General features: G+C 32.8%; 1 protein-coding gene, 1 long non-coding RNA gene and 1 pseudogene across 2 annotated transcripts; 1 reads left to right on the forward strand and 2 right to left on the reverse strand.

Moving 5' to 3' along the window:
* The first annotated feature begins 27,590 nt into the window (after positions 1 to 27,590).
* On the forward strand, positions 27,591 to 27,980 carry LOC120139769. Its single transcript, XM_039154905.1, has one exon. The coding sequence runs from the start codon at positions 27,591 to 27,593 to the stop codon at positions 27,978 to 27,980; it is 390 nt and encodes a 129-aa protein (XP_039010836.1).
* Positions 27,981 to 31,712: 3,732 nt separating this feature from the next.
* Positions 31,713 to 32,517, reverse strand: LOC120139756. Its single transcript, XR_005517665.1, has 4 exons — positions 32,506 to 32,517; positions 32,308 to 32,400; positions 32,077 to 32,188; positions 31,713 to 31,949 (listed from the first exon to the last, which is right to left on the reverse strand). It is a non-coding gene; the product is annotated as an uncharacterized LOC120139756 (long non-coding RNA).
* Positions 32,518 to 43,756: 11,239 nt separating this feature from the next.
* On the reverse strand, positions 43,757 to 50,982 carry LOC120139790 (annotated as a pseudogene).
* Between the last annotated feature and the right edge of the window lie 21,107 nt (positions 50,983 to 72,089).

The raw sequence follows: 72,089 nt of genomic DNA on the forward strand, positions 1-72,089 counted from the left end.
ATTTGATCCCACTACATTTTGATTTCGAAAAAGATTGATGGAGTGATTATTCATGTGTGTTGTTTTATGAGAATCTCTTCTATGAATTGCTCGTTCCTTACTTGTGTCTAGATTTGAGTCTTTAAGGCATGAAAATTTTGATTATGGAAGGATAAGTAAAGGAAGAAGAAGGATTGATGTTGAGAAGAGTTATGAATTTGAACTATTGTATGCTTGAGGGCAAACATTGTTTTAAGTGTGGGGGAATTTGATAAGATGCATATTAGTCATATATTCTATGATATTTTCCTCATACTTAAATAACTAAAATTGCTTAAATAATGGATTTTGATTATATTTTGTATTTTGTGGATTAGGTTGAAGATTAGGATTAAACAAGTTCAAAATCCAATGAATAGCATAATATTCACGAAATCTTCAAATTAAGGAGGAAAAATCGAAATTCAAGAAGTTGGCAAGACCAGAAGAGGTTTTCGCATAAGGCGTGGGCACTGCTTATTCATCTTGAGCTATCGTAGAAGAAGTCTGCAGTTAAGGCGTGGGCATGCCTTAACAGTCTGTATAACCCTAAATTAGGGTTACAAATTTACAAGGGAAAATGAGTTTAATGACGGTTAAAAGACTCTATTGAATCATTCTTATCTTTAGAAAATGATGAGGGTATTTAAAACCCCTATTTTGGTGGGATTTACTTTGGGGAAACTTCCTTATCTAGAATAGGGTAATCCTTGTAAAAAGGGGAATTAGGGTTTTCATAGTTTAACAAGCTTTTCTTTAGGATTATTTATAGACTTCATCTTTATTTTCTTTTGGTGTTCTTTCAATTATGAGTAGCTAAATACTTTTGTTCCAACTGAAGGATAATTGAAGTTTTGGTTCTTCAAGGATTATGAGATCTAAATAATTTTCATTGTTATTTATATATCTTCTGTTTTTATTAAGAATTATTGTCTTGATTGATTGTGCAAAGGGCTCGTTGTTCAATTATCAGGTTGATAAATTGCCATTTAGAACTTTAAATCTGTAATTGTTTAAACATTCTAATATTAGAGGTAAATTAACATAGTTGATTTTTGATTATGTTATGAAAGTATATAATCTAGTCTAAATAAATCGAGCTTGTGTATTTGTTGGTTAGAATTGGTAGTCTCTCTAGTGGTTAATATTATTGGTGGATTAAATCTTAAGCGTTTGTCTATGGTTGTTCATTAACAAGGGAAATAATCAAAGAGGTTATCTTGATTATCAAGAAACTAAGGAGAGACATGTTGTTAGAGCTTGTCAATAACCATAACCAATTTAGTGAAAAGTAGAAGATTTTATCATTGCATCTATGATCAATTCTCTGAACCAATTCTGAAATTATACCTTAAGTTGGATATTTACTTGATATTAATTTCTCTAAATTCTTAGTTGATTATAATTTCTTTTTCTTTTTCTTTTTCTCAATTTCAAACCCCTTTTCTTTGCTTTAATTTTCATTAAAATATGTCTACCCAATCCCTGTGGATTCGACCTTGCTTAACGCTACTACAATTTATATTTCTAAAAGCAAGTATTATTATTTGTTGTATTAGACACCCACCAGTATTTATCAAAATTATAAAGCTTTTAAAACGACAATGCCACACGAAAGGGTAAATATTTTTATCTGCTTTTACATGTTGGAACGTTGTGAGTTCTTTGAAAGTTGTTCTAGGATAATTACCTTGAAATTAACACATATTTCATACATAGAATGTCATAGAATGTATTGATTCCTGAGTTAATAGTCATATTAGAAGGCTTTCAATATGGCAATGCCACTCGAAGAGGTAGAATAGAAATGCAAAAACACATCAATGATCCAAAAAGGTGTTCCAGAAAACAGCTGAAGAGGTACATCAAGCTGGAATACATAAAGGTCAAATGATGTAGTAAAACAAGCTTTTCAAGGGTGCTACGATGATGTTGATACAACTACCGGAAATGAAATAATATGTTTGAAGTCATCAAGCAACAATGATAGCCAACAAGAGACAGTGGATGATGTCAGTCGCATATGGTCGCTCAACAAATACATTTCTGGAAAAGAAGTCGAAGCGTTGGAATTGTCCATCAAGCTAGGAAATAGGAGAATGATGTTTCCTTGCACATTCGATGAAGATATATGAAATCGAGCAATATGACATGATTTGTAGTTTCCATCTACCTCAGTGTATTGAGACATTGTGTGTTTTTTGGAAGTTATTTTATGAAAATTAATTTGGGATCAATTCCTTTTTTTGCATTTACATTTTACATTTTGCATTCCCATTTTTGTATCTTTGAATTTGCATGTGCATCTTCGAATCTTTACATTAGCATCTATACATCGTACATTGCATGATATACATTGTATCTCAATCTGCATTAATCATGGATCCTCGGAGTAACCCGTGAAATATTTTAAGGTAAATTAAAGTCATCTCTTCATACTTAGAAAAGAATTGAGAACTAAAAACGTGATGTTAGCGTCGTCTAAAGTTCAAGGCACATCATTGAGATTTGTGGGGGACCGGAGAAGCGTGGCACAAATTTTGTTTGACCCATGGCATTGACCTTTAACTCATAATGAGACATTCTGGGGCCAATTAAAAAGAAATTCTTCCACCCACCGTGAAACCTTGTTGCACTGGCCTTGTCCTATTTGAACGTGCTTTTTTTCTTTCCTCAATAGATATTTTGTTAATTGAACTTATGTTGTTTTTTAGGCTATGAGCAATAAATCAATTTTTAATCTTGTAATTCTTTGAATATCAAATGAATTAAAGGTTCTTTACTACTTCATTAATTATAGACCCTTGACAAGGGGCAAGATTAAACCTTTCGTGTTCCCTCCAAAGCTGAACACCCTTACTCATTTCCTTACACTGTGTGTGCTCATTATGAAAAGACCAAATTTTGACATCACCTCCCTTCGAAACAATAAATTCATGTCCTTATCCCCTGAGGCACCAAAACCTTTATTTTTACCTTCCTAGACAAAGATAACCTTTCCATAACATTACTTTTTTTCTTCTGAATTATGACTTTAAAGTCACACATTTCCCTTCATAGACACAAAACTAGCATTATTTTCCCAACCACAATAAAACCTGGAGGCATAAAGTACAAGATGGTCGTCTGTATGAGAACCATTACTGCAAGAAAAACAAGATGGAATGTTACAAATTAAGTTTTTGCAAGAGAAATCAAATAATTGGGGCATACCAGGTGCAAATGGAAGAAGAAAAAAAATAAAGGGAATAATTGAAATAATTTTATCATGCATTAATTACATTGTTTTCATTATAAATAAGGTTAATCATGAATACTCATTCCCCTAGGGATACCTCTTTTATAAAGACTTCCGTGTATGAGATGATGAATGTCTTTGTTTCATTTATCCTTTCCAATAAATAAATATATATATATATATATATATATATATCCCTTGTTGTTCCATTTTAAGCATATAGTATTTCTTCTTCTGGTTTAACCCTAACCAAGGATCACCCTCCACACAGGGGGGAAAAGGTGAATGACATATGCTCGCATGAGTGAAGATCATCAATCTAGATTTCGTTACAGAAGCAAGTCATGATGAAATAAAGTGAGAAATAACAAGATATCGTGAGGTAGACCAAATACGAAGTGCTCGAAGATCAAATCAAGTTGATAATACAGAGAGAAAGAAGAAAATATATAGCAAAAAAAAGAGAAAGAAAAAGGAAAAGAAAAAGAAAAAAAAGAAAGAGAAAGAGAAAGAGAAAAAGAAAAAAAAGAAGAAAAAAAAAAAAAGAGAAAAAAAAGAAAAATAAGGGAAAGAACGAAAGAAAAAAAATTGATCAAATACTTCAAAGATCTCAAATCAATTCACCTGAAGATCATGAAACACCAAAGGAAAATAAAAAGAGAATAAAAGGCACACGAGCATATTCAAGTCGACCAAGACAAGATTGAAGATGGCAAAACAAATTGATCTTTGGTTCAATAACCCTTAAACAATTGTTTGGGTCTATTTATCCTTTTCTTTCATAACCGTAAGCCCTGGCCATCATTACGTGCCTGAAAAGTTGTTGAAAATATTTTGATGTTTTGATATAACAAATTAAATGTTATTGAATTTTAAGATTTTATAATCATTTTTAAAGTATATTCGATTAAATTATTCGAATATCAAAATATTACTCCAAGTTTTTCAAATGTCAAATTCAATCCTTACTTAAAGTGTAAAATTATGTTTTAATCTCAAAATATTTGTTAAATATTACAAAGTATTTCGAGCCTTAATCGAGCCAACAATTATTTTTAATAGAAGGCCTTCAAGAAAAACCAGATTGCCCATATGGTACAGGTACCCCCCAGATGGTACCGATAACCCTAGTCTCTTAACGGTCAAAATATTTGAATTTTACACTACATGTACAAATACCCTATGGAGGGGTATCGATACCTTCCACACTCCTCAACTGTTTTATTAATTGTTTTCACACAATAATGACTCTATTAACTTCACCAATAATCCCCAACGTTTAGAAGTGATCCAAGGATTATTTAAACAAGCTTAGGAGTCATTGATCAACAACAATTAAGAAGAGAAAAGAGAGAATCAAAGAGAGCCTTAAACTTATTGTTTGAGCACTTCAAGCCTATTTTTCATTCAATATTCATTTTGCTTTCAAGAATACTACTTGTACTCAATTGTATTCATTCTTGAGTGTTCTTTATTTGTTCTAGAATTGTACAAACATCTTACCTTGTGAGGTTTTCTTGTAAGTTTGCGAAATTTGTGTATTTCTCTTTGGGAGAGAGTATGCTCAAGAATTTGGGGTATAATTCTTGAGGGAGTTGTAAGCTTACTCTTTGTCCTCAAAAGAAAGAACAAATTAGTGAATTTGTTGGAAAATCCTTAGTGTGGATAGCTAAGGTAGTGGACATAGACTTTGGTTGAGAAAGTTGAACCACTCTAAATTGATGTGCAAATATTTTCAATTTTCTACAAAAGCTTCCACCAAATTTTTAATTGCCAATTCACCCCCTCTTGGCTATTTCATTGATTGATTAACTCAATAATTGGTATCAGAGCCTCACTCATTTGAAGGTTTAATCGCCTCTTGAGTCGATTCGGGATAAGTTATATCGATAATCAAGTCATCAATGGTTTATGCTTCAAACTTCGATTTCGGTCTTGATTCATTACCCATCAACAAGCCTCTTTTTCTTCAATGGAGCTAATTATGCTTATTGGAAGAATATGATGATGTACTTCATTCAAGAAAGTGACATGGGAGCATGGAATATTATAGAAGATAGATACATCAAACCTTCTACTAATCCAAGATTGTGGAGTGAATGAGAGACAAGAATGTTCCAGCTCAACTCAAATGTTATCCATATTATTTTTTGTGCTCTTGGACCAGATGAATACGGGAGAGTTTCATCTTGTACAACTGCCAAGGAGATATGGGACAAACTACAAGTCACTCATGAAAGCACAAACGAGGTAAACAAATCTAAAATTAGTCTTCTAACTCATAGGTATGAAATTTCAGGATAAAACCAGATGAAGATATTAAAGCTATGATGGATAGATTATCCACGATTGCCAATGGTCTCAAATCATATGGAGAAATTATTCCAAATGACAAGCTTGTGAGGAAGTTAGTTTACTCTCTTCCAAAAGCTTAGCAATCAAAGAAGACGACGATCGTCGAGGCTAAAAATTTAAAATCTTTAACCCTCAATGAGCTTATTGGTTCTCTCCTCACGTATGAAATAATGCTTAAAGAAGAGGAAGACCTCGAGAAAAGAGACGAGCCAAAGAAGGAGACTGAAAAGAAGAACGTTGGAGTTACTATCAAATCTATAAAGGATGAGAGTGATTCGGATGAAGATGACGAGGAAATGGCATTGTTTGCAACGGTTCAGAAAATTGATGACGCCAAATCGAGGAAGAAAATTCAAACGAAATGAAGGCTTCAAGAATGAACCAAAAGAGAAGGACTCGATCATTTGTTACGAATGCAAAAAGTCAGGGCATGTCAAATATGATTGCCTACAATTGAAGAAAAATGGTCAATCAAAGAATAAGCACAAGGCTCACGTGGCTACATGGAGCGATGAAGAAGGTTCGATGAAGTGGAACAAGAAGTAGCAAACTTGTGCTTGATGGCATTTGGGGAGGATTCTCATGTAACCTATAGCTCATTTAATTTTGAAGATTATTCATTTGATGAGCTATTAGAGGAATATATTGGGTTGGCTTCAGATTATGAGAAATTATTTTTAAAATATAAAAATGATATTTCAAAATTAAAAAATGAAAATAATCTCATATCCAAGACCAATAATGATCTTGAAAGTAAAATTAAAGATTTACAAATCAAACTAGAAGAGTTTGAAAAGAAATTTCTGATTTGCATAATTTACTTTCAAAGGTCAATGATGATCATCAAAAGAAAATTGATGTTCTTAAAGCTTCTTTTGATAAAGTTGGAATAAAACGTTTTGAAAATGGAGAAAGTTCAAAATCCAACTTTATTAGAAAAAGTTTTAAAAACTACAATCATAGAGGTCCCCGAAGAACCTCTAATGAAAAAATCATTAGAAATATATGGGTTCCTAAAGAACTCATTACTACTAAATATAAGGATATCCTACATAAATGGATACCTAAGGGGACTAGAATTTTGGAGACTAACGAATATGGACCCAAAAAGAAATTGGGTACCAAAAATAAAAAATTAATCTATGGTTGTAGGGAATGGAGCATTGCTTCAAGGCACGAGAAACAATTTCAAACTCATGGTACCTTGATAGTGGATGCTCAAGACACATGACCGGAGACAAAAGCCGGTTCATCAAGTTTAAAGACAAAAATGGAGGAGAGGTGACTTTTGGTGATAATTCAAAAGGTCACATTGAAGGTATAGGTACAATAGGTAATACCTCTTCCATACAAATTAAAGATGTTTTATGTGTGAATTGATTAAAGCATAATCTATTGAGTATTAGTCAATTTTGTGATAAAGGATACAATGTCTTGTTTGAAACTAATGGTTGTAAAGTCATTGACATTGCATCTAATCAGATTATTCTTGTTGGTCATAGAATAGGAAATATATACATGGTGCATTTAGATTCATTAAATATGACTAATTTATGCCTAGTTGCTAAGGATGAACATGATAGTTGGTTATGGCATAGGAGACTAGGACATACTAGCATGAGTGTTTTACAACGACTAATTCAAGGAAATTTAGTAAGAGGGTTGCCTAAGCTGAAATTTGATAATGATAAAATCTATGATGCTTGTGCTAAAGGAAAACATAGAAGAGCTTCCTATAAGTCCATTAATGATGTATCAACTAGTAGAGTATTACAATTGATTCATATAGATCTTTTTGGGCCAATTAGGATTAGCTTGGGTGGAAGACAATATTGCTTTTTATAGATGACTATTCTAGATATATTTGGGTTCTATTCTTAAGTACTAAAGATGAAACATTAGAAAAATTCATCACATTTTCAAAAATAATCCAAAACGAAAAAGGTTACTCCATAACTAGTGTTAGGTGTGATCATGGTACTGGATTTGAAAATCTTGGATTTATTGAGTTTTTTAATTCTAATGGTATTAACCATAATTTTTCAGCACCTAGAACCCCTCAACAAAATGGAGTTGTTGAGAGGAAAAATCAAACTTTAGAAGAAATGGTTAAAACCATGTTTTGCGAAAATAATTTGCCAAAATATTTTTGGGCGAAAGCCAAAAATACCGCTTATTATGTTATTAATCGAGTAATGATTAGGCCTATTTTAAAGAAGACTCCATATGAAGTTTTCAAAAATAAAAAATCCTAACATTAGCTATTTTCATCCTTTTGGATGTAAATGTTTTGTTTTAAATAACGGTAAAGAAAATCTTGGCAAATTTGATGATAAAAGTGATGAAAGAATTTTTCTGGGTTATTCCTAAAGCTTATCAGGTATTTAATAAAAGAAATTTAATTGTAGAAGAGTCTATACATGTTGTTTTCGATGATAATCCCCTTCTAAGGAAGGATTCTTGTGTGAATGATGATGTAGGTATTATAAAAGCAAATGACGTTAGACACGACGTTGGAAAATTATCATCAAAGGAAGAAACAAAAGATGAGGAAACTCATGATGTTCTCAAGAATCCAATCATTGAAGAAAGGGAAGTCTCTTACCTAAGAGAATACAACTATGTCAAGGATGGTGAGATTATAGGTGATACATCTAAAGGGATAACAACTCGATCTTCTATTAGAAATATATGTAATTATGTTGCATTTATCTCGTGCATAGAGCCTAGAAATATTAAATAAGCTTTAAATGATGAATATTGGATTATGGCTATGCAAGAAGAGTTAAATCAATTTAAGAGAAGTAGAGTATGGACATTAGTTGAAAGGCCTATTAATAAATCTACTGTAGGTACTAGATGAGTAATTAAGAATAAGCTTGATGAAAGCGGTAATATAGTGAGAAACAATGCTGGACTTGTTGATCAAGGCTATACTCAAGAAGAGGGCATATATTATGATGAAACATACGCTCCCGTAGCTAGGATGAAAGCAATTAGAATGTTATTAGCATTTGCATGTTTCAATGAATTTAAATTATATCAAATGGATGTTAAAAATGCATTTTAAATGTTTTATAAAAGAAGAATTGTATGTGGAACAACCTCCTGGTTTTGAAGATTCAAAATTTCCAGATCATGTTTTTAAATTAACAAAAGCTCTTTATGGTTTAAAACAAGCTCCTAGAGCTTGGTATGAAAGATTGTCAAACTTTTTAATTGAAAAAGGTTTTTCAAAAGGGAAGGTTGACACTACATTGTTTTTAAAGCATAAAGGTAAAGATTTATTAGTAGTTCAAATTTATGTTGATGATATAATATTTAGTTCTACTAATGATGTTCTTTGCCAAGAATTTTCTAAGCTAATGCAGAGTGAATTCGAGATGAGCATGATGGGGGTGCTATCATTTTTTTTGGGACTCAAAATCAAGCAAATAAAATATGGCATCTTCATCAATCAAGTAAAATACGTCAAGGATATGCTCAAGAAGTTTGGATTGGAAAATAGGAAACCACGTGCCACTCTAATAAGCTCATCAACAAAGCTTGATAAAGATGAAGGAGGTAAATGTGTGGATGTTAAAATATATAGGTCAAAGATTGGCTCTTTGCTTTATTTAACCGCAAGTAGACCGGACATTATGTTTAATGATAGGTTCCAATCATGCCCTAAGGAATCACATTTACTAGCTGTTAAGAGAATCTTTAGATACCTTAAGGACTCTCCTAGTTTAGGACTTCGGTATCCTAGAGACTCTAGCTTTAGCTTGCATGCCTTCTCTGATGCGGATTATGGAGGATGCAAAATAGATAGGAAAAGCACCTCCGGTACTTGCCAATTCCTAGGAAATATGCTAATTTCATGGTTTTCAAAGAAACAAAATTGTGTTGCATTATCTACCACTGAAGTGGAATACATTTCAGCCGGTAATTGTTGTGCACAAGTTTTATGGATGAAACAACAACTTTTAGATTATGAAATTAAAGTAGGTACCATACCTATCAAGTGTGACAATAATAGTGCTATTTGTCTCACTAAAAATCTCATCCAACACTCTAGAACTAAGCATATTGAAATTAGACATCATTTCATTAGAGATCATGTCGCTAAAGAAGATATAGTTGTAGAATATATTAACACTTTACATCAGTTAGCGGATATTTTTACAAAACCTTTAGATAAAGAAAGATTTTGGACACTTAAGAGAGAATTAGGTTTAACTAACCTATCTTCACTTAGTGTTTAAAATAAGTTTAGCACTTTTAATTAGAAATGAAAAAATGCTTATAAAAATAATATTTTTATTGCATTCTTTGCTATTATTTAGGGGGAGTTTATGATTCTTAGTGAAAATTAATTATATGTTTATTAAGGATAGATTTTATTGATTGAACATAGTTAAATTTCATAATATGAGTTTCCAATACCACTAGAGCAAATCATTTTAGCATTTTAAATGTTTAAATACAGATTTTTTAATTTTTGCATGCTAGGTATCGATACCATCCTTGAATGGGTACCGATACCATCCTTGAATGGGTACCACTACCCCCAATGAGGGTACTGATACCCTCCAAGGGTTCTGGTTATTAACACCGAAAAGACCATTTTTTTTAAACCCTCTCCTTATCTCTCTCTCACACCGTGCACCCCTTCTCTCACCTTTAATCTCTACATTGTCTAAAAACAACGATTTCAATTCGAATTTCACTCAGTTTTCAACTCCTAAACCTGCTAGAATCATTAATTTCGTGCAAACAACATCAAAATCCACTCAATCTTCAAATTTCAAGGTAACTTTTCTAAAAACTCTATTTTATTGATTTTTGAACTTAGACTAGTTTTGGTTAGTTCTAGATTGAACTATATATTAGGCTTTGATTATATAATGTTTCTAAACTAGATTTTACAACTAATTTCATCAAAAACACAAGATTTGATCAAATTTTGTTAATTAAAAAACTGATTTTCAAATTGTTGTGTTTTGATTTAATTATGTTATCTTTGAAAACTATATATTGATTTTCAAACATTATTTTCAAACATAGTTTTTCAAAATTTGCCCATTATAATTATTAGAGAGCCTTGAAATATTAAGGATTCATTTGAGTTTTGGGAATTGATTGTATTGCATACATATGTTTTAAAATTGTAGGTATCTATCCTATTTCGATTTCTTGAACCATGTCCCATAAACGTCATAGGTCATCATCTAGTCGATCAAACCAACCACCAAACCCACCTCTAAATCCACCTCCTATTCAACAAATTCCTAATCCTGATGATCCCGAAATGACTATTCAAAATTCGTGCTTTAACGAACCTGGTCGTAGACAAAATCTCTTCTTTAGGTATTCTCAGTATTTTGAGTCATACAAAATTCAAGTCGAACATATTCCTTCTCACGAGCTATGGAAGCAATAAACTTTAAATATCTTCCTACTCTTCAAGATTGGAAATTTGATAAACTCTTTCATCTCGAACCAGTAGCTTACCAACAACTCATTCGAATTTTCTATTCAAATGCCATTTGTATTCAAAACTGAGCTAGAACTGAGACAATAGGAATTCGATCCTATCTTCTAGGTAGATTCATCCATATTGACTCGGCCTACATTGCTAACATGTTTGGATTAGATAATGACGGCTTATATAATGAAAAGGAAACGGTAGGTTCTCCTTACAAGGTTAGGTCTAGTGCGAGTGTGTTAGATCACCAATATCATTTTCTTCATCTGATGATCTCTTGGTGGTTTAGATCATTCGGAGGCAAATACTCCACTTTTCGAGCCTTAGACCTTTTGTGGATACATTGTATCCAAAATAATAAGAAAATTAACCTACCTCAGATTATATTTTCCGAACTCGTTGAAACCATAAACCTTGTCCCTAATAAAAAGCTTTGTGAAACTCTAGTTTATGGTTGTCTTCTGAGTAATCTGTTTATCAAAGTCGAGCTTAGAGTACAGCTTGATGTAACCATCCCTCTCAAAAACCAAATAAACTTGACATCTTTAAAGAAATGGGATGGAAAAAGAATACGGAAACAACCCAATGGGTTCGATCCTCTAAGCAAACACCGGGAGCTAGCTCTTCACGAGCTCCACCGGCACCGGTGGCAAACGACGATCCATAACTTTAACAACTTATGCTAGATATTTGTAACCCCCTAGACCCGACCTATGCATTTCGATTAAGTCTAGTGGATCACAAAGACATTTTCCAAAACCGTTATCCAATCAATGTAAAACCACATTATTTATGACATAAAATTATAATAAATTATACTATTTAAAACTCAACTCTTAAATATAAAACCAATCAGTAATAAATTAATTTAAAACATATCTTAAAAATCAAAACCACGATAAACTGAATAGTAATAGCAAAAGTATCATCATTATAAAATCCAATACTTTAAAATAGGTCCATGTCACCAGAATAAAGTCAACTTGCAAGTTTAAAATATTACAATCAGATATACTTCAAGAGATATGTTGATCCTCCAAGTGCTCGAACCGAGGTATCTAACCAACAGTATCTGAAAGGGGGAAAACATTTTCGAAAGGTGAGCTAGGCTCAGTGTGTCCCAACATTACCATAAAATCACAATAGGTACATTAAACAAATCATAGTCCAATAAATCTCACAAATTCGTAAAAGATTTTAACTTTTGAAAATCATAGTTTAAACCCTTTTCTGGTACACCATCAGTAGTTCCCAAAATTATTTTCCATATAGCTTATTTATGCACATAGCAAAAAGAAAGCCGACTTAAGGATAGGCTATGAAGCTTGTATCCTTAAGCCCAAGTCAATAAGTCCATATAGTTTACCCTAAGCACACAGCAAAGGAAAGCTGACCTAATGAAACATCTTGGGGCCCTCAAGAGTCACATTAGGCCCGTTTATTAGCTTCATTAGATCTATACAATTGTAGTTCAATCCATCCCAAAATCAATATCCATATACCAGTCATTAAAGTCCATAAATCATCAACAATAAATCGGTGTACCAAAAATAATAAACCATAGATTTCAATGTACCATAATTCAAAACATATAAAACCATTATGTAGTAAACAGGAACACACCTCGATAATGGGTTCAGATAGTAGATCTATTGATTGCTGGTTTCACTACGCTCTGTTACAGTTTTCAAATGGGTGAATACTGGTATACGTGGTTTAACTGATCTAGAAGAGCTGGGTCGAGCTGTCGAACGATCCGGAGAGTCTCTTGTACCTTCAAACAAAAATAATTAATCAACCCCAAATCTTACTTAATTGTTCAAAGCTAAAATTCTTAAGTATATAAGCATTTTTCGGGTTTGACTATCATTTTGGGGCATTTCGAGTCTGAATTTGGCCAAACGGATTGCGGAATCGGAATCAGGACGTCGAAAAACATAAAGTATGAATTTTCGAAAATTCAGATTCTTGGTCAAAGTCAACCACTTTGATCGTCAATTTGGAGGCCTTCGGGTTTGTATTTGACGAAACGAACTTCGGAAACGGATTCGGGATGTCGAAAACTATCAGAATAGGTATACTCAGAAAAGATTTACGGTCGTTTAAGGGTCGGTCAAAGCCATTTTAAGTTTTGGTCAAAGGAAGTCAACGGTCAACGGTCACGGTCAACGGTCGGGTCTGGTCAGTCGGGTCAGGTCAGAACGGTCAAACCGGTTCATACCGGTCAAACCGGTTCGAACCGGTCGAAACCGATCAGAACCGATTGAAAACCGGTCAAACCGGTTTCCAGCCCTCCACTCTCCCTACGGCAGCGCGTGAGGCCTCCTCCGGGGGTCTAAAAATTTCAAAAAATTTTCTAAAAATTATTTTAAGCGATTTCGAGATACTTACAAAGATTGGTTCAAATTTTTGAACGGCGGAGAGCTCAATTTCAACTCGGCCGAATCTTTGACTGCTCCACCTCCTCATGCGCCGCCGTCGACGGCGAACAAGGTTGACACCGGAGGACTCAAAATGAAACAAGGAACACGAAGGTGCAGGAGGTGTCGTAAATGGAGCAACGATCGGCGGTGAATTTAAGATTTTTCTGGCGATAGAGCTAACAAACACGTCGAGACTTTGACTGTAAATTCCGACGTTTGGCAGCGTTTCGCTTCAATTAAATTGAAGGATTTGTTCCACGCTCGATGATGAACACAACGGTGGTTTTAAAACGACGATCGAAATTTGGACGGCGTCGAAATCGGAGTTGGAAACGGCGTATGGGAAAGGAAAATTGGGAGCATTTTGGTTATGAAAATCAGAACCAAATGCACGCATATAATCACCCAAAGCTGCCGACAGTTTTAGGGTAAATTCAAGGCTTGGTCCCTGGATTTCCTTTACTTCTAAAATGGCCTATAAACTCTCATAAATTTTGATTTAGTCACCAACAATTTACCAATTTTCACAATTAACCTCCAATTTCAATTAAATATTATTTTATAAATATTCGGGTTGTTACAATATTGATGATGAAGGTCCTGTCGATGAGTCGGCACAGCAAGAGGATCAAGTGCCTCCATACTTTAGATCATTTATGGAGACATTTGATCTAAGGTTTGCATCTATATACTCCCAACTCACTGCTTTGGGAGCTCAACAACGGGAGATGAACGATCATTTAGATGCTCTCACACTCGAGATGCGAGCATGTTATCCTCCTCCCGATCCTCCTATGGATTAGACCTTGCCTTGGTCTACTATGTTTTTACTTGGATTGAACTTAGGATTTATGTTTTGGATTGTTAAAATACTTTGATGTTGTTAAATTGTAATTTTTGAATTTGATGATATGTATGTTTGAATTGGATGTTTACTCTTACATGCTTATATATATTTGGTTTAGTTTGAAATTTCAATTTGAGCTTATTGTTCATTAGTTTTGTATCATTCACATCATTTAGAATATGACCAATTTACCATTGCACATTATTTATGAATATTAATTTATGAAACTAATGGCTAATCTTTCTCTTGATTATGCTCTTAGCATCTTAAGCTTTAAATTTTTAAATATCAATTGGCTAATTGTTTTTTCCTAAAAACAAACATTGTTTAAAAACGTTTATAGAGACTTTTTGATTTAACAAAAAGGGAGAGAAATGTTATAGTAAGGGGGAGTAATTTAAAAAAATTAATTTCAAAAATGTTTTGTCAAAGAAAATCTTAAAATTACTCAAATGTTTTGTTTTATCAAAAAGGGGGAGATTGTTGAAAACATTTTGATGTTTCGATATAAAAAAATTAAGTTTTATTGAATTTTAAGATTTTATAATCATTTTTAAAGTATATTCGATTAAATTATTCGAATATCAAAATATTACTCCAAGTTTTTCAAATGTCAAATTCAATCCTTACTTAAAGTGTAAAATTATGTTTTAATCTCAAAATATTTTTTAACTATTACAAAGTATTTCAAGCCTTAATCGAGCCAACAATTATTTTTAATAGAAGGGCTTCAAGAAAAACAAGATTGCCCAGATGGTACAGGTACCCCTCAAATGGTACCGATACCCCCATGCCAATTTTGGTTCCGAGAAAAACAGAATGCTCGGATGGTACCGGTACCCCCAGTTGGTACTGATACCCCTAGTCTCTTAACGATCTAAATATTTGAATTTTACACTATAGGTACAGATACCCTATGGAGGGGTATCGATACCCCCCACGCTCCTCAACTGTTTTAATAATTGTTTTCACACAATAAAGGCTCTATTGACTTCACCAATGATCCCCAACGTTCAAAAGTGATCCAAGGAGTATTTAAACAAGCTTAGGAGCCATTGATCAACAACAATTAAGAAGAGAAAAGAGAGAATCAAAAAGAAAGCCTTAAACTTATTGTTTGAGCACTTCAAGCCTATTTTTCATTCAATATTCATTTTGCTTTCAAGAACACTACTTATACTCAATTGTATTCTTTCTTGAGTGTTATTTCTTTGTTCTAGAATTGTGCAAACATCTTACCTTGTGAGGTTTTCTTGTAAGTTTGTGAAATTTGTGTATTTCTCTTTGGGAGAGAGTGTGCTCAAGAATTTGAGGTATAATTCTTGAGGGAATTGTAAGGTTACTCTTTGTCCTCAAAAGAAAGAACAAATTAGTGAATTTGTTGGAAAATCCTTAGTGTGGATAGCTAAGGTAGTGGACGTAGACTTTGGTTGATAAAGTCGAACCACTCTAAATTCATGTGCAAATATTTTTAATTTTCTACAAAAGCTTCCACCAAATTTTTAATTGCTAATTCACCCCCTCTTGCCTATTTCATCGATCAATTATCTCAACAAAAGTCTCTTCTAATCATATATGGATTTCTAAGTGGAGAGATTATCTTTAGATTTTATTCCGCCCCTCAGGGTTAATTTTATTTGCAAAAAAATAGTTTTCTAAAATCTTTAATGCATGATAGGGAAAAATAATAAAAGGAGGGTTCAAGACGTAAAATATTACATTACGTCTTGAAACCAAAGGAGAATTCGAGTTGAAAACCTGAAAAGGAGGCTCGAATACGAAGATTGTCAACCACTGCACAGAATACGATATTATACATCTTGATAAAGCACTACACAACCCAAAGGTGCTCATGAGGGTTGAGAACTGGTGAACATTTCCAGAAGATAAGAATAACGACTACTGCATCAAATCAACGAACACCGGAATCAAGGATGCAAGATTTCAACCAAAGAAGCCAACTTGAAACACATTACCTCCCTAAATTAACCTGAAACATGTTACTTCCCCAAATTAACCTGAAACGCATTACCTTCCCAAGTCAGCCTAAGCCTATATCATCATTAATCTTTACACTAGTCAAATGTTTATGATTTTTAAAGGATTAAAAGAGTATTTGATTTGTTTGATATTCAATGAACTCTTGTATTACAATATATTTTGATTATGAGCCTGAAGCAAATGACATCATTTTTTAAATTTATTCATCAATTTATTTTCACAATTCTAAAATTGAAAGAAGAAGAGAAATATTTTCAAACAGGGCAATCTCAAGTGAAAAAGGTCCTTGAATCTGGTGAGGCTCATTCTTCTTCAATCAGAGAAAAAGAACAAACAATGTCATAATAATAAAGCATTTCACAATCTTGAAAGCAATTAGTCTGGGAGATTAGAAGGATTAGAGGATAGAACTTCTAACACTTCTTAGTGACATCATCACTAATTCATCAAGAAGTAGATGATAGCCTTAGTCAAAAGGGGCACATATCTCAGCTAATGGAAAAGACTCAAGACATTTCTATTAGAAGAATTGATCACTTCTTAAGTGTCCATATCTGATTGTAGCATCATGAAGAGAAGCCTTTAAATTATTCGATAACATTTCTGTTGATGGCATATGATTGTTGATTAGCGACACAAGAGTGAGACCATTCGAGATTAAGATTTTGGCACGAAAAGAGCTATGAGTACCCACATTGAGGCATTACCAAAACCATATCGCTGAGATAACAAGATTCAAATCAAACAGACATGGTGAATGAGCTTTCTCGTTTGGGAGTGCCAAGGGCAGAATGAGGACAAGAAGAGTTTACCTCATTGTTTCTGATAGAACCATTGAATTAGAGCCAGAAAAAGGCATAAAGACCATATGCTTGACCGCATGAGATCACTTCTTCTAAGACTATAATGAAGAACCAAAGATAGAAGACAGATAACACACGATTGCACAAGATAATCAAATTACTCTTAGGAAGATGCAAGCTTAAGCTGACAAGTTTCCATTGAGGCAGAATTCACTCAAATTTGATCAAGTGAAGGAAGATTGAGTTCTCCACTTTGATCAGAATAAGAATTGATGATCAACATTTTTGTATTTAACAACCTCATACAGTACATATAGATACATATTTATTGCATTTACATTTCATGCATTAAGGCATATTTTACATATTTTCCAAGAAAAGAAGAGAAAGAAAAGTCAGAATTCAAGCCTCGAATGAAGGGAATTATATTAAGAGTTGCAGAACCTCAAGAATTGAGGAACCCAATACACATAACAATCATCATTTTTGAAGTGGGCATGTTACCCATCTAATGTGTTTTTTTAGGAACTAAGTCTGATTTTCAGAGGTTTCTTGACATGGTATTTTTTAAAATGAGTTTCAAAGAAACTAAGTCTAATTTTCAGAGGTTTCTTGACATGGTATTTTTAAAATGAGTTTTCAAAGAAACTAAGTCTTATTTTCAAAAGTTTCTTGCTTATTTTAAATGAGTTTTCAAAGAAACTAAGTTTGATTTTCAGAGGTTTTTGACATGAAATTTTTCAAAATGAGTTTCAAAGAAACAAATTCTGATTTTCATAAGTTTCTTGATGATTTTAAATGAGTTTTCAAAGAAACTAAGTCTGATTTTTAGGAGTTTGTTGATTATTTCTAAATGAGATTTTAAAGAAACTAAGTATGATTTTCAGAAGTTTTTTGACAATTTTTAAATGAGCTTTCAAAGAAACTAAGTCTGATTTTTAGAAGTTTCTTGACGATTTTCAAGTGAGTTTTTAAAGAAATTAAGTCTGATTTTCAAAAGTTTCTTAATTATTTTTAAATGAGCTTTCAAAGAAACTAAGTTTGATTTTTAGATGTTTCTTGACGATTTTCAAATGAGTTTTAAAGAAACTAAGCCTGGTCTTCAGAAGTTTCTTGATGATTTTAAATGAACTTTCAAAGAAATTAAGCCTAATTTGTAGGGGTTTCTTAATGTTTTCAAATGAATTTCAAAGAAACTAAGTCATATTTTCATAAGTTTCTTGACGATTTTCAAATGAGCTTTTAAAGAAACTAAGTCCGATTTTCGTAAGTTTCTTGATTATTTAAATGAGCTTTCAAAGAAATTAAGTCTGATTTTCAGTGGTTTCTTAATTTTTCCATATGAATTAAAAAAACTAAGTCTAATTTTTAGGGGTTTCTTGATGTTTTCAAATGAATTTGAAAGAAGATAAGCCTAATTTTTAGGGGTTTCTTGATATTTTCAAATGAATTAAAAAAAGCTAAGCATAATTTTAAGGGTTTCTTGATGTTTTCAAATGAATTTGAAAGAAGCTAAGCCTAATTTTTAGGGGTTTCTTAATGTTTTCAAATGAATTTGAAAGAAGCTAAGCCTATTTTAGGGGTTTCTTGACGTTTTCAAATGAATTTGAAAAAAACTAAGTCTGATTTTCAGGGGTTTCTTGATGATAATTTTCAATGAGTTTTAAAAGAAAGCTAAGCCTAATTTTTAGGGGTTCCTTGACAATTAAGAAACTAAGCATGATTTTCAAGGGTTTTTTGATGATTAAGTCCTTTGGGACATCTTTAAGACCTTCGGATAGATGTTTTCAACATTTTCTTTGCTCGGTTCACAACACTTCGAATCAGCAACGTCCCACCAGAGGGGTTAATATTTCCTATTTCTTGATTCACAACACTTCGAATCAGCTTAACTTCGGACCATCCATAAGACCTTCGGACAGGATGTTTTTAACATTTCCTTTGCTCGATTCACAACACTTTGAATCAGTAATGCCCCAACAGAGGGGTTGACATTTCATATTGCTCAAATCAGCTTAAGTCTTTCAGGCTCTCCATAAGACCTTCGGGCAGGATGTTGTCAACATTTCCTTTACTTGATTCTCGATATTTCGAATCAGCGACGCCTCACTTGAGGGATCAACATATCGCTTGAGACAGTTTCACTCGAAACAAAATTTTATCTCACTTAAGATTGTTTTTCTTAAAACAAACTTCATCTCTCTAGAGACAGTTTCACTTGAAACAAAATTTTATCTCACTTGAGATCGTTTTTCTAAAAACAAACTTCGTCTTGCTAGAGACAGTTTCATTCGAAACAAAATTTTATCTCACTTGAGATCGTTTTCCTTAAAACAAACTTCGTCTCGCTTGAGACAGTTTTCACTCAAAACAAAATTTTATCTCACTTGAGATCGTTTTCTTAAAACAAACTTCGTCTTGCTTGAGAAATTTTTACTCGAAATAATAAATTTATCTCACTCGAGATTGTTTTTCTTAAAACAAACTTATCTCGTTTGAGAAAGTTTCCCTTGAAATATAAAATTTGAAATTGTTTCACTTGAAACAAGAAATTTATCTCACTTGATATTGTTTTTCTTAAATCAAACTTCGTCTCACTTGAGACATTTCTCTCGAAACAAATTTTATCTCACCTGAGATAGTTTATCTTCAAACAAATTTCTTTTGGTTCATTTATTTCCCTCACAAATGTTGAATATTTGACAAAAAAAGATAGCAATGATTTCGTTTCACAATTCCATGTTGAAGAAAAAGATTTCAGCAAAGAATTAGTCCACTTTTCACCATTAAAAGAAATGGATCTCAGCAAAATTAAGGATCATCGGGTCATTACGTTCGAGTACTTTAAATACAAATCACTGACACATGATAATCTTTTACATATTTAAAACTCTTCAAAGAGAGGGTAAACCAATCAACATCAAATGGAGAGTTCATAATGAGAAGAACTCATCCAACAGAGGGAGAAGAAGTTCATAATGAGATGAACTTGTTTGACCTATCACTCTATTCACGGTATTTCGAATCAGTGACGCCTCGCTTGAGGGATCAATATTTCAAATGGAGAGTTCATAATGAGAAGAACTCATCCGAAAGAGTGAGAAGAAGATCATAATGAGAAGAACTTGTTCAACTTTCAACTTTAGCTTGATTTATCGCATATGGAGTTGAATCAGCAACACCTCACTCGAGGGATCAACATTTCCAATGGAGGGTTCATAATGAGAAGAACTCATCTGATGAGGGAGAAGAACTCATCTGATGAGGGAGAAGAAGTTCATAATGAGAAGAACTTGTTTAACCTTAGCTTGATTCATCACATGGAGTTGAATCAGCAACACCTCACTCGAGGGATCAACATTTCCAGTGGAGAGTTCATAATGAGAAGAACTCATCCAACAGAGGGAGAAAAAGTTCATAATGAGAATAACTTGTTCAACCTTAACTCGATTCATCGCATATGGATTTTAATCAATAACACATCACTTGAGGGATCAACATTTCTAATGGAGAGTTCATAATGAGAAGAACTAATATAATGAGGGAGAAAAAGTTCATAATGAAAAGAACTTGTTCAACCTTAACTCGATTCATCGCATGTGGAGTTGAATCAGCAATACCTCACTTGAGGGATCAACATTTCCAGTAGAGAGTTCATAATGAAAAGAACTCATCCGATGAGGGGGGAAAAGTTCAAAATGAGAAGAACTTGTTCAACATTAGCTCGATTCATTGCATATGGAGTTGAATCAGCAACACATCACTCGAGGGATCAACATTTCCAGTAGAGAGTTCATAATGAGAATAACTCATCTGATGAGGGAAAAGAAGTTCATAATGAGAATAACTTGTTCAACCTCAGCAGTTTCTTTGTAGAAGAGTGAAAAGTTCATAATGAGAAGAACCTGGAACTCAAAATTTCACGATAGACCAAACAGATGAAAATTGGTGCCTTACGTCTTTGCTCTATTCTTGTTTCACAGGAACAAGCAAAGACAGGAAGATGTAATCACCAATTTTCATCTAAAAAAGGTCAAACCAACAGCTCCCACCATGCCCTGCTGCCTGCAACAGCCATACCATCTACCATGCCACACCACTCCCTGCAACAGCCATTATTAGGCACAACCAAACTAAGAAGAAATCAACAAGTTATTTTATATATTTTGTAATGGGTATATAACCCGAAAACAATCAATGTAAAAGGGAACGATTATCAGCAATAAAAAATATTTTAACAAAATCTTTTTCCTTTTTCTTTCTTACTAAACAAAGCCTAACAAAATCGGGGGGGAAAACCAACGAGAAAGGATAGAGTGGTTCCATACCAATCGACCGAGCCCATCGTTGGCGTTAGGAAGATCATCTCGTAAATCTGAACAGTGAAGATGTTGAGGAGATGATGAAGAAGGACATATCTGAAAATCAGCCCAATCCAATGGTGAATGACGGTGAATTGGGGTTAGGAAGGTCGAATGGTTTTACTAAATTCGTAGAGTTTAGGGTCGATTCTCACGAAACCAACCCCAGATCAGAGATGGGGAGATCGATATGGACCAATTGGTGAAATTTGGTGGCCATCTGCCATCAATGGCGATCGGCATGGCGGCCGGCGAAGGTAACCCACCGGCCACCGGTCTGTTTTCCCCTATCTCTCTAAAATCTAATTAAAATGAAAAAAAAGAAAAAAAAGGAAAAAGGTTGATATTTATAAGAAATAAAAGGGGAAATTGCACATTAAGTTCCCCCAACGTTTAGCGCCTTTTTACAAAATAGTCACATGTAGGGATTATTTTTGTGATTTATCCACTTTTATGCATGTTATGTATTTTTAGGGTTATTTTCCGAATGATCCTTGCATGTTTAGCTTGTATTTACAGTTTGGTTATGTGTAGTGGATGTTTGATTTTTTTAAAATGCTTTGGGATTAATTTTGTAATTTTCCTTTTTTATTTTGAATGTATTATTTTAGGTTAGAAAAATTGGAATGTTTATGAAATAGCCCATGTATTTTTGCATGTTTGTATTTCGAACCCGAATGTGTTTTTGATTTATTTTAATTCGGCTATTTAGTTTTAATTTATTTTAATTTAGCCCCACGTTTTATTTATTTTTCATTTCTTGTAATTTTATCATAGTATATTGAAAATGTTTATTTTAGTCACTTGTATATTTTATTTTTGTTTCAATTTTCGCATGATGGTTTGATTGTTTGTGCTTTAGTCCTATTTTTATTTTATTTTTATTTTTGAATGTTATTTGCATATTGGTTCATTTTAGTCCTAATTAATTTCGCCTGAAAGCCTCATAAGCATAACTCAATCGATTACATAATTGGATTAAGGGTAGTATTTATTTATTTTAAAAATATTAAGAAGGGATTATCTTAAAGTAACTAGATGTCCTATTCCGATGTTTTAAAATAAATAAATACCCTACTAGAAAGAACCTAAAATCGAGTATGCTAAAATTAATCAAGATTGAAGGGAGAAGGAAATATTCTCTTATTTAAACTTATTGAGACAATTCGCCTAATTTTATTAGGGATTAGGTATCGATATTTTTAAATAATTGAATGTCCCTTAACTTTTCTAATCATATATAATTTGGATTAATTGGCTTAAGTTTATTTGGTCGAATCAAATTATTTTAATCTTGAATTCTTGGGAGAAATTATTATATTCTTTTTATTTCAATTGGAAAGATAAATATTCGTCCTAAAGTATTTTAGGGATTATTTTCTCTTCGATTGTAAATATTAGAATATTTTCTATTTCTCTTTAGAATTTTCCGTTAAATAAAAATTGCATGGTTGAATATGGAATAATAGGATCGTAACTTAAATTTATATTTGAATTCTTAGATTTCCACTATTAGAGACAATTTATAATCGATGGGGTATCAATTTTGGGCATTGTGGGGGTGCTCATCCTTCCCCATATATAATCGATCCCTGAACCCCTTTTATTAAAAAAATGAATCTCTGGTTACAAGTAGATTGGTGCATCTTTTAAAATGATGTTTTCTTAAAAATTCTTTTAAAAGAAAATTTTTAGGTATTCTACTTACCTAACCCAAAAGGTCGATGGTGACTCCTCACATTTCAAAACTTTAAAGAAAAACCCAATGGTGAAAAACGGTGTCGACCACAGTGCTACTTATGACACTATTCATGTTATTGTTCATAATGTTAAAAAATAGTAAGCATATCAATTATTATTTTGACAATAACAATAATAATTCAATACAATATTATTAACAATAATAAAAGACAATGCAATGTAGCAGTAAGTTAGTAATATTATGAGACAACACAATGTTGTAATAATAATAGGAGTAATATGATGATAAAACTCAGAATGAAAATTAAAAAAAAAATTATAACAGAACATGTGTTCATATATAGTTCAAAAATAGAAGAAGAATTCTGTTGAGACATGTATAAATAATTTTCTTAATACATATTCGACATTTTCTTGGTGCTTGAGTAACGTTAGACGTCTGTCTCTTAAGATATAACAACAAATGATTACATTAATAGCGCAACAACAATGATCAATCCAACATAATCTTATCTTTCTCTATCACCAGAAAGAATTTTTTATATTGGTTTTTTTGTATGATTGTGTTTTTGGAAGTCTCTCAACTTGCCTTTATACAATAGGGAGGAAATGAATGAAGAAATTAAATCTATTCACGAAAGGTTCGGTCAAAAGTTTAATAAATATAAATAAACAAACTTAAAAACTTATGAGTGAATTTGTAGATGCAAAAGTCCAGTGTGTGATGAAAACTTAAAACCTTATATATTTTGAATTTTTGTGTAGATATGAATAATAATATTTCAAGGGTTATAATTAATTTTTTAAATGATTCGATAAAATAAAATAAAAAAATTGAAAATAAAAAACAAAGAAAGAAAGATATAAGCGTAGTGTAAGTCGACTAGAGTTTGAAAGTCAAAGTTGTTTAGTTTTGCTATTCTCTCTTTCACTCAATCCGAAAATAAATAAATAAATAATTGAAAGAAGAAAAAATATAAACGAATTGGATATGACAATATTGTCTTAAGAATGTGTGATGAAACCGTAACCCTATAGAGATATTTCAATTTAGCAATCTCATTAAGATGGAAGGATGAATGAATAGGTTGATAGAGGAGAGTCCCTACTTAATCAAAGATGGAGTGGGAAATTGATTAAAATGGATTAGCAGAGCCCCTTGCATTGGGCCTGTGTTCCATTGAGCCTCGGGATTATTTTAACGTTAATTTGTTTATCTATTGTTTTCCTACACATATGTCCTTTACACTTAGTTTGACATTTCAATTCTATTGTTTATAATTCATTTGCCACAACTTTATTTGAGAATTAACTCCGATAATCTGACCGTATTACATTCATCTAATTCTTGTGGAGACGATTTTATTTCACTTTATTAATTGTTCGCCGTGTATACTTGCATGAATTGCATATCAATTGTATACCCAACAACCACCTAATCATGTTTAATAGGCAGAGAGCGTAGCATAAATTTTTGTGAACTAATTGTGCTTAAGAACCAAGAAGCATCAAGAATATGAAGCTTTCATTAGATAAATGTATGTTATCTAGCTTAATTGAACATAATAACTTGACAAGTTTCATGTTTTAATCCTAGAGGTTAGAATAAAACTTTGCATAAAGAAAGGAATAAAGAGAAGTAAAAGATATTGCCATGATATTCCGGGCCCATCATCATTGGGTAATAATGCAGGAAAAACTAATCTAAAGTTAATTCAATTCATTTGAATTTTAAATTTTTGTAACACAAACCCGTCATTTGAAATGAAAATTGACGATTGTTAACAGAAATTCATGGCACTAGTGGAAGTGTTAGTGCCAGACGAAGACAAATAAAGTAACAGTTGAGAATCACTGCAGATTTTAGAAGCTGAAAGTTGAGTGCAGGAATGGATTGAAGAGAGACGGGTGAGGCTTCAAAAAATTTTAAATTTTTATATTTTCTATTAATAATATATTTTCGTCCTCTCAAATTTTATAGGTTTGCGTTCCCTAACATAAAATTTTACGTCCGTCCTTAACTGATGAATGTTTGGGAATGACAAAACTTGCTTGTTCACTGATTTCAAAATGTAGCAACCAAAGTGAACACAGAGGATGGATGGTTATAAAATCTGCCAAAGCTGGAGATTTCGTGTGGGTAACTTTGAGAAAACATTAGTTATACTGTATTCTTTCACTGGTTTTTATTCGAAACCAATTTTCTCTTCTTTGCTTTGATGTTCTGTTGCTTCTGCCTACATTTTGGCAGGCTGCCACTTGATACTATTTGGCAGCAACATTTGTGTTGGTAAGAGCATTGTACATGTTTTTATAGTATAGCTTCAAGTATGCTTTGGTTCTTGTATTAAAGTGCGTGCTATAGTACATTTATCCAAAGAAGAAAAGAAAATAAACAGAAAACAGAAGAGGAGAAGGGAAAGTTGAAGTGTTGAATTACAAAGACTTGGTATGATTGTGACAAGTTATTCCTAGGGAATATATAATAAAGAAAAGATGATGTATTCCAATTTTATCAAACAGATTAAAGTTGGCTTCTGTTTTTTAGCTTTATTTCGCTGTGTTCCATAGACTCTCTTGGAAACCTGCTGCTTATGCCAAATACAAACTTATCGGCTTTCAAAAATGACAAATCTCTTGGTTTAACAAACATGTCACCACATGCATCTAGTTTTCTGTTTTGTTCACAAGCATGTTTGGGTTTTGTGTCGAAAATCTTAGTTGTTTCTGAGATGCCTGAAATTATGTTCAATGTGGCAGCTTAGTTGGAAGGTTCCAACTTCCAAGGGCATCTGTGTTAGTTATTTATGGATAAGATTCCCCAAAACAAATAATTGCCCAAACATTGGATACTTGCATTACAGCTGACGGTATGGAGACTTATTTCAATTAAATTTTTGGAAATAGAAATAAAAAATACAAGAAAAAATACAAGAAAAAATTCTAAAATATATGAATATTTAAAATTTTATTCTACTTGCTACCTCTCGATCCAACTCTTCACACAATAGTGGTTTCCCCCCTCCCAAACTTGAGATATTAAATTTCTCTAAAATTTGAAATATTATTATTTATACCCTTGAATTATTTTAAAATTTAATCTGACTCTCAAATTTAAAAAAAAATTATATTAAATTTCAAAAATAAATTTAATTAAGTCCCCTAAAAAATTAAAAGTCCTCTTTAAATATTATTTTTATAAAATTAGATATACCCCATTTTTTCTAAAAAAACAAATCCTTTAAAAAAATTTAAAAAGAGCTAATTTAGAAATCTAAATTTATTTAACATTTAAAGTAAGTCCCCAAAATTTTTCCTTATATCCTCCCCTGATCAAAAAACTTTTTCATCAAGAATTTAACACAAGTACATTCTCAAGATTTTAGGTTCAAAACTTGAATTAAACACAATCAATCCATGTCAATTGATCCAACCGCTTGATAGTAAATAAATAATTTATTCATTCATATAATCCAATAATAACTTTAAAATAATATGTTTCTTATACTTAATACTTTACACTATAAAGATTTTATTTTAGGCTTAAATCAATGTTTTCCCACTATAAAGACTAATTATTTATTCTCAATACTTAGTTTGGAATTTTATTGCCATTATTTTTTTCTCTTTTTGTGCAATATAGCCAAATAAGTACTTTCAAGTAAGTGAACACAGAAAGATATATATATATATATATATATATTTGGTTTAATATAAAAATGCCTATTTAGGTGTCTAAAATTTTAGATGTTAAAACCTCATGTCCAAGCTGCTTTGCTAAAATGGCCCCAGTTGCACTTTTTAAATAGTGAAAAAGAAGTTGCAAATTTTCAAACCATGTAAGCGGGTCTTATGGCCTTGGGATTTGCTTGCTTCCAAAAGATTCCCTGTCATGCCCTAAGGTTCCAACCCATATTTAGTTATGAAGCAATTCAAAGAAATTACTGACCCTAATTACCAAGATAATAGAGGCTAAATATAGGGGTACATTCAAGAACAAATGATCACTTACCAGTCACGTTGGTTGGTGCAAGTGCAACTAAACAATGTGTTGTCGAATTCAAAAAATCCATGGAAAACACAAAAGGCAACAGTCTTCCTAATCTGCAAAGTGGATGGCAATGCTTTAAATAACTTGAATGTGGAGTGGCAAATTGGTAATCAAGACACTTTATAACTCCATATGAGAACATGGTTTAGGATTCCCCTACATCAAATATTAAAAATGGTGGTTGGTCTTTCTTCTTCCTTAAGCTCCATGAAGATCAAAAGTCTAATCCAAACCCTTGTCTATGCTCATGTTTGTCGTCTCATCCGAGCATTATCAAAAAAAAAAGTATACTTTCCTTCAGATTTGTAATGAAAACAAGCCTATGCGACATTTGATTTCCAACTCAAGGACCACGAAAAACAAGCACAAGAAGCTCTTCTTTGGTTCATTTAGGCTACACTATAACTGGTGCTCTTCCCATGTTACACCGGTTCCGGCTCCAGTACTCGAAGGCTGCACCGCCACTCATTCGTACTATGATTCAGTGATTCCAGGTGAGCAATATGAGGAGGATACTGTGGAGTCTGAGCTTTCAGGTTACCTTCAATGGCTAGAAGAAAAGAAGGCTAATGGGAATTTCACGGCCGAGACAGATCTCAATGAGATTGATAAGCTAGCAGAAATGTTTATAGCCAATTGTCATGAAAAGTTTAGGTTGGAGAAGCAAGAGTCTTACAGGAGATTCCAGCAAATGATGGCTAGAAGCATGTGAAGTTTTTCTTCTTCTTAAGTATTACTTCATAATCTTCTTTGTTTTGCTAGCCTAAGCTTCTTTGTATGTGATTTTCTTTCCACTTTCATGATCATGTACAATTAGGGGGAATAATCATAACAAATTCAGTGAAAATTTCCAGATTTTTATGCAGGAAGATGAATGTTCTTTCCTGTAGCTATGGCCAAAAGAAATTTACTATATGATGGAAAGATCAGCGTAGATGCGTATCCAATTTGTTTAATATATTAGGTTAATTTGGGATCAGTAGCTTCAACGTTGGTTAAAGTTGTCGAGTTGCACACTTCCACCAATGTAATTAACCCAAGTTTTTCAACCCAACATGTATATATATATATATTGGCCAACCTGTGTAAGAACAGTGAACATCTGAAAGCTATGATTTAACCAGATCCGAAGCATGTCATTTCGGTGCTCCAATTATTGATTCACCGATTTTTTTCATGGCAAGTGTACTAGTTCATGATTTCCTGGTCATCAAAACTAGGTTAGCACCAGCTAATATGACACCAGTCATGGAGTATATCACTTTATTGACTTATAAACCACGCCTTCTCGGTATTTGTGCTAATCATTTTGTTTAGGAAAGGTTTCGTTCGAAAACAATTGTTCCAGCGACCCACAGGTGAATCCTCATATTACATTTGTTTATAAAAAATATTACATTTGTTGATAAAAAATTGTGGTTCTAGCCTACAGTTTATTTTCTATGATTTAGATAAAGAATCAAGATCGATTCTTCTGACAAGTTGAAGATTATATGTTATATAAAGAGAGATAAAGAGAATGAGATTTTAAAAAAAAAAAAAATTCTGATCATGTATGATGACTTATATTGATCCTTATTGTTGGTATCCAGGATCATCATAGCTCATAGATTTAGTTGTTACATAACAGATTTAACTTTAATAGTTTACTTGAATCAGGTAATGATAATGTCAAAAAGACTATAACCATCTAGAGAACATAAACTTGGAAAACATCTTGAAATTCCAGAGACCTCCGCAAAGAATCAGAAAACTAATAATAATAAATACAATTTATGAAAAGAATCAGAAAGATGTATTCTAGATTTCATACCAAGTTTTAAAGATTTGGTAAACATAGTATTTTTAAATATGATGATAAAGTGAAAGCGATGGAGAAAGCCCAATTTCCTAAAGAATAACACATTATTTGATCTTTCCAATGAACATATGGCGTATAATGGTCCTTGTTCTAATTCCTTTATGCCTAATTTTTACGAGGTCAAAGCAGATTGGAGGATCTTTTCAAAACAATAATATGAAGTACCCCCAAAGTAAGGCAAAGTAAAGCAAAACATTTTTGTTTTGAACTTACTCCAATTCATAAATATGGAATGATGATGTTGATGAATCTCATATATGATCAAAAGCACATGGTCATGGTCATGGCATGAAGCTGGTGGGACATAAAGTACCCATTCACATAATCAAAACACACATCTTTATTAACTTAATTTTCAATATATAAATCAACACTTTTTGGAATAAGTGATAAGAAGTTTAATGTTTAAAGTCTCAAATTTAAATGTAGTAAATGATATTTTTTAATTTAAGATCAGATTCGATTTTAAAATACTTGATATTCTATGATAAGATGATTCTTCATAGGAGTAAAGCTGAGATAGAAGCAAGATGTATCATTTTTTTTAATCTCTTGGTGTGTTTCTTTATATCATTCTAAATTTCTACAGAGTTTTATATAAAATATCAATATAATCATTGAACCCGATCAAAGTCTCTCATTGTCAGTTTCTGTTCACCACTATCATCGGCGACTATTGTACACCGAATTTTCCAATTTACTCATTCTTTACTTCTTAAATGCAAATCTAATATTCGTTTCATTGAAAAGTATATTGAATTCTCCAAATTTGATGTCTGCTCCCTCTTAGACCTGATGAACTATGGCCTAAGCATCAAAATGGCAAACTTAAATGTCTCAAACAAAAACTTTCATCTAAATGCAGACCTCGAGATTAATCACAAGGACAAATGGAAGCTTTTTTTCTGGAATCTGACTGAAAATGAAAAATACCAGTTAGGTCATAACTCATACGCTGTTTTTCAATTATACAAATTCACGCACAAGAGCCAAAATATTTGCAAAATTAGCTTGTTCCAGTTTAATAGAGAATATCAAAAAGGTGTCATTTATCTGTAGAGCATAAATGCTCCCATATACAAAGATGGAAGAAACTTGTTGAGTTTATAGTGCTTGTCTCCTTATGTTTTCCAATATAGATTTCCTCTTTGGTTTTCACATACAAGTAATTGCAAATATTGTTGATGCTGACTGCCATACTGATAATTGCATCCCATTTGAACTAGCTATTCTTAGGGATCTCATGCTACTGCACTTCCCAACTGAATTATAAATGGGAACTTGATTTTGTTTCTTTTTCATCATTCATACTGCCTTAAGCTGTTTTGGTTAACCTATGTTTGCATTTTGGAGCATTCAGTTCGAGTCCTGAGTTCTACTGCCCTTCCGATAACTCTTCTGTACTAACTGCCAAATCTGTTTCTTCTTCTACGGCATACTTGTTGTATAACCCTGGATAACAAATTAAGCATCTCTGCAGTCTGTAAAATGAATTCCGAGACAATGTCTGCTTTACCAGTGTGAACAGCAGCATGCAATTTAAACATTCTTGCATTGTGAACAGCAGCATGCAATTTAAACATTCTTGCATTGTGAACAGCAGCATGCATTTTAAACATTCTTCCATGGTGAACAAGAGGATATTCAATCTTCTTAAGGAGGTTATGTCAGTTGAGAAGCATGGCTTGTTAGTCATAAATGCTCTCTCAGCAACACCCTGACCTGTCAACAAGTGATGCTCCGAGCAAGCTTCATGAAAACCCCAGAATGGCGACAACCCCCTTTACATTGCTGCATACAAGGAACCCAAGTCTGAGCCAGATGTAATTTGTGCAACTCGCAAGCACACCTTAAAACTTCTTTGATCTCTGGCCGCCGGGATCGACCAGCTACATGATGGCGAATGAGAGATTTTTTGGTTGAATTCAAAAATTAAATTGATATTTTATCTAAAATTCATGGACCAAATTAAAAATTACTCTTTTAATAATATGACACGTTATTATCTCAATGTATTATACATTATAAATCGGTAAAATAATTAATTAAAACATTATTTTCTAAAAATTGATGATAAAAAACTAAACAAAAATAACACGAAAGTGATATTTTAATAGTTTACCCCTAATAAGATTATATATTAGATTTCCATATAATTTGTAAGAAATCAAGAGTTTACCTTGATATAATGAAAACAAACTTAAAAGATTATGCTAGTTCTTAAGGGATTAGTTTCCACTAGTCCTTTTTTAGTAATCCTAGTTCTTCAGGAACTAGTTTTCTTGTAATATTTTATTAATATTGAAACGTGTCCTTATATAAGACACATACACATGAACATTCAACAATACAATGTACCATAGTGTATATATATATATATATGAACTTCATTAATAGAGGAAGAGTAAATCATTTCATAATACCATGTACATGAATCTCATAAAGCATACTCAATACTCTTATTATGCAACATATAAACGAATCAATTTGAAGGTATTCATATAGTTGTAATTTTATCTGAAATCAAATTAGATTCACCAAGACTGCAAACGTAGGTTAACAAATATTATCTAACTGTTTTTCTTTTTCATGTCAAAATTATTACATTGAGATTTAGCTAATGTCTATTATCTAATTGTTTGCATTCGGTGCACAAGACTCACAGTTAATCCATAATTTTTCTTTCTTTTGCATTCGGAACTGGCAGAAGAGCTTGAAACTGCATGAAAATCATAAACCATCTGCCTATAAATTGTCGCAGTGTACCGTCAAGATCTTAATCACCTTGTAAACAGTACAGCTGACGAATGTTTCCGGAAGCTGCCATGTTATTACAAAAACAAAATCCAAGTAAACACATTTTCTCTTCGCATCATGCAATAAAGGTTAAGAAACAATGGCTATGACAGTTACAGTTGGTAAACACAAGACACAAATGGTGGATTACCGTATAACCAGTCCTTGAAGTACACATGAAGGGCCGATGATAGCTCTCTTTTGCGATTTTCTTCGAGCGGAGCTTCTCTCAATATTTTCTTTATCTCACCCAAATTCTGTTGCTGTCAATAACATCAGAAAGAAAACAAAATTTCAGTTAAGTCGATATTAGATAGATCAATAAAACTAGCTACTAATTCAAAATACACAGGTCAAAACTGCTTAGGCCGAGTGCCTTTACATTTCTTTGTTGAGATGTCAAGTATGCATCAGGTAAGGGGAAAGGATTATCCTTTGTCAACCCTGTGGACTCGCCTTCAAACCAGTTTGGAATCTGCGTATTAAGAACTGCTAATGTCAGCACAAGACCAAATATAGATAGGAAATACAGAATAGATGCATTAACATACAAGCTAAGCTATTGTATACACAAGCATACCAGAAAGTTTGAACTGATCAGAATCCAAGTGTGCAGCTGACTCAGCCTGAGCATCAGAAACACTGCAGGATGAGATAATGAATCATGCGGATCAACAGCTCCAAGTGCCAAAGGTTCACCCATATTATAGTGGCTTTAATGCCAAACTTCATCCCCACACGTAACCGACTCCCGAACCTGTTTTAAATGAATCTTTGGTAACGTAGATCAAATTTTTGTCTTATAAAACTATTTTTCTTAAAATTGTTTTTAAAAGATGTTTTTAGGTATTCGACCTACCTAACCCAAAGGTCGATGGCGACTCATTTTCAATTTAATTTTAATTAATCCATAATCACCATTTTTTTTAATTAAAGTCATAATCGTTTTTAAAATAATATTTAATTGTTTACAAAAAGTTATAACAGCTTGGCGACTCTGCTGGGGACCTTTTTTAGAGAGTCAAGCTGTAGGTCGCTTACACATTGTCGTCTTAGTGGAAATTATAAGTTTGAGTACATAGTTAACTTATGATCCGTTTATTGAAATTTTTAATTGCTTCGTTTTTTGTCATACTAACATTTATTTTTGGCTTTCAGCTTTGTCAAGATTTTATCATTTTTTTCCTTGTTTTGTTTTCCTTTTGGGTCGAAGGTAGGTATGTTCCTCCTCACACATCACTCGCATTAGCATAACATAAGCTCTAGACTCGAGCTTCGATCCAAATTAGTCGGGTGAATGCTTTACTCTCGTAAGAATTTATTCTTCGTATGAGTTTTAGCAAATAACCCATGGGATACATACCTTATACTTCGTAGGGATTTATTCCTCGTACGGGTATAAGGCAATGAATCCCCTCGAATTGAACTCGTTCCGTTCGAAACCTGTAATGGGTGAGGATAGAGGGTTTGGCAGCCCAATGGGCACCGACATCAAGGACAATTCGAGTCCCTTTTTCCCGTTAGAGCCAAACCATGCATATAGTGAACCGTAAACGGTCACCCTAGGTATAGCTATATCGAACCTATGTCCTCAGTAGGTACCCAAACTAAGTGTACACCAAGGAGGAGCGTTTCTAAACCCTTATCTTTTGCTAAGTTCGTAGAATTTATTTCTTTTCGAATAAAAGTATGCGAACTAGATATCATGCGGTTAGGACTAATTTCTTGAAAATAGATAATTGTGGGTAGAAAGCATGTCCGGGTAGGATTGCTATCTATTGAAGGCATGTTCGGGTAGATATCATGACGGGGTAGGTGTTATATTTATCTCTGAATAACATTTTTATCTGTATCAATTATTTTACATGTACTAACTAATTTCTTTTCTTTTATTTGCGTGCACTAACTTATCTATTTTCTGCTATTTGTGTTTTTTTTTCATTCTTCTTTGCATTGCATCATCATAACAAATGCGAAAATGTTGATCGCAAGGGATATTCGAGAAAAATTTTCACAAGAAGAGATGAAAGTTTCAATCAAGTAGTCGCATATACAGACATGCATTGAGGGCTAAAAGAAGTCCAGAATACAAGAATAAGACTCGCTCGAAGATAGTGCAGCATCCGATACTGAAATGATGATCAATTGAGCCAAAGAATACTCCAGTAGTAGATTTTCATTTACAATCATTTCATCTCTAGTCATCAAGGATTGACGCACTGACTTCCGCATCGTCGGGGCATTAACGGAGTCATATTACAGAAACGCTTGAGGGGCATCGTTTTCGAAGACGAAGATTCGAGACGAAGCAGCGATCTATTTCAGACTCAGCATCTAAGCGAATGCATGTCTGTAAAGTGGATTGTCTTGTGATGTGAAGGCTTTCATCACTGGTGAAAATTATTCTAAGATATTCATCGTTGGGATCAACATTTATGCATTTGCATTTGCATCATTTCATTTTGCACAACATTCATTTAAGCAGGTTTACATGCATTAATCGTACCTTACTGGAAACTTTGAGGAAGCACTTCTAACTGTGCAATTGCATTCACACAGTACTGAGAATGGATGCAAAATTTTAGGAATTAAAGAAAGAGTTGAACGAGAGTTTGCAAAAGATGCAAGTTGAGTGGGAGGTTAAAATGGAGCAGATGCAAAAGACCACTGTGGATCGTATCTTGCAAAATCAAAAAGACCTAGTTGGCCAAATGGTAACAAAATGGTTAGCTCAACCAAGGAAGAAGCAAAGAGAAGATTTCCTCGACCGGAGGAACCTCCGAATGTGTGATAGCCCACGCTAGTCCCCAAATAATTATTTCACCCCATAAGCTTCCAAGCCGCCAAATGAAAAAGAGTCAATAACGAGATCCCGGAGAATCTGAAACAGTGGTGAAGAAGACATTCCAGGGAATGAGAGGACAAAACTCTCACGACGGGATGGATGCAATAGAACTAGTGCTAGTTCCTGACCTGGTGCTCCCGCCCAATTCAAGATGCCTTTTGAAAAGTACGATGGAACCATTGCCCTAATGTCCATCTCACGATGTTTTATTCGAAGGATGACTGGATACACTAAAATGATTGGATGTTGATCCACTGCTTCCAAAACAGTCTGACTGGACCTACTTCTAGGTGGTATAACCAACTGAGTCGTGCTCAAGTCCGCTCTTGGAAAGATTTGGCTAGTACCTTTCTGAACCAATACAAGCACATATTGATATGATCCCTGATCGAATAATGCTGCAGAATATGGAGATGAGTGATGAGAGTTTCCGACAATATGCTCAACGATGGAGGGATATCGCATCTCAAGTGCATCCACCAATGACTGAAAGAGAGTTCATCACTCTATTCATAGATACATCCTTATATTGATTACATGATAGGGGTTGCCACTAAGAGTTTCTCTGACATCGTCATGTGTGGAGAAATGATTGAAAGAGCTATCAAGAATGGCCAGATATGTGGTACTAGCCTATTGACATTGAGGAAAGAGCTGAGGTCAGTCTAGTGGATTTAGCTAGTATGGACCGTGTCTCATAATGTTTTTCGTAAAAGACATGCATCAATCCAATTCCGATGACATATGAGGAATTGCTCCCAGTGCTAATTGAGAACAACCTGGTGATTCCAGTTCAATCCAAACCAAGAACTGACCCATATCCTGAAGGCCATGATATTAACGCCATAGCAGCTACCACATTGGATCTCAGGACATACCACTGAGAATTGTAGGGCGTTGAAGCACAAGGTCCAAGATCTGATTGATTCAGGGGGCATTGACGTTCAATGTATGACGAGACATTCTGATCGGGAGTCGGCTGGGGCATCCATCAGTAGATTTTAGTGCATTCTCATGCATGACATCTTGTTTGAATTTGTTTTTCTTTTGTTCTTCTTATGTTTTAAATGTTTGTAAATCACTTGACTTTTGAACAATTTCAATAAAATGCTTCTTCTTAGGAAATGAACAATGAGCAAATTTTAATCTTGAATTCTTTGAATATCATTTTAATTAAAGCATTTTAATAATTGAGGTTGTAAATCTTTGACAAATGACAAGATTGAACCCTTGAAAAATAAAGACCCTTTGATCCTAATCAATCATACATCAAAGCAAATACCCTTCCCTTGAAGGAACCAATCTAACCATCTCCTCGCATGAACAATCAACGATCTTGGCATTCAGGTATGTTAGGAGCGGACAAAATGGGGCACTAGCACATGAAATTGCAAAGCAAATTAGTTTTTACTTCTGTTAGTGACGTTCAATGATGATCATGATCTTCTCAGATGGAATGGTCAAGTAGGTGAATCTAGTTTAGGTCAATAAGCTGAGCTATTCCGCTAAAGCATTGGTTATAGAGGAAACTCGAAAACCCTGGCTTTATGAATAGATTACATTCAAACCATGACATTGATCGGGTACTTGGCAATCCGGTGTATGCTCCACTGTGGTTGTCAAGTCGAAGACTTTGTGACGACATGAAAATTCAGCTACCGAACAAAGGCAATTATAAAATAATATGTACAGTAAAGCTGAATTCAGCTAGCCAACAATGGTAAATCAAATCAAATTTACTAAAATAAGGAGTTTCGGTGAATATGGACTAAGGAGTTGAGGACACCTGTTATAGTCGAACTCACACGAGCACTCAGGAATCTTATTTTTAGACCGATATTTCTGCACTACCTTGACTAGGTGAACCTACGAAGCCTGAACAAATGAAAGATTTTAGAGAACTGAAATAGAAGTGTTCTAAAGAGTCTGCATTTGATTATGCTAGTTGTGTCATTTGTTCGCCTCTGATCAAAATGTCAAACCACGAAAAAGGACATACCACGATCTTCACGATGACCAAATAGAGGAAACACACCTTAGAATTTAGGTAGCCAACCTCTGAACCACCTGTCAATCTGGTATTTGTCAAAGATTTGTAACTATCAATGATTAAAATAGTATTGATTCTTTTGATATCCAATGAATTCATGTTTATGATTTGCTTCAATTGTGAAAATTATGAGGTAATATTTTCAAAATTTTGAAAATTCAAAAAACATTTTCAAACAAGATAAGTTATCCGGAAATATCTTGGAATTCAACAAATATATCTCCGAAGCTCAGAATCGAAGCTGGACAAGAGAAGCTATTTTGGGGCAAAATTTGATGGGCAAAGAAAACAAATTGTCTCGGGTCAAGGTTTGAAAGAGTACACCTGGTGGAAATGAAGACAACCGAATCAAAGATAGAGTGAAGACTGCTCTCGCAACCATTCTCCTTACAGATTGAAAAATACATCAATCATACATACATATACATACATCAACACATACATGCATGTTACATGATTTTGCATAGTTGATTAAACATTTATCATCAGGTGCATTAAAGACATTTTTTCTCTTGAGGACAACTTCAATAAAAAAATCAAATAAATTTCATCTTGACATCCATCGTAACATCCAATATAGTCAGTCAAAAATGCATCATTTTGATCTCTTAGGAAATCAAAGCTCGAAAATGACCATAGTCTCTAACTGGAAGAAACAATGACATCCACAGATGTGACTTCCTGAAGTCAACAATTAGGACATTTCATCCGCCAGCAGGAACAAAGACTATCAGTATCCTTTGATATTGTTTCTATCGAAACAAAATGTTGTCTCACTATAGGCAATTTCTTTGTAAAACAAATTTTGTCTAGCTTGAGACAGTTTTTTAAAAACAAATTTTGTCTCGCTTGAGATAATTTCTTCAAAAAAAAAAAATTTCGTCTCGCTTGAGACCTTTTCCCTTGGATATACAAATTTCGAATTTGTTCACATTAAGCAAAGTTAATATCACTTGAGATTGTTGTTTCTTTTAAAACAAACTTCGTCTCGCTTGAGATATTTTTCCTTTGAGATACAAATTTCAAATTTGCTTCACATGAAACAAATTAATCTCACTTGAGATTGTTGTTTATTTCGAAACAAATTTCGTTTCGCTTGAGACATTTTTTCTCTGGGATACAAATTTAAATTTGTTGTACTTGAAACAAAATTAATATCACTTGAGTTTTCAAAATCGATTCGTCTCGCGTGAACAGTTTCCCCTTTAAAAATAAACACCTTTGAGATTGTTTCCCTAGAAACAATATCGACAATCTTTGAATCTTTTTCTCTAAAACGAATTTTGTCTCTCTTGAGACAGTTTCTCTTGAGATAAATCTTTGAGTCTGTTCCTATTGAATAAAAATCTTGAGTTGTTTCTTTTGAAACAAATATTTGAGTCTATTTCTGTTAAAACAAAGTTTTGTCTCTCTGGAGACAATTTCGTAAAAAAAATCTTTGAGTCTATTTATTTTGAAACAAAGTTTGTCTCTCTTGAGACAATTTCGTGAAAAAAATCTTTGAGTTGTTTCTTTTGAAAAAAATCTTTGAGTCTGTTTCCTTGGAAACAAAATTTTGTCTCTCTTGGGACAATTTCTTTTGAAAATCATCTTTGAGTATATTTCTTTAAAAACAAATTTTGCCTCTCTTGAGATAGTTTCTAATGAAAAAATAACCTTTGGGATTGTTTCCTTTGAAACAAATTTCGTCTCACTTAAGACGTAATCCATCTTTGAGCATGTTTCTTTGGAAACAAAATTTTGTCTCTCGAGACAACTTCTTTTGAAAATACCCACCTTTGAGATCGTTTCTATTAAAACAAATTTTATCTCGCATGAGACAGTTTCCTTTCAATGTCATCTTTGAGTCGTTTCCCTTGAAACGAATTTGTCTCTTGAAACATTTTCTCTTAAAACAAGATCATTTTGAGTTTGTTTCTCTGGAAACAAGGTTTTATCCCTTAAAACAGTTTCTTTTGAAGAAAAATCTGAGTCTGTTTCTTTGGAAACAAAATTTTGTCTCACTAAGATACAATTTTCTGAAAAACAAAATTTTGTCTCTTATGACAATGTCTTTAAAAAAAATCATTGAATCTCTTCTTGGAAACAAATTTTGTTTCTCTCGAGACAGTTTCTTTGAGAAAAATCTTTGAGTTTGTTTATTTGGAAAACAAAATTTACCATCTTTGAATTGTTTCCCTTGAAACAAAACAAACATCTTTGAGATCGTTTCCCTTGAAATGAATTTTGTCTCATTTGAGACAGTTTCCCATGAAACACCGATATTTGAGAACGTTTCCCTTAAAAACAAATTTTATCTCGCTTGAGACAATTCCCTTTAAACGTCATCTTTTGAGTTGTTTCATTTGAACGAATTTTGTCTCTTTCGAGACAGTTGCTTTTGAAACACATTATCTTTGAGCTGTTTTTCTTGAAACAAATCTTTGAGTCTGTTTCTTTTGAAACAAATCTTTGAATCGGTTTCTCTTGAAATCATAACTCCTAAAGATGGCCAGCCGTCCTCATCACGTAGGAACCGTGTCATCATTCGACCTGATCTCTCATCACTTAAGCCGTGTCAACCATAGATAACCAGTCGTCCTCATCAAGTAGGAACCGAGTTATCACCCTTAGATGGCCAAAAACTCTTCATCACGTATGAGCAGTGTCATCCCCTGACCAGATTTCCTCATCACGTAGGAACCGAGTCACCCTTAGATGGCCAAAAAAACTCTTCATCACGTATGAGCAGTGTCATCCCCTGACCAGATTTCCTCATCACGTAGGAACCGAGTCACCCTTAGACGACCAGAACTCTTCATCACGTATGAGTAGTGTCGTCCCCACCAACACACATATCCAATTTATAGGCAAAAGAAAGAGAATCAGACAAAAACGTGTTGTCTTGTCATCTTTCCCCTATTCTTGTTAATACAAGAATGCGTAAAGAGGGGCAGCTGTAGACACCCATTTTTGTCCGGGTCTTTTTTTAAAATTATTATTATTAATTGTTATTTTTATATTTATATTATTATTTTATTAATATTATATTTTTACATATTTTGGCAGGCCAAAGCCCATTACAACCGGCCCAAACAGTTGACCCAACATTGCTAGGGTTTCACCCTATCTCCCCAGCCGCCTCCAACATCTACCGTCAGATATGGAGGAGAATGAACGGCCCAGATCGCCCCAGGTTAGGGTTTTAAACCCTAAAAATATCAAAGCCACCGCCGCTTGGTCTCCCAGCCGCCGCAGCTTGACTTTTCAGCTTCCACCGACATATCAGCCATTGCTTGAGCCGAGTTTCCCCTCGCCGACACCGAGCATTCCTTGATCAGTACCAACAGTGACAGAGGTCATCAATCAAAACAAATCACGTAAAAAAAAATATAAAAAATGGGAACAAATCTCATCAAATCCAAGAGTTATCAGCAATATAGGGATATCATTCCCTACGAACTCAGCCATCATCAGTCACCATCACAAGATCAACATAAAAGAAAAGAGAAAGAGATGATGAGGGGACCATTCGGGTTTCCAGAAAAGAGGAAAAAAAAAGAAAAAAAAACCAAAAAAACCACAACCGAAAAATAAGAGAGTGGAGAGATTTACCTAGGTTCGAAGTCGGGGAGCCCCAAAGTCACCGTGGAATCCGAGAGGTCGTCAGAGTCTCGGTGTTTCGAAGGTAATCTATCCTAATCTAAAGGTTTAGGTTTGGTTTTAGGCTAGGAGGGGTTGTTTTTCGGGTTGAGGTTGAGTGAGGGAGTCTTTTGGGACCTTTTTTTTATCCGGCCACCATGGGCTCCGCCGTGAGCCGCCGTGGCCACCACCGATTTAGGGCGGTTGTTCCTTCCCTGATGAGGGAAGGGCGAGAGAGTTCTCTGCTCTCTCTCTCTCCCTATTTTGTTGAGATGAGCCAAATGAGAAATGGGGAAGGAAAATAAGCCGGTTTTGGGCTTATATCTCCAAACCGAAACGGCGACGTTTAACAGGGGGGAGGAATTCCGTGTTTTCGTGATATGGGTAAACTACTCTGTAGGTCCTTGAGCTTTGTAATCTCACGATTTAGCCATTGAATGAAGTTTCATTTATTTGACTTTGAGCCTTTATCTTTTCACTGTTACATATTAGTCACTATCCATGCTTTATGGCATTTTTGTCTATATTGATAATGGTTTTAATAAATTAAAAATATTTCAATTTAATCACTGATTCCATGTATTTTATATTATTTGCGTTATTAGAATTTGGTCACCATATTTGTAATAATTTTTTAGTCACCTATCTTACATGTTTCTGTGATTGCTTGAATATGGTCATGATATTTTTAATTCTTCCATTTTAGTCATTGTGCTAGTGTATTGTTCATTTTCATTGACATCCTAATTTGGCCATGACATTTGTAAAGTCTTTATTTTAGTCAATGTTAGTATTTGGTTTAATTTCTATTTAGCCCTTTAAGTTTCTGTTTTCCATTTAGTCCTCTAACTTTCTGTTTTAGCTTTTTAGTTTATTTTCTGTTTATTATTTTGGTCCTGTAACTTTTTATTTATTTACTATTCAGTCCTTTGAATTTCTGTAATCATATTTTAATCCCTTAATTACTATTTTTTGGTATCTTATTTGGTTTGTAATGTTATTTATTTTTTATTTTTAGTCATTTATGTATTGATGTGTATTTACTCATTAGTTAATTATTTGTATTGTGTAAAAATGTGTTTAATTTAATTTAATGTAAATCTTTGTATTTCTAATTACATTTATTTTCATTATTTTATATATGTATGAAATATTCGATTATATTTTCAAGAACACGTATGCGTAGATTGGGCGTGGAAAGTACTACTTGGTCGAAGTGGTACGATCCGATACGGCATTTTAACGACATAGGAACTACAACAAGTCGAGTATATTTTACTAATTAATTTATTAAAATGATGCATGTGTGGTATTTTAAGTGACACTCACTTTATTTTGTGTGAATGTAAATTTTAAATTTTCATTTGTATTCGATTCACGTTTTTAAATATTAATTAGGAGGGAATATTCTTTAACTGATAAGAAATATTTGAGTTAGCTTTCCGATGGAGGATTACTAATTTTGATATTTCTTTTCGAGTTAAAGAATTTTCTCTAGTTATTAATTCGAAGCAAATTAATCAATGTTCGATAAATAGATCATTTTTAACTTTATATACGATTTATAATTTCCATCATTTACGACGGTGTGTAAGCGACACAGTACCAATTTTGGGCGTTGTAGGGGTGTTTATCCTTCCCCACACGTAACCGACTCCCGAACTGTTTTAAATGAATCTTTGGTAACGTAGATCAATTTTTGTCTTATAAACTATTTTTCTTAAAATTGTTTTTAAAAGACGTTTTTAGGTATTCGACCTACCTAACCCAAAGGTCGATGGCGACTCATTTTCAATTTAATTTTAATTAATCCATAATCACCAATTTTTTTTAATTAAAGTCATAATCGTTTTTAAAATAATATTTAATTGTTTTAAAAAAAATGGTTATAACACAAGTAATTGCAAATATTGTTGATGCTGACTGCCATACTGATAATTGCATCCCATTTGAACTAGCTATTCTTAGGGATCTCATGCTACTGCACTTCCCAACTGAATTATAAATGGGAACTTGATTTTGTTTCTTTTTCATCATTCATACTGCCTTAAGCTGTTTTGGTTAACCTATGTTTGCATTTTGGAGCATTCAGTTCGAGTCCTGAGTTCTACTGCCCTTCCGATAACTCTTCTGTACTAACTGCCAAATCTGTTTCTTCTTCTACGGCATACTTGTTGTATAACCCTGGATAACAAATTAAGCATCTCTGCAGTCTGTAAAATGAATTCCGAGACAATGTCTGCTTTACCAGTGTGAACAGAAGCATGCAATTTAAACATTCTTGCATTGTGAACAGCAGCATGCAATTTAAACATTCTTGCATTGTGAACAGCAGCATGCACTTTAAACATTCTTCCATGGTGAACAAGAGGATATTCAATCTTCTTAAGGAGGTTATGTCAGTTGAGAAGCATGGCTTGTTAGTCATAAATGCTCTCTCAGCAACACCCTGACCTGTCAACAAGTGATGCTCCGAGCAAGCTTCATGAAAACCCCAGAATGGCGACAACCCCCTTTACATTGCTGCATACAAGGAACCCAAGTCTGAGCCAGATGTAATTTGTGCAACTCGCAAGCACACCTTAAAACTTCTTTGATCTCTGGCCGCCGGGATCGACCAGCGACATGATGGCGAATGAGAGATATTTTGGTTGAATTCAAAAATTAAATTGATATTTTATCTAAAATTCATGGACCAAATTAAAAATTACTCTTTTAATAATATGACACGTTATTATCTCAATGTATTATACATTATAAATCGGTAACATAATAATTAAAACATTATTTTCTAAAATTTGATGATAAAAAACTAAACAAAAATAACACGAAAGTGATATTTTTAATAGTTTACCCCTAATAAGATTATATATTAGATTTCCATATAATTTGTAAGAAATCAAGAGTTTACCTTGATATAATGAAAACAAACTTAAAAGATTATGCTAGTTCTTAAGGGATTAGTTTCCACTAGTCCTTTTTTAGTAATCCTAGTTCTTCAGGAACTAGTTTTCTTGTAATATTTTATTAATATTGAAACGTGTCCTTATATAAGACACATACACATGAACATTCAACAATACAATGTACCATAGTGTGTGTATATATATATATGAACTTCATTAATAGAGGAAGAGTAAATCATTTCATAATACCATGTACATGAATCTCATAAAGCATACTCAATACTCTTATTATGCAATATATAAACGAATCAATTTGAAGGTATTCATATAGTTGTAATTTTATCTGAAATCAAATTAGATTCACCAAGACTGCAAACGTAGGTTAACAAATATTATCTAACTGTTTTTCTTTTTCATGTCAAAATTATTACATTGAGATTTAGCTAATGTCTATTATCTAATTGTTTGCATTCGGTGCACAAGACTCACAGTTAATCCATAATTTTTCTTTCTTTTGCATTCGGAACTGGCAGAAGAGCTTGAAACTGCATGAAAATCATAAACCATCTGCCTATAAATTGTCGCAGTGTACCGTCAAGATCTTAATCACCTTGTAAACAGTACAGCTGACGAATGTTTCCGGAAGCTGCCATGTTATTACAAAAACAAAATCCAAGTAAACACATTTTCTCTTCGCATCATGCAATAAAGGTTAAGAAACAATGGCTATGACAGTTACAGTTGGTAAACACAAGACACAAATGGTGGATTACCGTATAACCAGTCCTTGAAGTACACATGAAGGGCCGATGATAGCTCTCTTTTGCGATTTTCTTCGAGCGGAGCTTCTCTCAATATTTTTCTTTATCTCACCCAAATTCTGTTGCTGTCAATAACATCAGAAAGAAAACAAAATTTCAGTTAAGTCGATATTAGATAGATCAATAAAACTAGCTACTAATTCAAAATACACAGGTCAAAACTGCTTAGGCCGAGTGCCTTTACATTTCTTTGTTGAGATGTCAAGTATGCATCAGGTAAGGGGAAAGGATTATCCTTTGTCAACCCTGTGGACTCGCCTTCAAACCAGTTTGGAATCTGCGTATTAAGAACTGCTAATGTCATGCACAAGATCAAATAATAGATAGGAAATACAGAATAGATGCATTAACATACAAGCTAAGCTATTGTATACACAAGCATACCAGAAAGTTTGTGAACTGATCAGAATCCAAGTGTGCAGCTGACTCAGCCTGAGCATCAGAAACACCTGCAGGATGAGATAATGAATCATGCGGATCAACAGCTCCAAGTGCCAAAGGTTCATCCCATTTATTGATAGTGGCTTTAATGCCAACTTCAGTCATGTGTGCCTCCAACTGAGAGTAGAACGTGTTATATGGTGCTACCTGATGAAGTTGAAATAAAAGAATTTCAAAACACTGTCAATCTTCCTGAATGTTGAAGTTTGTAATGGTGATAACACCCAAAAACCCAGTCAAAACAATAGCAATATGATTCTAAAAGGTGAAAGATGTGTTGAAAAAAAATAACGAATGGTCTCTAAGGGCTCATTTCCTGATATTTTTATGCAATATGCTAAATCAAATATTTATAGCAGCAATTGCATTAATATAGCCGGAACAAAATCCCCCAGACCCATCCATTGCAAGCTGACAGATGGTCGGAATAGACAGTAAATGTAAATCATAATGATGGAAAAGAACATGAAAATATCAGGATCAGCCTAAACAAACTTTTAACGAAAGTTAAACTATAGTGCCAAGTTGTCGAAATCTGTTAATGGTTAAGCATTTTATATGCAAAGAAATTTAAAGTGGACTTGGATTTGGTTTCATAAAGAAGAGATGTGATGGACCACAGAGAATTAGGAGAAGGAAGAAAAAGGGAGGATGACACTTCAATACAAGGGGGCCTGCCATGACCAGTGCCAAAACAGCATCAACCACCGGGTTGGGAGGTGAGTTTGGCTGACTAGATGAAGTTGAAAGGACAAAAAAATTGAGAAGAGGCCAACAAAAAGACACATCACTCCGGAGGAAAGAAGAAAATACAAGTTAATTTTGACTAATCGAATTTCTTTCCCTTGTGCATTAACAATTTTTCAAAATTAAAACTAGTAAAGCATTTACATAGAAATAGGTTCTTTATTACTTCTCATCTCACAAACTCAAATATGATCAAATTAAATTCTCAGTGCACCTGCAAAAGAGGATGCTTGCGACTCACTCACCTGTAGCTTGTGGTTATCGCCAACAATAAGGGGACGCTGGTTCACTCCCAAAAAGAATAAACACTCACGACAATTTGCAATGCAGACTCGTTTTGCAGCTATAATCACATGAACTCGCTCACAATGTTCAACTCTTACTGCCTGCAATGAAGAAAAATTATATTACTTTAACTCAGAATGAATCGATAGTTAACAGGGTGTAATCATCACAATTATTGATTTACAATAAAGTGTTATAAAATATGGAAAAAGAACGGATGGTGGGGGTGGAGCATATAAGGTGCTCCCATAAGAGAAGTATTGCAAGCAAGTAAAGAATATTAGAGGGAAAACCATAACTGCAAACAGTATCGAGATTTATGTGCATAGCATGTAAGACAAGAAAACATCTGTCATTGATTTAACAATTTTAGCAATAGAAACTGATCGTGCACATGTGTGGCCATATTTCAGTTCATACAATTTTTTGTGATTTCGGCATAGCCAGGAAATGGAGCAGAGACGAAGAAAGAATTTTCTCTGAAACATTTGTTGAATATTATATTCAAAATAAAAACACAACCAACATCAAATGATAGAATTTCAAACAGAAAAAACTCTTTACTTTCATTCAATGACATTCCAATCATAAAGAATTCATAGCTTACGGACAGATTGGTAGAAGCTAGGCAGATGAAATGGAAAATACACAAGTTAGGCATATCCCAAAAGTCAATACATAAGGAAACAACTGGGTAACTTCTTTAGCAGAGATGGACATTTTCTAGTCAGTAGAATAGCATCCAATACGTACACTAACGAAGAGAGACAAAAGTAAAATCTACTTCCAGAGTACCAATTCAAAATAACATAGAGAAGTTTTTAGCAATTCCAAAAAACAATGCTGAACTAAAAAGAGGAAAACAAATTTGCATCCAAATTCCACATTAGAGCATGTAAGAATTTTTCCACAGGTTCCAAAATTAGTGCAACATAAATAGAAGAAAGCGGAAAGGCAATGATACCTTGCCAACAGCTCCAAGAACTATAGTAGCATCAGAGCAACCATAAATGGTAGCATATCTCAAAGGCGCTAGAATGTAAATAACTGAATCATGGCAATTAATGACCTGAAATTATAAACTAATGTAATGTTAGAGGTGTTTTACGTCAGAGTTATAAAATCAAACAATAATAAAGAATTAGATCGAAGTAGTTGACATGACCCAATTAGCATACTCTTTCAAAATTGTAGGTCCAGAGCCAACATAATCAAAATTACTTTTAATTTAATAAAAGCAAGCTAATAAAAGTTGGTGACATGACCCAATTACTTTTCAATTCAAATAAATTAAAGACGGCAATTGGAACTGTGTTACTTATATAATTAAATCAACAACAAGATTATGATTACATTCACATTGAGGATGTCGACTTTGAAGAGGGGACGGAAACAAAAGAGCTATATTCGGGAAGAGACATTACCGCCAAGAAAAAGGCCAATACCTAAACTGATAAAAGCATTTAGTGTCAAGCAAATCAAGGTTCTATTCCAACCTAGTGGGTCCTAAGAAATCACAGTTTTTTTACCAAAGACGGCCAATGTCCAACAGACTTCAGCTGGTATCTAGCATTCAAGAACAATTGCATTAAATACCCGATACAAGGTTTGTGATAGATACAGAAACCCCAACCAATCTAGGAAGAATCTATACTAGAAGTTTGAAAATTGTGCAAATATGAAAAAACCCTGAACTCCCTTAAACTAAAAAGTACTAACTGCACCAAATGTGAAAACATGCTCTACTCTCCTCTTTCTTGTTTCAAGTAACTAAGCCATATCATGAAAGATAGTTGCCACTCGAGGTAGCCTTGTACCATAACCATCGGTGTTCTGTCCATATACATCATCCAGAAATAAAAGATCAGAGAAAACAGAACCAATGCCAATAATATTTACCAACTTCTGCATCTTTATGCATCCCTCTCATTCTTCTCATTATTTGACCATAAGCAACATATCAGTCAATAGTCCTACCTACATTGAAATCTCAATCTCATCTCATGTCATCCACAGTATATAAAAATATGCACCCAACAGACATCCATCTCAATATTTATAACATGGTTGCATGCTATTACTTAATTTGAGTTTCTATAAAATATGCACCCCACGGAATCCATATGGTACTTAGATGACTCTAAAGTTGGGAGATCAATATAAGATTCCCGATCATGATACATCTACAGAGGTGTAGGTCACTTATTGCTTTCAAATGAGTCATGAAAACAATACATGGAGGATACCCCATGAAAAATTCCAGGCGTTAGTGAATCACAGTGCAAATATAAACTAACCTTCACAGAAGAATGTTTAAGATCAGATGCCTTCTTTACATATGATGATTTAGAGACTCCCTCAATGAAACAACAATTCCTCGAACTTTGTGAGGCTTTAGCTGAACTAGAACTAGCATCAGGCATAGCAACATCCTGATCAGAGCCACCTTGAGGACCATTTTCTTTTGCAGATATTTTTTCAGTAACATGCTCCAAAGAAGAAGCTATATTTTCTAGAAGCCAGTCATGAACTTGTGATGCTGGAACAGGAACAGCAGGCATGTCTGGATCTGAATTAGCAAAAAAAGGAGCAGCTTGGCTTAATGGAATTCCTTCAGACCCCTTATCACCAAACTGAATTAAAAATCCAAGGTGCTCAAATCCCTCTATAGTTAGAACCTGAGAAAATAGAAAAAGACATAGGAACTAATAACAAGCACAAACAAATGGAACTGTAAGATATGCAACAATTAGAAAGTCCAATCATGAATAAATAGAAAGCGATTTACAACAGCCTAGCTAATAACAAAGAGGAAGAGCATAATAAAGAGAACAGAACAAATCAAAACATTTAAAAAAAAACAAAGAGGCACGCCATAAGGAAAGTTAGGTATGTTGGGAAAGGTAGAGAAAATTTAAAAATAAAATTTTAGCTTAAAATCAGTGATTACTGCAAAGCTGGCAAGGAGTCATTTTGCCACTTTTGGTCAAACTTGCTAATAATTTCCGTCCATCATTACCAATTTTTGGTTGCAAACCAATCTGTAAAAAAAGAACACCAAAGCATAAAGATGAAAAGTGCACTACATGGATCCCATTATTTCATAATAAAAATCTTACCAAGTTATGTAGTAAGACAGACCAGGTTGCTCAAATACTAGAAAACGAACCACGTTAAGACATTTTATAAGAATCAAGATTTACATTTAAGCTCATTAGTATTCTGCACCAATATTTGGATCTACTAAATGCAACCAATAAAATGTTTTCTTTAGTGCTTCCACCTGTTATCTTTTGAAACTACAGTTTACATGTTGGAATTATAAAATTGCATTTCATTGAAGAACAAAAAAGAATGTGTACAATCAAAATGCAAGTATGCAACAAGAATCACAAAACAGAAAAAGAACACCCAACTACAGATACTGTATTACAAACCAGAGAGTCTTCATCTTCCCCCTCCATGGGCTCTGACAAAAGAGAGAGAATATTAGCCAAGTGCTTTTGAAGATAGGACAATTGATGGGCCTCTTCATCAGCCTGTGATGGCATAAACCGACGTGTGTTGCTGCGGACAAGCTGTGATGATAGTAACCACCAAGGTTAAGCCTAAGGGTCTAACTTACATAAAGTAAAATACTGAAATTAACTTTAACAGTAAATATAACCACAATTACTACAATATCCAGAAATGAGATTCCATATTAATGAATACTTGGCTATATATATAGTGTGACAAACACCCATGTCCTACTATGAGGTAAAGCATAAAATTTTACTATCTCCCCAGTAACAAAGAGCCAACAGCAAATGATATTTTACAGCAAGTTTGAAGAATTAGGCAGGGAAGAAATAGAAATAATTACAATCAGACCCAGAAATTTAAAACAATTCTATTCATTAAACATGGGTATCCCAACTCCTCAGGCTAAAAAAGCAGCAATGCATCAGACAGGGAAGTAAAAACAAAAGGAAAAAATATTACAGCCAAGAAGACTATAAATCTTGAACATTTTGTTACTTTAATCTTATGACTTGTTTGGTTTTCAACTCCTAAAACGGTATTAAAGAAAAGGTAAAATACTTGAAAGCATTTATTCATTAAAAATGAATAGATAAACAAAATGAAACACCAAGCTGATATAATTGTTCTACATAAAGGTGTAAACGTAATCATGCATTCTATTTCCAAAAAATAATTGTATGTGCAATTTTAAGTTTGTAAAAATGTTGTTGTTTAGGGATATGCACATTCCCTTAGCAGATTGTATATGCACTATGTCATTCTTCATTTTTGTCTCAGGATACAAAAGCAAGAAGCAAAAAAACCTTTAAATGGTATTTTTGCCAAAACAGGAAAAAATACATTTATTTAAAAATGAAATGGTAAAATGTAAAACACACTCCAATATAGTTATTCTAAATAAATGCATAATCATGAATATTTGTATCGACTTAATTCTTCAAAATGTTATTAACTTTTGCATCTTAAAAGCACTGGTTCTTCCAATTTTGAAAAAGACTAAAATAATGCTTAAAACATCTTTCGATTGCCAAAACATGAAGGGAGCCATATTTCGTTCATTTCCAAATGCCAATCAAAAGGCAACATTTCGTGAATTTTATTAGCTTATGGCATCAGCAGCATTCATTTTCCTAGAAGCAGCATGAATCTAACCTGTTAGTATTAAATGATATTGAAATTAAATCAATAACCACGTAATTTTCAACAACCACAAACCCAATTCAAAATTGTACAAATCAACAACAATTCACCAAAAAAATATAGCGAATTGGTCAAACTGCTTACCTGCAAAGGAGAAAGGGCCGACAAGAAACCGTCGAAAGCTGACGTGGAAGGCCAAACATCGGCAACCGCAGCCGAGTCTTTGTGCGAGCGAGGCAAAAGCCTCTTATATGATTGAATGTACAAAAACAGTAGCAGATCACGTAAATCGGCACCAACAGAATCTACATCCTCGGGCCGGGCATTGACGAGTGGATCGGATTCGGAGTGGAGAACCGAGGCGAGGGTCTCAAGGATGAGACGCGCGTGGTCCGATGAGATCTGGAGCGCATCAGCGAGTGCCGCCGAATCGACTCGGTGACTTGAGGAAGACGATAGTTTTTTCTTGAGAGGGGATAGTGCTTGGACCGGGTCGGTGACTATGAGCTTCTGGATTGGTAAGAGGCCATGTTCGAAAGGCTCGCGTCGAGGGTGCAGTAGAATGATGGGGCTAACGATTGGATTCGGTTCGCTCGTTGAAGTTGACAATTCCATGTGGTCGGCCATCGCTTGGATTTACAGAAATGATTTCTTTTTTAAGCAAAAATGAGAACAAAATTTGCACATCTTCCAGAAATGAATGATGTTGACGAAGAGGGGGAGAGCATACAGTCAGAGGTTACTTACTGTGAGGTCGGGTCTAGCTCAACTGTTTACGTGGCTATATTTTAGTGGCTATAGCGTTAATGGATTGTACTCAAAATATTTGTACTTATTAATTAAAGGGTACCACTTAATTATTGCATTTTTTCACTTCGACAATTAATCTTTAATTTTATTAATTAGATTATCTAATTATTTAAGTGTTGTTAATTAAATCATTAGTTATTAAGATCAAACAGAAAAATTGATATGAATGTTAAAAAATTAGTATAATTATAAATTTAATCTTTAATATTTATCTATCAATTTAGTTATAATTCTAATTCAATTTAATAAATTTTTAATCCAATCAAGTGGTGAGTTATTATCACTTGATTGGTGAGGAAAATAAATTCGTAAGAGAGTAATTAGTCATTGGTAGGGTTGTAAATGAGTCGAGATAGATTGCGAGTTATTCAAGTTCGACTCAATCAAAGTTCGATCAACACTTGAAGCGAATAGACTCGACTTGAGTTCTTAACGAGTTAAAGTGAGTTACTTGATATCCAACTCGAAAAGTTTGAGAGCAATAAAAAAAATTATATATTAATTTTTTTTAAAAAAATCAAATTATATTAACATTTATACTTTATTTTTTAAAATACAATATAAGATTTTCATGTATTTAAGGTTTAAGTTCGAACTCGAGTTGGAGTTTGAACCGAGTTCAAGTTTAAGCTTTAATCAAACTAAGTCTGAGAATATTTCAAATTCAAATTTTTTACAAACTCGAATCAAACTTCAGTTTTTAATTTCAAGTTTATCTTACACACAAGGAATTGTATGGACTATGGAATTTATTATATACAGAGTTGGTGGGCTAATTAGAAAGCACATTATCATTTAATATCGATAGCCTTAGTTATTATGAGTGCACAATAATTTTCTGCCTTCATTGTTTGGCCCTGGGAGGAATGTCAACTTCTATACGCAAACCCTACGTATCAGTTTTACAGTGTCAACTCCCTCTTTCTTCCACATAGCTTTGGATTTCATCCCATTGCATAGCTTGATCGAATAAATCAGTATATGCCTGCACTTCCCATCCATATCACTGATTTAACTTTTTACGTATATATATTAAGTAAAGCAGCAATATATATATATATATATATACTTTGTTGTCGAGACCTTCAGATCAATTTCAAATTCACTGCTTCTTAAAGATAGAAATGTGTTCACCCTATAATTTGAATTTTCTTTTCAACACTCTCGATTCATTCAAAATATCTAAATTACTATAAACTATAACTCTCTAAATTTCTTTTTACACTCATTTTTTTAAAAAAAAATTGATAAAGGATTTAGGGCAATGAAGTATTTGAAAATGTTGTAAGTAAAAATTGTGCAAGGTTTTGGGGCATAAAATTTTCCTCTTTCAATGTTTGCATTCCCTTCCCTTTCTCAAGTTATCCATATGAAGAAAACATACTTGATACTGTAATAATTCTCTGATTCTGCATAGAAATATGTATCATTTTTTTAAAGAAACAACAATAATAGTTTCAATAACTTGGTTGACAATGGTAGTTGCATTGTTCACTAGTATTTTTTTAAGTTAATATTGTTCTAACTTAAGTTGTAAACAAATAGATATTCTTTATTTTGTAAGCCAGAGGCCAATATACAATAAATGTAGCGACTAACCTTGACCCCTTACATGCCTTAACACATGTTATAAGCAGGAGTATGAAAACCATGGAGTGCGATGGTTACTAAAATAGAAAATAGTGTCTAACACACCAATTATCTAATATGGATGGAACAATCATTCATTGTTGGTTGTGTGTGTTGGGGGGGGGGGGTTGACCAATATGCGGTACCTACATTGATCTAGTGCATCTCTTAAAGGATAAACATCATGACATACATCATATTCTCACTTCTAAGAGCATAAATCCCTAGAAGCACACAATAAGGGTGGAATGTATGGATTCTATGGAAGATGGGAAGTAAAGATATCACCACACATAACACTTCATTACATTTATACTAGAATTCAAAATTTAACTTAGAAATGCAAAACAAGATTTCTATTGCATTAGCTTTCCGATTACATAGTACCTTGAGATATAAACAAAAAGCTACTCATGAGAGCCAACTCGAAAAATTCTTGTAATTGAAATATGGAACTAACAAGGTAGAGCCATATGAGCATTGCTACTGTTAAGTCCATCATTGGAAGAAGTATAACCATAAGGTTTCTATAAAGATTATAAGTTTTTATTTACCAACATTGTGTAATTGTCTTACAATTATTCTCTGAATGCAAGGGACCCAAAGTAGACAACATGACATATCCCTCTCACATGTTCCCCTTCGTATGTAAAAATCGAATGCCAAGGGTATAAATAGCCACAACAACACTCCTTTAAGAAGTCTCATACAACATATAGGACCTAGCATCGACATCATATAGAACCTCCAAAAGGTTCTTAATAGGCTCTCTGTGTACAATGTTTGTGGGTTGTCAAACTTAAAAGCCTCCCTAAAAAACATTCATTCCATGTGATCAAGAGGAGTAACTCATACGCGTGAAGTTGAACGTTCATAAAAATGAATCAACTCCTTGTAATCACACGAAAAACCCTGTAAATTGATCAAAGTTGTAAGAAATATACTATATAACTCCCGATTGAATAAATTAAAATGTTAAACAATAAATCATAAAGTAAGTCACTTAAAGATCTATTGTGGGCCATCAAATAAATGAGAAGATGAGCAAAAAGAAAAAATAGAGCTAAAAGATTTATATACAAAGTAAAATTGAACCTCCTTTCTACCTTTACAAAATGACTACGTATACAGATCCTAGAAAATCTACTTGTTTCTCGAGGCTAAGGGTAATATGATAAATAAACTATAAAAATAAATTATTCTCGATAAGGTAAATATTACTAAAAAATACAATAATAAATTTTGAATTGTGCCATTGTATGGTGATGCTCTTACTAAAGGGGAGGTAAATGTTATGCCTTCTACTAATTTGGATGAGTTCCACTCCACGATCACCCAACAAAAAGTAATTCCAGGATTAGATTCTGTGGCGTACACTAAATCACTACCCCATAATCCAATAACTAATAACATGAATAGCCCAATGAGTAGACATATTACAAGAGGCTTGTGATAATTTGAGCTCAATCTATTGAGTACCATATCTCCTCTCATATATGAACGACCATATTATTATTGCTTATTCGAAGTATATAACATAACTTTTTTTTTGACATAAAGGGTTTCTTCCTCCCTCCCTCCCTCTCTCCGACTCATACTCTCCATCAATACTAAAAATGGTGTAGCCACGACCCTCGACTAATGACTCTCTGTCCAAATTAAAATAGTTGAACTATAAATCGTCAACAAAACCTCTTCATTTCTCACCGTCTAAACCATTGTGAACAACCATCCCACATGTTGTCTATCAATAGAGAAGTATTTTTAACTTCATTTACATAAACAAAATGATTGTTAATATACCGAATACAGTTGTCTTATTGATATGGGATAAGTACAAAGTAATATTTGTTCAAAGATAATTCTTAACCATTTGATATTGAACGCTCATACTATTGGTATTCATAGTGTTTGAACCCGATACCTTAAGGAATGACAACAAAATATAATTTTAATATTAAATAAAGCAAAATGTATAGTATATTTAGATAAAATGGGTTTAACCTTCGTTGATGATTTAGATGTCAAATTTCTTGAAATTCACTCTCCTAGATGTCCTTTTTCGTCTAATAAAATTACTAAACAATTCTTATTCAACAAAAATAGATATCCATCACCCAATCAACCCATCAAGACTTACTATATTTAGAAACTTGAAAAACTTTAAGGGCCCAGCCTTTGAACATAATTATTGATGATAAGTCTCAAATTGTAATTTAGGAAGGCCCATTCCTACCAAAATTCAATGACCAATTTCAATTGAAATTAAGTAAAGCAATCAAACAAGGCATTGCCAGAAATAGCTAAACATTTCTTTTATCACCACCAACTAATCGAAGGAGAAATAAATGCACCTCATTTTTACAAGATTCTGCTTGGGAATTCCAAGCCTAACTCTTTTGCCCTTTTTAGCTAAAAAACACACCTCTTCATCATTTTCGTTTGATTTTCATTTTAAATCCTTTGAAGCAAGATATGGAAGTAGAGATTTCTCATTTTGATTTTGGAGCATTAAAGGTGAATGGAAACAATTGTGGGTTTAGAAATATTTAAGTATATACATATATATATATATATATATGAACAACATAAAATTTTAGTATGAACTGAGCACAAAATTTCAAGGTGAGCACAATTGATAAAATAGATAATTGTTAGAAGAAAATTCGAATTTTAAGGTAGGAACTTACTTGTCCTTCCTCACTAAGGTGTAGATCTACTCCAGAATGAGAATATACTTGGATCTGCCCTTATTTAAGACATGCAGCTAGACAATGCTGACTTTGCCCACATTAACTAATGTGATTTGTGTTAAAAACACATATATACACTAAATATAATTAAATACAAAAACGTCGATTAGATGAATTAATTAAGTAATGTTTAGTAGTAGGTATACATTCATGTACAAATACATCAAGTGCCTTAAACCATGTCTCTTTTGATTCTCATTTTGTTAGACAACCCTAAAGTAAGTAAAGTCAACAAGAACATATATCTAACTACAATCATACAATTGACATTTTAATTAAAAAAATAGAAGTGGATGCCCTCTTAATTTGTATTTTGGATTTCCTGTCTTCTATTTTTTCCTCTTAACTGTTTTATTATATGTATGAATTTTTCAACGAGCAGGTGTCGAAGTTATGTACATCAATTTGTTTAAGGAAAATGCATAAAAATAAAGGGATAATGATACGAATGGTACATTAATTATAATAAATCTTTTAATGTGGTACATATACTTAAAATTATGTGATACTTGTCACTAACACCTTTAAATACGAATTGCCTTAAGTGGCTAGTTTTATAAAACCCACAGACTGATGCGGGTGACCCGATCCGATCTGGGGTGTCATATTAGAGCCACCGGAGCGACCCACAGTAAAAATCTGGAAAATTTAAATTTTTTTGTTAAAACACGTAAAATCATAAAACAATTTATAAATAATACAAATTCAGAAAACCATTCATATGTTATAAAAAGGATTAAAATCATACAAATTTCAGACTATGATATAAAAACAAAATACAACCTACATGCGTCCTAATCACATGCATCGTACTTCACAAGCAATGTCGGTGGAACCCCTTTACTGATGTCGATAGTTGCACTGGTACGATTCTTTTAACCTAAAATGGTGAGTAAAAGAGTGAGCTTTGGTAAGCTCAGTAATACAGAACTACCAAGTGATGCTAAAAGACATGCAGATAAAATAAACATCATAAATTTTACTTATTGACTCAGTCGTCTATAGGTTTTTGTAATGAGATGAGGTTCCATTGATATTTCATCGAGTAAAAGCCATAAAGATTTCAGTTCATAGGAAACATTTAGAGTACCAGGTTCAAGATATCATAATAGGGTGTCTAGTGTGTTCCCATAAAATCAATGACAAGGTACATATCTTTATAAAACATTTACAGTTTAAAACATATTTTTAAAACCATAATAAAACCCTCAAACTGAGCACCTTAATGCAGTTCCCCAGAACTGCATCCATAAGGACTTACCTTAATCATAAAACAAAGGAGCCACCCTAAGGGAGTGCCTTAGGGCCTGAGAGCCTACCCAAGAAAGTTTCTCGGGGCCTCGGAGCCTACCTAACGGCCACCTTAGGTCCGTAAGGAATTACCAGCTCGATCGCTTTGAAACTATATAAGGAATTACCAGTTTGACCGACCTGAACCTGCGTACTCCAGCCTACCCATACAGTACCAGTAGAAATCAAATTGAGCAGTAACTTTAATATAAAAATAATGATCCAGTAGTATATAGTAAAAATGAACATGAAGTTATTTAAATCACATAAATGCCCTCCACCCATAGACCATATGTAGTCCCATGATTTACCCAAGGAAGTGCCTTGGGGCCTAAGAGCCTACCCAAGAAAGTTTCTTGGGGCCTCGGAGCCTACTCAAACATTGTCCCAATAAAACAATTCAAGTAGTAACCAATAGATTCTATGATCCATAAATCAGGAATGATAATATTTTATAGTGAAAACAGATAACCAGAGAACATATTTCAGGTAACCATAACTCATAAACCAGTAAATAAGTGATTTCGTAAAATCATGTTTTAAAACAAGTAAAACATTTACATGTCACATAAGGAACACACTAGAGGATCCATATATTCTTCAGAGCTACTTGGTAATCATGAAGGTATTCATAAACTTGTGCATAAGAGTTACTTAAGATTCAAGTATGACAGGAGTGATTCCATTATTAAAATTAAAATGGGTATATTCACACATTTTGGTTCTTGGAAAATTCTTAATAATTTAACTCAATAAGGTTAGAGCAATAATTTGTGGTATTCAAGATTATACATTGAATTATCAAGATTTCGAGTCCAATTGAACTACAAATCTCCAAATACTAGGATACTTGTCAATCGTTCGGACTGTGATACTTCACTATTATTCACTTCTTATTACAAACTACACCGGATGATCTGATCAAAATCAGAATCACCATTGATCAATTTTTGAGGAGACGAATAGGTATTCCGTTGGTATTTATTTCATTTTCACATTGTAATAGTATCCAAAATATCCGATGACTTGGGTCGTGCTCCATAACCTTTAGAGGCAGTACGACATTTAGGTTCATCGGTGTTCCCATAGTCTATCCAAAGACATTCACTTGATCCAAGTCATAAAGGTATTTAGATCATCTCGATATTTGAGGTTATTTTAGTCATTTAGGGTCCATACCCATTAGTTATTTTAAAACTTGAGGATAATCCATCATTTAAATACTTCAGTGTCGTGTTGCACTTTCAGTAATCTAGTCTTCAAATGATCATTCAAAACAATGATATCGACGTATTAAGAATTTCTAAATGTAGGAGTTTATTTTTGGGGTTTTTCAAATAGATCAGGAATTTAATCGGTGATTCCAAGGTTCAAGTGAATTAAAATATAAGTTCTCAGGTCGTCTCCATTATCATAGTAATCTATAGTTCTTTTTACGCTTTATGGGTATTATCGTCATTCCATTCAATTCTGTCACTAGCATTACTTCCTAATAAATTAGACTTCAAAGTATTTTAGTTCCTTTAGAGTTCATGGTATTTTGGTTATTTGAACATTAGAGGTTATTTCATAGCTCGAAGGCATTTCAGTAATTCAGATCAATCCAAATATATGTACATTTTCTGGTAAATTTAGTCAAATATATCTATTCAGCGTTATTATTCACTTTTAGGGGTAATTATGGTCTTTTTGCAATAGGAGGGCATTTCGGCCAAATTACAATTCAAGGTTATTCTAGTCTTTTCCTTTCGTACAATCTTTCCATTTAATTCAATTTTTTGAATAATTCAAACAAGAATAGTACTTCCAATATTTTTGTCTTTAGATGCTTGCTGATATTCAACAATTATAGGTCTTGCACCTTCTCGAATGTTAGGATTCGATTATCAGCGACTATCCGAGTAGATCGAGAATTTAACAGATGAAATAACAATTTATCAAATAAAAAAATAAGAAATCTCATGGTATTTTCGCTCTCAGGTCAGTTCCAGGCTATTTTTACCATATATGGGCAATTTCATAATTTTATAGTCAAATGATTTTGGTACTAAATCTTTTAACGAACATTATTAGAATTTAATAATTATGAGGTTATTTGCTCTTCAGACTAATCACTGTACTTGAAATCATTTCTTATCAGTCTTCCAATTCCTTTAAGTAATTCAATTGAGTCTTAACCAATTTATCACTTGAATCGTATTCGGTTCAAGTCCATCCATAATAAAACATGCATATTAGACCAATCATATACATCCATGCATTTATCCATTATGTTCCATAAAGAATGAAAATAGGTAGTAAATTATTACCTCGATTTTTGTGCTCTATTGATCGAACATTTAAACTCCATTCAATCACTCTCGAACTTGAATTCAAAATCCAAAAATTCCTCGGATACATAGCAACCGAATTTACGCAAGAAACTAAACTTAATTGAGAAACCAAATTGAATTCGAAGATAAAACACTAAAAAACGGCTTACTGAGTGCGAATTTGGAAAAACGAACTTCGGATTCAGAAGCAGGACATCGAAAAACATAAAATATGACTTTTCAAAAATTTTGATTTTTCGGTTAAAGTCAACGAGTTGACTCGGACTAGTTGACTCAGTTTGGGTTGGCTCGATCGGGTAAAACAAATCCGGCTTAGACCGATTTGACTGGACTGGTTCGGTCCGGATGGATCGGTTCCAGAAGCCTTCTGGACCGGCAGAGAAGCCCCACACACACTGTTGGCTCGTACGGCGGTGACAGGGCTAGTTTCAAAGGTTCGATCGCTCCACTTACATTAGTACACCACAAACAACCCAAATCTACCCATATAACAAGTTAAATCCACACTGAAATAACTAAAAGAACAATCGAAAGCTTACCCTGGTGACATACGATGAAATCGAAAATGGTGGAATCACCCATCAGTTGGGTTTTGCTCGCACGACATCGAGGAGTGAAGAAGTGAGGGCGGTGAGGTAACCCAACATTGAGATCGACCGAAAAATGAAGAAATATACGGCTTGAGGCGGCGGTCACGATGATCTTTTTCATGGCAATCGGAGTTGATTTTTGGTGAGGGATATGGGGGTTTTGGTCGGCTTGAGGCGGCGGTCACGATGGGGGTCACGGTACGTTGAATGGCGGTCGAACATTGGAGTAATCTTAGTGGATATGGCTGGCGAAAGGGGTTGGTTAATTAGGGGAAATTGGGGAATTTTTACGTATATCACCGAGGGGGGTTTATTTTTCATTAACTAACAAAATGGTAAAATTTATGGTTAAGTCCCTAAACTTCTCACAAGTTTCAAAACTGAGCTGTAACTTTTAAAAAAATTACAATTTGGTTCTTAATTTCTCTATTTTTACGACTTTAATTCGATACTTAAAATTATTAAAATCTAGCCCCTAAATTGGGGTATAACAAGTTTCTTGTGTTAATTATTATAGAAAAATATTCTTATTATGTGTTTTAATTTACGATTATGGTCATAAACTTTCATTGTAATTTGAATATTTTTATTTTTAATAAAACTAGTTACTTTTATCTTGTAAAATTTAAATATTTTCTATTTTAAAATATATCATTTATAAAATTTGACTTGTGAAAAGAGTGCTTAAAGCTACTAGAAAGACATCTCATTTTATAATTCGTGTGTCCCTTTCGATCGGAAACATTGTAAGCATGGAGTATCATTCGGGGAAAATAAAGTGTCCTAATTTGTTGACCAAAACAATAATATCAAAAAGTCAACTAAACATTAATAAAAGAATTTAGATTGAATTAAGATTATTTTCTCATTTTTTAATTACTATTTATATATAATATAATATTTGATATAATGAAATTTTAATTTCATAAACTATTTTAAACGTTAAAATAGTAATCCTTCAATCTTAAATATTAAACATTGAATCCTAAATTCTAAATAAAGCATATCACTATTCAACTTTACTTGTGAAATATTTTTAACAACATTAACAGTAGAATAACTTTTTTATAAATATAGTTTTTACAATTTATAGATAATTTTTTATACATATTTTATAAATATAGATATAATTAATAATTTTATAAAAGATTAATTTATGTTATAAATGATGTTATAATTATATAATTTATATTACAATTAATGCAATATATATAATTAATTAATTTCAATCACATATTATTCTAAATATGATTTTTATCGGAACTCATTAAGTGGACTTGGTAATTAAAGAGATGTTATTCTCTCTAGAAGTCTTGGATTAAGTAATTGTGTCTACGTGAGCGTGCGCACATTATCAGTTGCTAAAAAAGATTTTGAATAGATATTACCTAGTAATCATCCTATAGTATTCAATATATATATATATGATTTTTATCCGTTTATAGCATAATTTAGTGATTCTACATTGAAGCTTTACTCTTAGGAGACCTGTTTTATAGAGAGATATTATTATTATTAATTAGTGATGAAATCATTTGATATTGAACCTTCATATTCCTATATATGTGGTGCTCGAACTCGAGACTTCAAGAAATGACAACAATTCCTTAATCACTAAAATTGTTTGGTTCATACCCAGATTTAATTCATCTCACTTACAATTCTTAATATCATAACTTTTTCACCTATAAGAATGAAATTAATTTAATAAAAAATTGATGATACTAATTTAATAAATACAAATACAATTGATAAGTGGGCCTTTTCAAGCTTCAATTGCTTTCCCAGAAATTTCAGTTTCATTTTCTTTACTATGAAGAATAATACAATGTCGCAGACTTTCCATATATCCAATTCCCCCGTAAGGTTAAAAATGACCATTCATTTCCAAAATATAATTTCCTTTATTTATTATAGTATCACATTGTTTAGTATCTAAATTATCACTTTTGTTCGTTTTAATTCTTAAATTTTATTTTATTTCGAAATTATACCGAACATTTAGTTTACGTTTTAATTTATAAACCCATCGTTAGAAACTAGCAGCATCAATGTCTTGAAATTATTTTTTCTTTTTTGATATTCCATGCATCTTGTAATGTAAATTCCACATCATCAGTGCCATTAAATTTTTAACGATGAGTACTAAATTGAAACCTAAACTAAACATTAGATATATTTTTGAAAAAAAATTAAAGTTTAGATACTAAAATAAAACAAAAGTGATAATTTATGTACTAAACATATAATTTACTCTATTTATTAAATGGTAGTCTTCGACTCCCCTGTCGACACCGGTTTCGCCCGAGTGGGGAAAAACTTGGTACGACTAAGGGATTTTTCTTTGAAAGATTTGGAAATGTGAGGAGTCGCCATCAATCATTTTAAGGTGTGATCAGAACACTATAAAAACCAGATGATTTTAATAAAACGTTTTATTTTTAATCAAAATATTAAGTTTATGTGTCTACGAAAAACCAAAAAATAAGTTTGGGAGTCGGTTACGCATGGGGAAGGATTAGCACCCCCACAACGCCCAAAAATTGGTACCTAGTTGATTACCCTATATTTAGAATTGAAAACTTTGAGTTCAAACTTTATCTAATTTAAAAATCATTGCAGATCCAAAGTTGAAAAGGGTATTCTTTTATTAAAGCCAATAGCATTCGCCCCTAGCATGAATGCAGGAGATCAACTATTGTGCCCAAAAACTAGACATTGCCTCGTTATTTTAGAAATCATGATGCGATCTTAAAAAGGATGTCGACCTATTTCAGGAATCACCAATACTCACCCCTGAACATACTTGCGGGAGATATACTATTGACTCCCTAATAAGTGAACATTGCCTTAGGTTTTAAAACATTATGCAAACAAACAATTTATTATTAATCCTAATTAAACTAAGGGTAGATTAAGGCTTTCTCTATTTTAAAGTGTTAAATTATGAAAATTAAAGAACCTAGAGGCCCAAAACTAAAAATGTAGGCCCTAATATTAACTTAAATTAATTTTAATCAATATTGCATTTCGAATAATTAAAGTGGAACCTCGAGCAAAAGCGAGGACCAAATTAAGAATTCTCCTAATATTAAGGATTAAATGTGAAATTAGGCCTAAGATGGAGGCTCTAATATTAATCCTAATTAATTTTATTCAACTATGGACTATCGAATAATTAATTCGGAACCTCGAGCATAAGCGAGGACCAAATCAAAAATTCTCTTAAATAAAAGTTTAGGGACTAGATTTAAAGGAGTCTAAATTTAAGGACTAGACCTAAAATCTAAGTAATCTAGATTAGTACTAAAATATTTTAAATCTAAATCAAAAGGTTTAATTTAAAACATAAAATTCTAAGACTAAATTAAACAAATTGAAATTAAAAAAAAATAAAAGCAATTAATTAATACAAAAATAACTAAGTAAAATAAATAAATGCAAAGCTGAAATTAAAACATTAAGTAAAGGACTAAAATGAAAGACATCATAATGTAAAACTTAAATTAAGATAGTGCAGAAAAATAAAAGTTGTAATTGAAATGACTAAAATATAAACAATTAATAATTTTAAGCATATATTAAAATAACATAATTTTAAAGGGAAAAATTAAAATAACAATGATTAAACAATCGAATATAAAATTAGGAGTTAGGGGGTTAATTTAATTGTTACCTGGACCATAAATAACGCGAATCATACCCCAGGGTGGGTCAATGCAAGGTCGTATTAACGTTTAATATCCGTATTTTTGATAAAGGGAGCATAATGAAATAAAATAAAATAAAACAGAAGCTAAAAAATAATTAGTGACTAAAATGAATTAATTGCAAACATCACATCCAAATCATAATAAAATAAGAAGCAGAATCCAAACAATGGCTAAAATGAATAAACGTAAAAATCAATTACTTAATTCGAATAAATCAGAATAATAATGGTGACTAAATTCAAACAAACACAAATTAGGGCACAAAATCAAAGAAATAAAAGAAATAGGGGACCAGTGACCGAAGTGGGAAAACGCACGTAAAGTAGAGGATCTAGAAGAAAATAAACCAAAAAGTTAATACTTAGAAATAAAAATAGAAAATAGCAAAATAAGGACATTAAATTTAAAATAAAAATGAAAAGAACACATCATGGTGACCAAAATACAAACTAATGAAACTTATGATGGTTGCGGGAATGATTTGACCATTAGGGAACAAAACGCACGGGTATAATCCCAAAACGTCGTTGTTTTATTTATCTTACAAATACCCTTTTACCATTTTTTCATTTTATCTTTCATTTTATCTTTTTTAGAGAGAGAATGTCTCTCTTCTCTCTAAACCATAATCTCCCGCCGGTCGTCTCAGCCATCATCGGCCACTGCGCCGACAGCCGTTTGACACCAAAATTCATAGGGATGTTCGTCTCGTTGTGACGGTTGCATATCCGACCACCGTTTTACGAGATCTAGCCTCAAAGCCCACGAAACAAACCGTGAACTTCTCGGCTTCCAACGCTTCGATCTCCATCATCCATCTTTGGATTAGTTCGATTTTGAGCTATGTTGTTTCGGGGCGTACGATTTGTCTTCTCATTGTTCGGATTCATCAACGGGAGCTCCTAACGCCAACGAGTGGTTCGAACGAGAGGTATACATTTATTTCTTCCTCTTTTTTTTGGTAGTTTATAAGGTTAGTTCGGAAAAAAATAAAAAATCAGAAAAAAAATAATTTGGTATTTTGTTGCTGAGAGAAAAAAATGATTAGTTCTCTGTTATTACTTGAAAAATGGTGAGGGAAGGATCCCTTTTCATTGTTTCTGTTGATCGAAGGGGAAAAAGAATAGGGAGACCCATTTACAATATGTTTTTTTTTGATCTCGAGCCCCCTTGTTTACAATCTGTTGTGGGTTTATATAACCCCAAATTACAATTTTTATTTATTTTTTCTACATGTGATCTATTGTGGATGAGCTGGAATAGGTTGGTGGCACAGTGACGGTGGCAGCGAGATGGCTTGGGGCTGCTGTGGAGCAGCTGCAACCGGGGCATTCAATGCTCCGAATATTAAGGGATTTTATCCCCTTTTTTCTCTTTTTTATGTATTTTTGTAGTAAAATAATAATATATATTTGGTGTTAAAAAAATTGGTGATTACATCCCAAGATTGGTTAACCTAATTTAGAACCACCAAATAGACTAAAATTAGAAAGGCCACCAAACCACACTTCAAGGAGTTTAAAGGAGGCATAAATTATTAATTACTCTCAATCAACTTCAAATCCCAAATATATAATAACTAATGTCATAATGATAATTTCGGTCCTCAACATTTATAATTTTAGTTATTCTAGCCCTTATTTTTTTACTTAAATTTGACCTCAACATTTAAAAAAATCAAATTGTTAACATCTTACTCAACAATTTACATTTCCACCAATCAGTATTTTTTAAAACAAAAACACTAACTAAAACATTAAATTGTTAACGTTGTTAACATGGGATCCATATGACAATCCATGTATACTACAAATATTGTTTTTAAAAAATTGTAATATATATTTGAAATTATTTATTAGTGTGTGTATATGAAAGAATTTTTAGATTATTCAAATTGCACTACATGTCAAATTTCTATAAGTAAAAAATATAATATCACATACCACGTCATATTGTTCCTAAATTAGTTTAAATTAATTATAAGATAAATAATGAACTTCAGTTAACTAATTTTAATTTAATTAAGTGGTAAAACTTTTTGCATAGCTTTGACACCCACTTTAGAGTTTTGAAACTCAAATTTTGATCTTCTTAAACCCTAAGAAACCCCTATTTGCATACTTCTTTACTAAGCAACCTATATGAACTTATTTTAAACCAAAAAATTGCTCCAAATGTGCATCAAAATCTCAAGAAACAAAGCACAAAAAAGTGGTTATCACTTCAATCCAGGTTCATACCATTCATTTAACATAGAAACATTATAATGTAAGCCTCTTTCAATGATTAATTAAGATTGTATATCTTAACATAGTTGGAAAAACCTTTTCATTTTTTTTATAAATAACATCCCTTATCACTTCCCATTTTTACCTACATCATGAGTTATCCAATTACCTTTCCCACTTATTAATTACTCTACTTTAACTAACATTTTTACACGTAGCAAAAACTCTCTAACATGTATTCATCACCCATTACACATCCTTTCATGTATTTCTTATTTGTTTATCTATGATCATACTATACTATAACACACACACTCATGCATATTGATATAAAAATAAATTTGAACCCACATCAAAACAAGCAAAAATTGTGTTGTTACATTAACCAGAGTTGCCACGTAATTCATGAACGTGATGTATGCTTATATGACAAAACAATTATTTACAACATATTTAGTTTTTACCCATAATTTCAATATATAATTGTTTATACTATATAAACTCTTTTCTACCCATAAACTGAAATATATTAAGTATTTGAACATGTTCAGTCTCACATCTTCTTGTATAATGTATATGTACCGATCGTAATATCAATTGAACTCAATATTTTTTTTATTAGGGGAAGGTTGGAAGATTTGAATTAGGCTTATTACACATTAAAATAGATATGTATATCGTTGAGAGAGATGTTGAAATGTAATTTTTTTTATTTCATGTATAGTATAGGGTGATCTTAATTGTCATTTTGTGGATGGAAATGTCGACTTAGCCAATGGAAAGAGTTGGTGGAAATTTTAGCTACTTCAATAGCCTTAACGATCATGTAATAATATATATAATATGTAAAGAATTTTACCTAATCCAATTAATTTTATTTTTAGTAGATATTGTATAATATATTTTATAAATTAAAACAACTAACTTTGTTCTTTAGTAGACAAGTAAATTTTTGCATTCTTATTTTATATAATATACGTTTACTGAACTTTTTATTGATAAAGTCTGTCCAAATGAGAAGCACTCTCGCGGAAACGCCTAATGTTTATTTTTAGATTATAACATCTGAATTTAAATTCTAAATAATACTATAAATTGATCATTACATTAGTTCATTAATTTTAATTAAAAATTTAGGGTTATAAATTTGAGTATGTATATTTATAATAAATTTAATCAATACTCGATTTAATTTATAAATGATTAATTCTTTTTTAAAGACGGAGAGACCTCATTAAAAACCCCTTCAGAATCGACATTGAACAAAAGTCTAATATCGAAAAGCGGAAGGGAAAAAGAATTCCTAGGAACTAAACTCAAATAAAGCAGTTCATATACCTTTGTAAACTAAGAAACTGAAGAAAAATTAAACTATTACAACCAAAACCAACAACCACCGAGACAAATTTCACTGTGGTAATCTTATACCTCTACCCCCACTCAGCATCACCAACGACACTAACCGGGAGAAACGTCATTGTGGCAATTTTATATCTCTAATCGAGAGACTTAAAAAGTAACACTCTATAATCAGATGATTATTTGTGTACTTTGCTCCTGATATATTATATAATCCTATATGCGCGTGTGGAAGGCGAGTTAACTGTGGAATACCCCACACGTTTGCATTAAAATATTGATGTAGTAACATAAAATTTTATGTCAGTGATATAATTTTTTAAAATGTTATATTAAAATTTTTGGAAGTATGAAATGATAAAATTTCAAGAATATAAAATTAAATTATTAACAAAAGATATAAAAATTAAATTATAAAATATTTAAAATTTTCAAAAGAATCCCTATATGAGTCAATCCCAATTATCTGTTTTCATTCATCTAAATATTCTAAATCTGTGTAAAACTAAAGAGTTTTGCATTATGTAAGTGGATCCTAACCATACAGACAGACATATATACATACATACATACATACACACACACACGCACACACACTCACGCGCGCGCGCGCAACACACACACACACGCGCGCGCACACACACACACGCGCACGCGCGCGTGCGCTGTATGAGTCAATCCCAATCATCTGTTTTCATTCATCTAAATGTTCTAAATCTGTGTAAAACTAAAAGTTTTGCATTATGTAAGTGGATCCTAACCATACAGACAGACAGACATACACACACACACACACGCTCACACACACACACGCACACACACACGCTCACACACACACGCGCACACACACACGTACACACCCACACGAGCACACACACACGCACGTACGTACGCACGTATATACATGCGTACATACATACATACATACACACACATATATATATATATCACGCATGATACTAGTCAAATACCATTCAACTTATGATCTCATTACATAACGGTGATTAAATTGAAATTAGTTGAACTTCAATTATTAAATAAAGTATATATTATTAAATAATTCATTTGTAAAGTTATATATTAGTCGAAATTGATTTTTTCCCGGGCTGGGAAAAATCTGGACCGACTTAAGGGTTGTAATACCCCAAACATCGGATCAGTGACTATAATGAAAGGATTTAAAATTTAGAGGATTAAATTGAATAAATGGTAAAGTATAAGAAATGGTTTAGGAAATTGTGTTTAAGACTATTTAGTAAGAATGGAAAAATAGAAGGGCATTTTGGTCCTTTAGAGGGAAATGAATTTAAAATTCATTTTACTAGGAATATTTAAGAGTTAAAAAGGGGAAGTTGGATAAGCCAAGTTATCTTATTCTTCTCCTTCATCTCGTCCCGTGCTCTCCCCATAGCCAAAGGTAAGATTTCTTTAAGTTGGTTTTTCCTTTAGCTTATGGGATGATTTTGAAACCTTAAGTGATATAGAGGCCTAAGGAAAGTTCAAGGATGATTAAAACTAAGTGATTAGTGAATTATTTAAGATTTAGGAAAATGAGTTTTTGAGTGATATGATGAAATATGAGTTTTTATTGAAGTTTACAAGTAAATTTTACTTTTCAAAACAGTAAATAAGATATTAGAAGCCTTCGAAGTGATTAAAAGCATGTATGAAAAATTAGTGTGATTCTTGTTTTGGAGTGTTCTTCGGAGTTTTTAGATGTTATAAGAAGATTAATGGAGGAAAGTTAGTTGGGTTAAGTGATGATGAGTTTAATGGTATGGTTGGTGATAAAACGAATGGATTTAAATGGAATTTTGGGTAAAATCGAAATGAAAAAAATGAAAAATCTGGGTAAGGTTATCGGTACTGGAAGAACAGTACCGATACAATAAGGTTAAATTCGAGGAAAGATGATGAACAGTATCAATACTGATGCAAGTAGTATCGATACTAAGAGGAAGGTATCGATACTATGGATTCCAAGATGCAAAAATGGTATCGATACTGAATGGAGTATTGATACCATAGTATAGAAGCATCGATATCATAGTAAGGGTGCCGATACTATTAAGCTTGGAATTTCTAAGATAGGATGAATTTTTAACAAAATTGAAAATAATAGTACTTTTGAGTATTGTTAAAAGTATAAATGTTAGAAAGTATACTAACATTTTTATTGTATGTGTAATTATGGATTCTTGTGTAGATCGTAACCAAGCTCAAGAGTCAAGCAAGAAAAAGGACAAGGATAAAGTTGTCGAATAGTCGGACATCCTTAAAGCATACTAGTTAGGCATATCAGGTGAGTGCATTTATTGTACTTATATGAGATGGTGATGACTTGTGATGAGTCAACCTCGAATGTATGATTTAAGCATGTTTTATAGTAATTGGATATGTTTTCGTAAAGTTTACGGAATTGATACAAGAGTAATTGTAGAGTATGAATTGCTCTAAAATGAATAGATGAACGTTTATGTTGTGTAATCTGCTAAGCTGATTAAATAGCCCATTGTATGTGCATTGAGAGTCATAGGTGCATTTTGACATACTTTGTGTATGATAGTTATCGATCGATTTTGATTAATGCATAACGGTGCATTTTCGTATTAATACTATGTGTACTTTTGGCACTAGATGTGCAATCATGGAATTCATAATGAGTTTATGAATTACCATTTCGATATACAATTATGTATAAAAGTTATTGATCGATTTTGTTTAATGCATAACGGTGCATTTTCGTATTAGTACTATGTGTACTTTTGGTACTATGACTGCATCCATGGAATTCATAATGTGTTTGTGAATTTCCATTTTGGCACTTCGGTGCAATGCATGTACCTTGCATTCTCATTTGGCATACATTGGGCAAATAAAGAAGAATTGGAAAATTACCGATAGATAAGTATATTGGGTATACTAAAAAATAGTTTCGATGACTATGTGAAAGAAACTTGGGTTACCAGAATGGTTTTAATCATTCTTATGAATTATACTTCGTATTTTGATAGTCATGATATACTTGTGTATGAATTACACTTCAGTTTTATTTTTATGTCTTACTAAGTAAATACCTAGCATGTGTTGATTTCACATGTAGGAAATAGCAAAGACTAGCTAAGTGAGGAGTGCAGTGGACATCATCAATCAAAGGTTGCCTCATCAGTAACTGTAGGACATTTATGTCTACTTTTGATAATTAGATGGCATATATTTGAACTCATGAAAATTCTCTGGAATGTATTTAAAGTTATAAATTTTGTAATATGTTACAATGAATGTTTTATTAATATTATATTAAAATGTTTTGTTTTATTTTCGAAACAAATTTTTATGGGTTTACAAATAAGGAAATGTTTTTATTAAAAGTATGTGACACCTGTGACTTGTATATGGAAACGTATCTGAGAAATGGGTGTTACAAGGGTTTTCTTTGAAAAGGTTTTGAAATGTGGGGAGTCTCCACCAATTATTTTAAGGTGCTATCGGGACACCATAAAAATGGGTGATTTTAATAAAATGGTATTTTTATCAAAATACTGTTTAGGGTCTATAAAAACAAAAAAAATAGGTTCGGGAGTCAGTTACGTGTGGGGAAGGATTAGCACCCCCACAACGCCGAAAAATTGGTACCTAATTGATTACCCTATATTTAGAATCGAAAAATTAGAGTTCAAACTTTATCTAATTTAAAAATCATTACGGATGCAAAGTTGAAAAGGATATTCATTTATTAAAGCCAATAACATTCGCCTCCTAGCATGAATGCAGGAGATGAACTATTATGCCTAATAACCGGACATTGCCTCGATATTTTAGAAATCATGATACAGTCTTAAAAAGAATGTCGACCTATTTCGGGAATCACCAGTAGTCACCCCGAGCATACTTGCGGGAGATATACCATTGACTCCCTAATAAGTGAACATTGCCTTATGTTTGAAAATATAAATGCAATCAAACAATTTATTAATCCTAACTAAACTAAAGTTAGATTAAGGCTTTCTCTATCTTAAAGTGTCAAATTATGAAAATTGAAGAACCTAGAGGCCCAAACCTGAAAATATAGGCTCTAATATTAACTTTAGCTGATTTTTATTAACCAATTATTGGATCGGATAATCGATTTGAGAAATCGAGCATTTTATGCTAAAACTTAAATCACATCGTTCTCTTAATTAAAGGACTAAGATGAAATTAAACCTAAGGTGTAGGTTCTAATTATTAAGCTATTCAGTTTTAATTAATTATGGATTTGAGTAATTAAATTGGAACCTCGAGCAAAAGCATTGACCAAATTAAGAATTCTCCTAATTTAAGGACTAAATGTGAAATTAGGCCTAAGATTGAGGCTCTAATATTAATCATGATTAATTTTAATCAATTATTGAATCAAATAATTAATTCGGAACCCCGAGCATAAGCGATGACCAAATAAAAAATTCCCTTAAATTAAAAACTCTACCTAAAATATAAGTCAAAAGGGTTTAATTTAAAAATCTAGGACTAAATTTAAAGAAATTGAAATTAAAGACAATTTTTTTAAAAAAATTAACACATATAAAAGGATCGAATTGAAACAAATCAAAAAGGCAAAGCTAAAATTAAAACATTAAGTAAAGGACTAAAATAAAAGAAATCGGAACATAAAGCCTAAATTAAGAAATTACAGAAAATTAAAAGCTGGAATTTCAATGACTAAAATTAAATTGCTGAAAAATAAGGGGAAAAAAATAAAAGATCAGAAAAATCAAAGCAAATAAAATGTAAGGACTAACACTAAATAAAGAAAAATAAAAAGTATAAATTTAGAGGTGCATAAAATTAAAAAACAGAAGTTAAAAGTGCAATAAAAATAAAGTGTTATCGTTAATTTTTAATATTTAACCCGGATTGTAAATAATATGAGTCGTACCCCAGGGCGGTTCGTCGCAAGGTCGTACTATAGTTCGAACATAAAATAAATAAATAACAAGTTAGCAGTTAGTGGTTAGTGGTTAGCGGTTAGATGTTAATAGAGTCTGGACCATAATAATGTGGATCGTTCCCCGGATCGGGTCCCCACAAGGTCGAAT

Source organism: Hibiscus syriacus, unplaced genomic scaffold, assembly GCF_006381635.1.
Source record: "Hibiscus syriacus cultivar Baekdansim isolate YM2019G1 unplaced genomic scaffold, ASM638163v2 tig00110773_pilon, whole genome shotgun sequence".
NCBI lineage: Eukaryota > Viridiplantae > Streptophyta > Magnoliopsida > Malvales > Malvaceae > Hibiscus > Hibiscus syriacus.

What these genes read in the sequence shown, in the direction of transcription:
- LOC120139769 (XM_039154905.1), top strand. Translation starts at nt 27,591, where the DNA reads ATGCGACATTTGATTTCCAACTCAAGGACCACGAAAAACAAGCACAAG.